The 61,758-nt window shown below is 35.3% G+C and overlaps 2 protein-coding genes across 3 annotated transcripts; one reads left to right on the top strand and one right to left on the bottom strand.

Moving 5' to 3' along the window:
- Window positions 1-2,274: 2,274 nt before the first annotated feature.
- On the top strand, window positions 2,275-30,328 carry LARP1B (La ribonucleoprotein 1B). 2 transcript variants are annotated; one of them, XM_087963147.1, is made up of 19 exons: window positions 2,275-3,045; window positions 7,900-7,961; window positions 11,989-12,048; window positions 12,994-13,165; window positions 13,349-13,495; window positions 13,603-13,746; window positions 14,715-14,883; window positions 15,400-15,544; window positions 17,210-17,384; window positions 18,571-18,740; window positions 19,372-19,740; window positions 20,371-20,485; window positions 22,301-22,512; window positions 22,816-22,922; window positions 26,560-26,717; window positions 27,462-27,606; window positions 29,339-29,448; window positions 29,531-29,658; window positions 29,996-30,328. In XM_087963147.1, the coding sequence occupies exons 1-19, from the start codon at window positions 2,694-2,696 to the stop codon at window positions 30,227-30,229; spliced, it is 3,174 nt and encodes a 1,057-aa protein (XP_087819273.1). In that variant the 5' UTR covers window positions 2,275-2,693; the 3' UTR covers window positions 30,230-30,328. The 2 variants fall into 2 exon arrangements, with proteins under 2 accessions (XP_087819273.1, XP_026522795.2); XM_026667010.2 differs by having other exon boundaries at window positions 26,557-26,717.
- Window positions 30,329-36,783: 6,455 nt separating this feature from the next.
- Window positions 36,784-51,087, bottom strand: PGRMC2 (progesterone receptor membrane component 2). Its single transcript, XM_026667011.2, has 3 exons — window positions 50,701-51,087; window positions 39,421-39,576; window positions 36,784-38,651 (listed from the first exon to the last, which is right to left on the bottom strand). The coding sequence occupies exons 1-3, from the start codon at window positions 51,062-51,064 to the stop codon at window positions 38,554-38,556; spliced, it is 618 nt and encodes a 205-aa protein (XP_026522796.1). The 5' UTR covers window positions 51,065-51,087; the 3' UTR covers window positions 36,784-38,553.
- Window positions 51,088-61,758: the final 10,671 nt, after the last annotated feature.

Below are 61,758 nucleotides of genomic sequence, written 5' to 3'. Positions count from 1 at the left end.
GTGGTGAATGAATGGGCAATGTAGGTAGCAAAGGGTGCCCTGGAGTGTTGTGCGGATCAGGGCAGTAGCCGGGCTGAAGAAGTTTGTGTGGCCGTCCCAGGGGTGTATAAAATGTTACCGTGTGGGTCAAGTAGGACATGTGGAGTTGCATGGGTCAAGAATGCACGGGGAGGGTTATGAACATGTGAGAAGAATCAGGTTTAGGATGGCATTGGGTGGTGTTGGCATGGGAAGGGTACCTAGGGGTTTTTGGGAGTGTACAAGAGGTGCCTTGGAAGTCAAGATGTGGGTGGGTAGGATAGGTCAGGAAGGGTGGATGGGCAGGCCCAAGAGGTGCTGTGTTGGTCAGGGAAGGCATATGGGGCAGCAGAGGTTAAGGGAATGCACAGGGAGGTAACGGGCTGGAAGGGATGTCAGGGGTTCCTTCTTCCCTCTCTTCCCCTTTCCGGCAGACAAGTAAGTGGGTACAGCTGGGTGGATAAGGTAGCAATGGATTGTGAGATTAGCTGGGAAACTGTCACAGGTTGAAAATGAAGATCACATGACCCCAGAAGCAGCCAGTAGTACTGAAGCAGCAACAAAACTTCATTCTCTCAAAAGTAATTAGTCCCAAATTCCAGACACATTTTATAAATTAACCCATTCAAAATATTGGTTTAAAAATTGTTGCCTATGATGCAGCATTCAGCCCAGTTAAAGGTCATGACAAGGGTCATTTTTTTAGTAGTATATGGACTTAAGAATGTCAATATACACACAGACACAATGTACATTTTCTTTGAATTGTATTTTATATTTTCCAATGAAGACCTTACAAAATGTTTGGCATACTATAAAAATGTCTTCATATATTTATCATCTAACAATTTTGTATAATTACAGTATCTGAATTAGATTATCAAAGTAAGTTATGAATTTATTGGTTTCAGCAAATACTGAGATGGCATCATTTTATATTAAAATGTTTGATTGCTATAGTATAGTCCCTGTTCTGGACTATACTATATCCTTCGTATAAATACAGGATGGATGTATTTTCAAACAATTATAAGTAACATCTCTGACTTATTTTGTAGGCTTCATAAAATAGATTCCTGTATTTATTAAAATGTTTTTAAGTTTCTAATCATATAGGAATACATCTAAATTGTGTTGAAGTAAATTTGCAAAACTGGTTAAAATCCTATAGAGGAAGAGGTGACAAGGAAGCTGAAACTATTTTTATTTCCCGCTTCAGTTCATCGTAATTGGATCAGCATTCAAGAAATGGAAAAAGGATTAGATTAGAAAAGAATGATACAAATAGCTAGAACTTAGAACTCATATCAAGGAAACAAAAGCTCAATCTAAGCTTAATATTAGTAAGCTATCCGAATAACAAAAGGTCTGCTTTAACACTACCGAAAAAATAATTAGAAAGGTGGAACTGCTCAACTCATCTTCTCAAAAACAAATCCTGTTCCTCAAAAAAAGCAAGCAGCATAACAAAAGGGCAGGACTGAACTTGAAAGTGATAAAAACATGTCCAGGAAACACTTTCCTTTTTTTTTTTTTTTTTTTTACTTCGAGTTTAAGTTACCAAGACCTGATGAATTGCGCCCTAAGGTACTGAAAGATTATCTTCCGACAGGACCACCATAATCCTGCAGAGATGGGAAGTGTTTGAAAAGAGGGAAAAAGAAAATCTAGCATTCAACATTCAGGCAAGCATTCCAGCGCAGATCCTTAAAAAGTAGTATATGCCTTGAAAACAGTGTAATTTTCAGAAATCCAACATTTCATTTTCTCGTCTCTTTATTTCAATTAAGGATCATTTGACAAAGCACCCCGTGCTTTTTTGCTTCGAAAGCAGTCAAGCATGGCAAAATCGCATGAACCTCACTGATTCACAAATCGTAGTGAAAAAGTGGTCACCTCGCTGGAGAGAGGTATTCACAAGTCCTAGATTCATTTTTTCCAAGGCTGTTTGTCAGGACAAGTTCGTTTCCTCCTGACCTCCCATTCAGAGGTTCTTGGCCGAAAAATTAGGTTTCATCCCTTTCGATTAAAATTCTCCACCACCTGCGCCCCGTCGCGCCCCGTCCCCGCGCCCAAATAAGAAAAATAAGAATCCGCTCCACTCTTGAGCTGCTGGCCGTTGTGATGTCACAACGGATCGAAGAGTTTGAAGACTCCACCTCCTCCTAGCGATCGCCTTGCTTACCAGTTCTTCGCCTTCTCCTCTTCCTTTTATTCCCTCCTTGTGCACTTATCCCCGCCCCTTTCCCACCCACCCCGCCCCTCCCCGGCGCGAGAAAGCACGCACGCGACAGCTGTGACGGTGTTCACCAGGCCCTCGAAAACTGACTCTCTTAACCCCCCTCCAACTCCTCTTCGGGAACCCCAGTTGTTGTTGTTTTTTCCCCGCGCGCCACGCACCGTCTCTCTCCCTTCCTCCCCGCCGTAGGGCGGTGGCGGTTGAACCACCCCTTGAGGTGTATGAACAACGCCGCCGCCGGAGGCCGCTGTTCGGGCGGGGGGGCGCTTCCCCTCCAGCCTCAGCCCCCGTGGGGCGGCCCAGGCTTGCAGCACGGAGCTGCTTCTCTCAGTTTCGCTCCGATTTTTCGACGCCCCGCTTCTCTCCCTACTGCTGCCCAGCAGGGAACGGAGGGAGAGGCGTGTGCCGGGCGTTGCGGCGGCGGCTCCTTCTCGGCATGTCAGCGGCTGTCCCGCCGCCACCATCTCGGGGTGAGGAGAAGAGGAACGGTGGTGGGGCCTGGTTCCTGGAAGAGAACCATCGGGAACCGTTCCTGCTTCCTTCCGGCCAAGTAACTGAAGCTTCCCGGGAAAGTGGCTCCGCCGAGGGTTTGCAGTTGCAACGACAGCAAGAGGACGACGAGGACAACGACAAGTGGCCACGGGGGAGGCCGCAGCAGTGTCAGGTGGTCGAGGCACCGCCGCCTAAAGAGAATCCTTGGACGCGTTGGAAGCCTCCCCCCAACTGCGGTAGTAGTTTATCTCCTTCCAACGCTTCTTCGGGCGGCGAGTTCACTTCGCAGGATCCGGGTGAGAAAGGCCGCTGTGCAGGTGGAGGGGGTGGGGTGACGTTAGGTGGGAGAAGTTGTCAAATTGAGTAACAGCGCTACTTTTTTTTTTTTTTGGCTTGGGGTACGTGTGGGAATCACGGCGTTTCGCGCTCGGGTTTCTTTAAAGCCCTTCCTTCTTTCGTATTGACCCCAAGTAACACGAGCTATGGAGAAAAGGCGTGGGGTATTTGCCAAGCCGACCTTAAGAAATGTTCGAAGCCGTTCGAAGTTTAGGCACGCGGTTAGATTAGGAAAGTTGAGCGTGACGGGATGTGGCGGGTTTTGGGAGTTAGGCAAGACCGAAGAAGATATGAAGGTCTAACTCGAAGATCTCCAAACTAAGCCACTTTAAGACTTATGGACTTCAACTCCCAGAATTCCCCAGCCAGTCATGCTGCCTGGGGAATTCTGGGAGTTGAAGTTCACATGTCTTAAAGTGGCCAGGTTTAAAGACCCCTGGTCTAACTGGAAACAAAACCGCTAGAATTTATAGTTGACATTTGGAGGTCTTTGGAGAGAAATCATGGAGATGGGAGTGAAGTAGTTGTCTGGTTTGATTGTTTTTTGAACCAAATGCCACATACTTTTAATGTGGAAAAACCTGTGATTTTTTATTTTATTTTATTTTATTAGTTACACTAATTCCATCCCATGACTAGTTGGTGGTGTAGTCATGGGCGGAAAGGGAATGCTTTCCATTGAGAATTTGAACTTTGATTCAAACTTTAATCATATTTACTGAAATAGTCATAGCAACACAGTGATTCAGCTTGCCAAACATTTTTTAGAAGAATATTGATGTTCTGCTGAATGAAGATTAAAAATATTTTAAACTACAAATAACTAGATTTTAGATGATGGCGGAATCCAGTAGTTATAATAAAGTATGCTTAAGGTTTTGGAGTAATAGGGAAGTCTAGGGTCTGGTCACCCTGAGTCATGGAAACTTGCTGAGTGATTTTGAAGTAGCCATTGCCTCAGCCCAATAGGTACTAATACAGGTAGTCCTCAACTTACAGTAGTGCACTTAGTGACTGTTCAAAGTTACAACAGCACTGACTTAGGACAATTTTTTACACTTACGAACTTTGTAGCATCCCCATGATTATGTGATCAAAATTCAGATGCTTGGCAACTGGTTCTTATTTATGACTGTTGCTGTGTTCCAAGGTCATGTGATTTCCTTTTGCAACCTTCTGACAAGCAAAGTAAATGGATTCATTTAATAACCAGGTTACTAACTTACCAATTGCAGTGATTTGCTTAACAACTGAGGCAAGAAATGTTGTAAAATGGGGCAAAACTCATTGAACAAATGTCTCACTTAACAACAGACATTTTAGGCTCAATTGTAGTATAAGTCATGGACTTATCTGTATTTCATTTTGGACTGATATATGTTTCTTGATTTATTTGATATTACAGTAGGATGTTTCTAATTTCTGCTTGTATTATGAAGCTACATATTTTTATGAAAACCTAGAATTCTGAAAGGTTTAAATAAAATCTAAATAGCTTCAGTTTATATAAAGTATGGCTATGTAAAGCAGCTTCTGATCATTTTCCCTATGGCACCCTTTTATGTCCCTTACTGCTGACATATTTTCCTTTGGTTTTTCCTTTATATTGAATATCCCAACTTCCTTTTGTCTCCCCATAGAGCATATTCTCAAATCTGTACATCATCTTCATCACCTTCTTCTTGAGCCTATTCTGACCTGACGATATCATTCTGGAAATGAGATACTCAGTACCCCAAATGTGGTCTTGCTGATGCAGAGTAAAGGGAAATAAGATTTCATATGTCTTTGATACAATATTATTGCAGTCAAAATTGCATTAGACTTCCAAGTATTTGTTTTGCCATACTAGTTCATGCTCATCTTCCTGTTAATGACTGCACCCAATTTTTTTTGTGATATGGTCCTTTACTTCCAAGCCATGAATCCTTTATTTTTGGGTATTCTATGTTTTCTCTCCCCAACATTTTTCCCCATTGAAAAACATTGTATTCTTCTCAACCTAGTCTTCCAATCTGTCAAGATTAAATTATAATCTCATTCTATCATCCTGGTATTGGCCAAATGTCTCAATGTAATATTATCCACAAATTTGATGAACAGCTCACCAATCCCATTATCCAGGTCATTAATAAAATAAGATTAAGAATCTAATAAGAACTCATGTGGGATCCCACTGGTGACTACTGTCCAAGTTAATGCTGACTTTATGTGCAATTAGTCAGCCAGTTGCGAATCTATCTTTCTGAAGTGTTGCTCAAATTACTTAATAGGTTAGGTGACAAGGTCATATCCTTGTCCAAAACTTCATGAAATCAAGGTAATGTATATCCATAGAATTCTTCTTATTCATGGACCACAGCCTGTCATAAGAGTTTTGTCCCACATTATTTTTGACAGTGCCATGTTTTTGGTAGCAATATTGTCTTGGAGATGCTTATAAGTGGCTTGCTCTATTACCTGTTCTGACATATTTCCAGGAATTGATGTTAGGCTTGTTATAATTATTGGGATCCTCCTTTTTCCCCTTTCTCTTTCAGAGGTGGACTATATTTATCATTCTTCAGTTTTCTAGTATTTTTCTACTTTTCTAGGAATCCTCAGAGAAAATCATCAAAGATCCTAACAAGTCTTCAACCACCTCTTCTTTTAGTGTGCCCTCATGTATTTAATGTGACCTATGCCTTGAAGGCATTCAAATTAGTATAAAATATTTTACTACATCCTTACAGGTCTGCATCTTCCCCTGTTGTGTTTGTTATGTCTGGTGCTACTCAAATGATCATTTGCTTTGGATAGAGCAGATTGCTTCGTTCCCAAGTGCCCCATAAAAGACATATGTGATCCACTATTTTGTTACCTTCATTGTCATTTCTAAGACTTGCTTATGCCTGATATCATTACTATGGTTGTCTTTATATTTTATTTTAGCCGCTTTTTTCACTGTGTTATTTGTCTTTTATTACTTAGAGCTTGCATATCTTTTGCATTTTCAGCTGTCAGAGTAGTTTCATCAGCATAATTCATGTCACTAAAGTTTCTTTCTTCAATTTTAAAATCACACTTCTTCCAATCCAGCTTCCCTTAATAGCATTGGGTACATAGCTTGAATAAATAAACGGAGTATACAGCCTTGTTGCACTCCTTCGACAACGTAGAGCCCCTCTGTTTCATCATCTTCTGTCCATGTTCCCTTCTGCAATAATGTCTTATGTTCTGCCTTTTCTAAAGTTTGAACATTTGGTATCTTTTTTCCATGCAGGTCTCTAATCAGCGTTGGATGATCCTTAACATTACTTGCTACCAGTATTTACTAGCATATAGTGTTAAGGATATGGTAAGTTAGTTTGCACACTTTATTAAGTTTCCTTTTATTGGTGTGGGGGGGATTGGAATGTTGATTGATAACTTCCAATCTATTGACCACTTCGTCATTCTACAGATTTGCTGATATTGTATAGCTTATTTAGAACTTTAATAATTCTTCTTTTATTGTTTGCCATAATTCATTGGATATTCTGTCAGTTCCTGTAGCTTCCTGTTTGGTAATGACCGGAACGCTGATCTAACTTTATCTTCTAGTATTAGAGGTTCTTGTAATTAAGGAACATCTTTTAAGGTTTCTGAATGTTGGCATCCTTACTATGCATTATTTCAGCATGTACTTTCCAATTTTGTTAGATCTCCTTTGAATTATTTACTAACTGTCAATCAGTGTCCGATTGAAAGTTGGAATGTCTCTTCTAACAGCTTTCTCAAACTCTTTGTAAAGGTTCTTTTTGAGGTTTTTATCTTTACTGGTTTGGTTTCTTTTCTCACCATTAACTTACTCAGGATAATTTAGTGAAAGTAATTTAGATAGGAAAACTTTTATTTTGCTTCATAAAATTTTTAATCAATAACAAAAACAATTGTGAATGTTTCCTAATTACTATCATTTGGGGAAAAAACATAACTATGCTTGCAATTGTATTTTCAATATTTATTAACATATGAAACAGAGATTTTAAGAAAAAATAAAAATGAGAGTTGTTTTTTATTTTCTCACTCTCTTTTCTTTCAAATGCTTCCAAGACATCTGAAACTGTTTGTGAGAGCCCTGATACTGGGAGTTGTAGTGGCATTGAATGGCAGTGGGAGCAACAAGCTCTTCTATGGGTTTTTAGCCCCCCCCCTCCCCAATTTCTTTATATCACAACACACAGAAACTTTCATCTTTAGAACACAGCTTTAAGGAACACTCCTTATTTAGCAACTACCTCAGTTAATGACCATTTACAAATATGTCAGTACAAAGACACTCTCTCTCCCCCCCTTCTCTTTTGAATGAAATGTGATTGCTATAAACAATAAATGAGACAAAGAAACAAATGATAATTACATTCTAACTATGCATTTCTCTGGAGATTATCCATTATTTTTATCTATTGTTCCCAATAGCTTTATTTTAGTGCTTTTATTAATTAAGATTGCTGGATAGCTGTACTTTGTGATATACTGTATTTGTTTGTTCCCTTTTGAAATACTTTCATAATTCAATGCCATAAAGACTGTGAGATGATAATTACTTTTTTGCAATGCAGACCAAATCTTGGTTGTGCATGTATTTTTAAAACTATTGTTAAGTACGTATAAATACTGTATTTCATATTTTCTAAGAAACATTAATCTTGAAATACATTGGTAAACTATTTCAGAAATAAATTATGTACAGCTAAGTTGATGCTATACATACTTGCTAAATATATAGTACTATTCAACTGAATCAGTTTAAATCAAACTTCATTGATTTAACTACTTTTCCTTTATTTTAGAACTGCAGTGTTCTACTAAAGTCATAAAAGCAGGAAAGTTGAAGATAAAGAAACCCAGTAAGGTATGTATCGATACAATTTAAATTCAATATTCTGTTATTAAAAATTCAGTTATTGTGTTTATATTTATATTTTAGCTTTGATTATAAAATGTATATAACTATCCTAAACACTTTGTCCATTGTTTTTAATTACAAAATAATGTAAAAAGGCTTAAGTGTATAACACAAGATTTATGCTTAGGAAAAAGGCTATTATTAGTGAGTATTTTTATCATATAGCTAAGCATTAGAATTGTTTTAATCATTTATTGATTGGTATATTTAGAAAAGTATTAAATCCAGGAGTTAGTTTGATTAGAAGTGTGCTTAAAATAGAGACTTATTGGAATGATCTTTGCGTAGTTAGGTATATTCAGAAAATATAATACAGGCTGTTATATTGAAGTCATTTATTACATTAAGTGCTTCTTTAAAAGTTTTAGAATGCTTTTCATATTTTCTTTTTTAAAAAAAAAACAAGTTTTATTTTCAAGACAAACAATACATAGATACACATAAAACAAAACATAAAAGCATAAAAATCTCTTATCTGAAAGTTGATTAGTCCCGGGTTAAAACTCTTGGTACAGACACAAATTCAAATTCATATTCATTTTACATACCATTTCATATCTTATTAACATTTTCAGTTTTCTATATGTCTTCTCCTCTCCTTTAAATTTTCTCAATTTTATTTTATTTTATTTATCTCCTCTCAATTCATATCATAATATTTATTATTCTTTGTCTGTTCTATTCCAGCCAGCCCTTTATTTTCCTTTTTTTAAAAAAAGAAAAAAACTTCTCCTGCACACTATATGGAGTATGATGCCTTTATCTCTTTCCCGTACATTTATAATACTTAATATAAAACACATAACATATATTGGGATTCTGTCTGGTACATTCTAAAATTATACTATATTATCAAAATAATACCAAATCTATTCATTAGTATTAATATTCGAGAGGTGGTTCATATCTTAAACATTTAAATCATTACTTTTCAATTCACGAAATCACAACTTTTATGGGAGGCACCTATTTTCCATAGTTATATGTTATATCCCTCATCATATATTATAACTCGCCCATTATTTCATTAAAAGTACCCCTGCCTTCTTCTACTTCAATTCTCATTTCACAAAAAAATTTCGCCTAGTATACTATATTCTAATCATTAATATTAACAATCAATTTATATCTTAAACATTTTATCCATTTCAATTAAATATCATGCCTTTAGGGACACTTATGCTTTCAAGCCGCAGATCCGCCTGGGCAGACAGGAATCACAATCTTGAATTATGTTTCGGCCCTGGAGGTACTCCTGTCAGCCTCGGCTAAGAAAAAATTTCAGCCTAATGAGCATGTTAAATATTTTATCATTTAGAGTTACATATTGTTTCTAATTTTCTAGTTTACTTCTAAGGAGGCGGCACGAAAGTATAAAAAATGCAGTCTTATGTACCTTTGAAGCTAGAATCCCTTTAACCATAAAGCTTATTCATTATCTCTAAAAAAATTGCTTCTTAACATCTTGCTCCCACCATTTAGGACTTCTCATCCCTTCCTGTCTTTCTTGTTCCTTCTTCAGAACCTTATCCTGCTTTAACCGGCTTGCTCTCTCGCACCTCCCTTTTAGGATGCTTTCGCCCTTTCTAAAATAATTACTTACCATGAAAAAGGCGGCCCAGGAGCGCCTGAATGTCTTCTGGCTCGTTTGGGAGCCCTATTTTTCCAGATCTAAAAGGCCTGTTTTCAGTAAGGGAGAGGACTTAAGTGGCGGGGTCTCCTACTCGTTGTCCTCCCATCCGAGGATCAAGGGGGAATTTGTTCACCCGAAAAGACGGCCTAGCCGGTTCTTCGTGGTCCCCAAAACTAAGGCCTGCCTTATGAGAACACGTAAAGGCTCTATATTGAAGCCATTTATTCATCCAAATCTTTAAAAGTTTTAGAATGCTTTTCATATTTTCTTGAAATTGGCTCAAACTACATTTGTGTAATTGTTGCCTTAGTAGTGACTCTTCCTCCTACCCTTTAAGAAAATTCTCTGTGCTTCTATAGTCTCTCTTTTGCACTTGTGAGGTACATGAGCATTAGTAGAGTACAAGCATACAACAAATCTCAATAAATCTGCCTAACGAAATTTATACTTTGATTTTTCAGTGAACTTTAAAGATTCTGCAGAACATGATAGGCTTTGTATTTATAATCTCAGCAATTTTAGAAATATTTTTTGCAGCAAACAGTATGCACACACATAGCATTTTTGACTTTATCTGCTTTTTAATGAAGGTATGGCTCTCCATCTCAACATTCATATTTAGGATATTCTTGTGAACCAAATGCAGTTGATTTAAAGACATGAATTCTGATTTGAATTTCAAAATGTTCTCATTTTTTTAAATTTCCTAAAAGATATGCTTTCTTTCCACATTCCATGTCAATTCCTTGTGACAAAGTATTCTTTATAACTGCACTTTCCTGATGACAGTAAATTTGGTGCTGTTAAAGGGTTTGACCTTTTCTGACTGAAGGCTTCCAGAGTTCTGTACCTATTAGTTGCTGTACCATTGCTGAAAGAGGAGGACATCCTAATAATTCCTTAAAGCTCTTTCCTCTCTGCTTTGAGAATTGTACTCATAATTTCTTTTATTTACTACTTTGAAATGTAATAATAACTTTCCTTTTTATTACTATGATTCAGTCAATTACATCTGTCCAAGACATATATATATATAAATCACTTCTGGGCTATTTTAAATAAGAAAGAAAAGAATTGTTCTTATTCCTGATGGTTTACTTCAGGTGAACTACCTTCACTCGAAGCTGTGTGTATTCAACACTTTAATCTCTAAAAAAAGAGATTTAACTCATCTTTGTAGCAACAAATGAAAAACAAGAATAAACTCAGTAGTGTTTTAGGCAGACTAGCAGGTGATAGTTTTTTCTTCTCTGGGGTGCTTAAATGCTGTTCAGTCACAATGCTTCATTATCATTTAATTCCTTCCAGTCTAAATTAATAACAAGGGTGTGTCTGGCCACTAATGCTGTAGTATTTAATATAGAAATATAGATTTTTTGGGGAAAAGACAACCAGATAAAGTAGAAAACAAATGCCTCATCCGCTATATTCAGAACAATCAGAAAACTCAAAATGACACCATTCAGAAATGCTACACTTGGTTTCAGTGTATTTGATTCTGATCTAATAGGTTTTTTTTCTTCTCTTGTCTAGAAAAAAGAATGCTGTAATTACTTAATATAATTTTTTTATTACTCACAACTGCATATGTTTTTAAGGGATTTGACTGCCACATCTACCATGGCATTGTTTTCCAAATTACTATGGCAGTACTGATAAATTCAGAAAAATTAATTCAATCCTGCCTACCCCCAAAATCTATGTAGAAAGTATGTGGATTCATGCCTTTTTCAAAAACTGTTTTAGGTTTTAGTATTGCTTCAGTTCTGTTCTTAAATTCCATATTATCTCTTTTCCTTCTTAGATATACGTGTTTGTAAAGATATTTAACCTTACCAGTAAGGCTACATTATGATATTGCAGCATTTCTGTAGTCACATTGTCAAAATCAGGAGGCAGGGGGCTTAGCAACCAGTGGGTGTTTATGACTATTACAGAGCCTTGCAGTCTTGTGATTTCGTTTGCATGTTTCACAGATGGCTCCCATGAAGTAAGGTCAATGAGAAATCAACATAAAACCCCAAATTTTGGTCATGTGATGTTTCAGTTAAGGACCATGGGTGATTTGCTTAACCATTGAAGCAGAACATCATGGACCATAATGCCTCATTTAGCGACTCACCATTTAGCGATGGAGTTGCCAGTCACAATTTAAGTGAGGAGTACCTCTATTTGCTCTGTGCATCTTGTCATCCTGCTGTAATAGTGAACAGTTATTAATAATCTTATCTATAATCTAGTTGCTATAGTATGATTTCATTGACGATTATGAATACTTTCCTGCTTGCTTTTGAATAAATATTGTATGAACATTAAGTTGTTGTTTTTTAATTGCTGCAGGCAGATTATTTCAATGATGCAACAAACTGGCCAACACCAAGTGAAATTGCAAGTTCTGAGGTAAGTTCATGGGGGGGGAATGCACCACAGGTTTAGTTTTCTATGTCATTATAGAAGGAATTGTTTGTCTACACTTCTAGAAGAGAGTACAAATATACACTTTTTGCTACTCTTAGCATTCTACTGGTGGTCCTTCCTATCTAGAATATTCATAGTTTTATTTCTTTAGTTAATCACAGAACCTTTTTAGTTCTTCCACTCTGTGGAAAACTATACTATTTATTTTTTAAAATCTTAGATGTAACAGTAATACTTCCACATTGGTGGCTTTTCTTTTTTTCTGTACTGTTGTCATTAGCCATATGATGTATTTATTTTGAAAGCATATTTTAAGTAAAAAGTCATATTTATTTATTTTTGATTGGGAGCTCCTCAGAGGTGGTTATAAGATGGGAAGCTATATAATTTTTTAAAATAAATGAATAAAAATAAAAGAACTGGTATGCTTGAAGATAGCTGAAGACACTTTAACCATGCTTAACAAGGACAATTAGAAATTACAGAAAATTAATCATTTTGCAGCTAGTCTCTATTGTTGACCTTAATCACTAGCATTTTCTTAATGAGAGCTCGAGCACCTGTTTTAGAAGTGATCATGAATGGGTCAGAAATTATTAGTTTAGAAAATGCAAAACCCTACAGTGTCTCTATGGATCTTGTTCCCCTCATGTTATGTAAAGAAAAGAATGGATCTTGTTTCCACCATTATATGCAAAGAAAATTAAAATACAGCTCATAGAAAGTTTGTACTTGAAGCAGATTTGAAGAAATAATAATTGGGACGTGCAAATTGCCTTTGGTAAATAAGGGATATAAAGTCATTTGATTAATAAGGGGCAGAAGCAAAGATGGAAGAAAACTGGATTTTTTTTAAAAAAATATTAATTTTGAAAGCCCTCAGTTCTTAAAAATTAGATTCTTACATCCTTTAATATTTTGTTACAGTGTAAAAATGTAAGTAATCAGAATAAAAAAGCTCCAATAAAAAAAGAGAAAGAAGAAAAAAATGAAAAGAAAAATGCCAATAAAATAAAGGAAAATGTGGAGATAAATCCAGATATTCATGGAGAAAATGTTAGTGAAGATGAGGGTCCGATTAACAATCAAAAGAAAAAAGGTCAGTCTGGACTAAATTTTATCTATAGTTTCTAAGTATAGTAAATGTGAATATTTGAGAATATTGCTACATGTTTTCCTCGCTGTGTATATATTAGAATTTAATTGCAACTAATATTTTAGAAATGATTGTATTAGACCTATATTCTCAACAACATTATACTTTTATATTTTATATTTGAAGGTAATAAGCATAAATGGGTACCACTTCATTTAGATGATATAAAGCCAGATAACCAAGAAAGGCCAGGATCTCAGAACAGTTCAAGGTCCCAGCCAGAAACCAGCAAGCTTGTGCCTCACAACAACAGACGTAATGAGGCAAGAACTAGTATGTCACTTAAAATTCTGGTGGTTTATCTTGCATATGTCGTTGATGTCTGACTATGGAAACTTCAGTTGTGTAACTTCAGAACTTTATTCTTCTGTTTCCAAAAGGCTGGCGAAGGGATCGGGAAAAGCGAGAAGATCATGATGAAGTTTCAAGTGTGAGAAGTGAAGGTGGCAGCGTTAGAGGATTTTACAGAGGACGAGGGAGAGGCAGGGGAAGAGGAAGAGGACGTGGAAGAGGAAATCCTCGAAGTATGAAAATAGAAAATTATTAAGAAAGAATGGTATTGAACATACTAAATTGCAAAATTAGCCATAGTTACATGGGTTGCTTATAACATAATGCCAACTCATGGCTTGTAATATGAATTAGTTTTATAAACTATAATAATAAATAACAATTTGAAATGGGCTTAGGGTTTTAATTTGTGCCTGGTTTGTGTAACAAGCAATTATAATCTGTTGCATAATAGGACATTATAGGAAATTCGAAATTTGCAAGTGTGATTTAATAGAATTAACTCTAATATTTCATCTTAAGAATCGATTTTTCCTTCAGAATGTCTAATTTGCAACATTGTACTTTTGCCCAGAGTCTGATACAGAATCTGAAAAAGACTTCGTAACATTTCATTTGAGGAGAGAGATATAAAAGCCAAGAACACATCAACAGTAAATCAATTAAAAACAATTGGAGACTAGATTAATAATAGTATGGAAAACTTCTCTAGGAATGAAGAGTTATGTATAAAATGATATCTCTCCCCCAGAGATTTATACTGCTCCTATCCTGCTGATGTTTTGTAAAGAGATTCAGACTTAAATATTATAATAAAAATAGGAATGATTATTGATATACAAAAGTATTCAATGTCCCAATTTTTCTATGGTCAGAAATCTTGATCCTCCCCCCACCATTAAATAGCCATGAACTTTGTTCCAGTACAAGCCAAGCCATATATATTTAAGGAAACTAGTAAAAAAAATCTAAGCCACTAATCCTTACCCTCAAGAATAAGAGGAATAGTTGGATATATATGTATGTATTGATTATGTTGACAATGACATGATGCAATTGTTAACTCTTGGCAACAGAAAAAGAAAGAATATTTAAATTAGTACAAATGTTCTGTGATTCCTTTCTCATGTTGAATCAATCAATGAAAGCTTTCAAGGGTACATTTACTTAATCTACTTTTTTTCTTCTGCTAATTTTGAAGTGAACCATGACTATTCTTGTGGCTACCGAGAGCACTATAGTGAAAGGACTGATCAGCCATTTCAGCCAGATCTTAGCACTAATATGATGTATTATTATGATGATGGAACAGGAGTGCAGATGTATTCTGTGGATGAAACATTGCTGAAAGAATACATTAAGCGCCAAATGTAAGTAGATTGCTTAATGTATGTGCTACAGAGGGGCAAAGAAGCCAAACTTTAAATAAACTGTCTTTGAAAACCTTAGCTTTTTAATGTATCAGTGGCATTGATTGAAAATCAGTGTTTGTTCTTTTACTCACATTAAGCATTTTCACTGTGAATTTTTACAAAAGATGAATCTTGACACTCTTCATACTACAAAAAAAGTATATTTTACCTTATGTATTACAGTGTGACAAATTCACATGTCTAAGACACTTTGTGTTGTTATTATATAGAACAATTTTCTAAAGAGGTTTTGGTGGTTAGTTACTATATTGTATTTGAACTGCAAAAAAATCAGAATATTTTTATGCATGGATAGTTTAATTCAATAATATACAAATAAAAGTAGAATAAAAATCTAAATGCTGAATTATATCAAAAACTAATGCTGAAGAAAGTCCTATTAATTAGCTTTCAGAGGTTAAGGGCTCTCCAAACTTATATTTGCGCTAACCTAAACATTTTTAATTGTTTTAGCGAGTATTATTTTAGCGTAGAAAATCTGGAAAGAGACTTCTTCTTGAGAAGGAAGATGGACCAGCAAGGATTCTTGCCTATATCTTTGATTGCAAGCTTCCATCGTGTTCAGGCTCTCACTACAAACGTAAACTTAATATTAGAGGTAAATCAATATTTCTAAATAGTAACAAATGTATATTATATTTGCACTTAAAAAAACATTTTAACAAAACATTTTTTTATTTGGACACTATTTTCTGGAATTGCAATTTGCATTGAAAATAGATGGATTGAATTAATGACAAACCATTATTTTCTAATAACAAAGAATTTACACTTTATATTTTTATAAAGAATATACGAGTGAAATGGGTGGCATATAAATTTAAAAAATAAAATACAATCTTGAATAAATAAAGAAACTTATCCAATATACAAGGTAAAATTTAAAAAAAAAAGAAATTGAATACTGTTAAAATATATTGATTGCTTATTGTAGAAGATCATAATTTTCATTGTCTAGGTAGCTCTTGTTTACTATTCAGCATCATTCAAAACTGGTGGTGCTGAACAAGGGCTGCTTAACAACTGATACTCAAAGTTCTAACCTTTGCAGTGCTCCTACAATTACATGATTGCAATTTAGGCATTTGGCAACCAAGTCCCACTTATGATGATTGCAAAATTCCACAGTTACTTGATCACCATTGATGACCTTGCCTGCCAGCTTCCCCCAAGCAAATTCACTGGGGAAGCCAGCAGGAAAGATCACAAGTCACTCAATTAAATCCCTATTCTGATCTTACCATGCACCATGCCATCCCTCCTTCCCTGCACTGTCACATCACACCTAAATCATTCTTCTCTGTATTTCCCTGTGTTTTTATATGTCCACCCAATTGCTCTGTCCTGGGCATGTCTATACTCACAAAGATGTAAAGTTCTTCTTCTCTCGGCCTCCCCATGCTCACATGCATGCACCCAAGTTCTTTGGATTTCCCATTTAGCAACCTGCACATCTTGGGTAATGACAACCAGGACTGGCCAAATTGCTATTGCTAAAAATAGAATAGAATAGAATTCTTTATTGACCAAGTGTGATTGGAGACACAAGGAATTTGTCTTGGTGCAAATGCTCTCAGTATACATAAAAGAAAAGATAAATTCGTCAAGAGTCATAAGGTACAACACTTAATAATATTCATAGGATACAATAAGCAATCAAATCATACTAGGAAACAGTATAGATCGTAAGGATACTATTACTAAGCAATGCAGTCATGTGACATGATTTATAATCATATAACTGAGTGATGGCAATCCCAGTCCTAATTGCTGTCATAACTCATTTATACTTACATTTTGTGCTAAACTAAACATTTTAACTGTTTTTAGCAAATAGTATTTTAGTGTAGAAAACCTGGAGAAGAAAGGTGGACCAGCTGTCAAAATTTATATATATATTATAAATATCAAAGATTACCTGTAGAAACCAGGAGTGAGACAATTACATATTTCATTTTAAAAGAAATTTGCCAAAGTATACAACAAATATTGCTTGTAGCTCAGGGAAAAGCTGTTTCCAAATGGAAATTTGTTTAACAGATTTTTGCAAAATTCAGAAAATCAGGCCATCTTGAGAAGTGAAAACAAAACAAACTCTCATGCAAAGGTCATTGTTGGCTTCATAAATATTTGTCTATCAAAACAGAAATTAAGTAACTTGTATTTTGTAAACTTTATGTATGAAAGGTAAGGTTCTAGTGTTAAGCATCATTGCATTTTATTTACATGCAGGTTAATTAATATATTTATTTGTATAATACAGGCCTTAAAGGACAGTACTGAAATAGAAATAGTAGATCAGAAGATGAGGAAAAAGATAGAACCAGAAAAATGGCCAATTCCAGGTCCCTCTCCACGTAGTCTTCCACACACAGACTTTTCTCAGCTTATTAACTGTCCAGAATTCATACCAGGCCAGATTTTTGGTTCACGTACAGGTAAGATGTTTTTATTTCAAATTGTATTTTAAGCCTCTCTATTCATAAAGACCCAGATATCCGATTTTTAATCAAGTGGCAATTTATAAACTACTATTGGCCATTACTGCTTCAGTTTTCAGTTTACTTCCATTAATTTCCCCCCACTTCAATTCTTGAAGAAATAGAAAATGGAAAATATAACTACACTTGTAAGCTATTGGACATTTAATGGCCACACGCTATTTTTGAAATAATGTATTGTATAGCCTGAGAATAATGCAATAGGTGGCTTGTCTTATGTGCTAGAAAAATAGGCAATTAAGAGAAAGAATGTTTTCAAACAAGCTAATACTGCAGTTCTTAATAGCAACATATTGTATTTCAAAATGTTTGGTTTAAGCCAGGAATATACAATTGTCACTCTCTCAACAGGTACACTAGTATGTTGTTTTCAACATGTTGAGGGAAAGACACAAAATATGGGTATTGCTAGTACCAAAAGTGGGCTTAATTTTTACAAAATGCAAGGTTTTAAGAATTGAAATTAATTATGCCTATAATTCTGTCCATAATACCCCCCCACCTCCACCCCCACTATGGAAAAGGTAATATATTTCACTCTGTCCACATAGTCCAGGATGGGATATCAATGGTTTACAAGGCCAGATCCTTATAGGGTAAGGAGGAATACCAGCACAGACAGGATTTTTTAAATGTGAATTTCTTAAAAATCAAAAATACAGTTTATATTCTTGGTTGTTTGATGGAAATTCAAAGTTCAAGATTATTGTGTTTCTTTTGCAGCTAGCTGGAAAAAATATTATATACTAAGTACTGGTTTATTTGGTTAGTAGTTTTATATTTCCATAACATACTATTTGAAACATGCTCCGGGCCACAATATAATCTGCATGACTTTATTTAGTGTGACAGTTTGAATTGTATCTGTTGTGAGACATAAAGCAGGAGAAAACTTCAATATTCATTTTGTTTTATCCTTGGTGCCATTATTTGTTGTATATAAAAAAATTAAAACTGAATCTCTACAATCATCTCTTATCTCTTTGAGGTTTAAGATATTTTTATAACACTTATAGTCACCAGAAAGAGAAAAAAATATATAAATTTTATTAAGAAATAGGTTGGTTGATAACAAAAAATGGGCTAATCTTTCCAAGCACAGAAAAATATTTTTCCATTTTAGAATCTGCACCAAGTTCTCCAAGAATAGGAAGTCTAAATATTAAGAAAAGTATTGAAACAAGCAATCTTGAAGTAATATCTAAAGCATTATCTACAAGCCTCCCGGATTTGGATTCTGAACCTTGGATAGAAGTTAAAAAAAGACATCGTCCTTCCTTAGTGAAGCCAAAGGTAATGCTTAAAATGTTAATTTTAATGTTTGTATTTTTAAAAAATCCCTGTGAATGTAGAGCAAGTCCAGGAAAAATAGGTCATATTCAGACATGTTTCCCAGATAAGATATCCTTGAAATTTTACATCTAACTTATTATGGTTGTTTCATTAAAAGATTGAGATACCATACTTAAGAAAAAGACATTATATAAGGGAATTAGAAAAAGTAGCAAACAAAGATGTTATATGCATATATACCCAGCTATATTCAGCCTGATATTCATTTCTGGTATTCTTTTTTGAATAGACTGTAGAAAGAACTGGTTTAATTGCTTCTCTGGACAACGGTTGGGATTAGGTCTGTCAACTGTTTGCTTCTTAGAAAGGAAAGAAATGCATATTAAGATGATGGCACCTGCACATCATATGTTAATGCAGTTTTGGAAAAAGAGGGAAATAATATGTAGAATCTATTGGCCCCATTACTGATATATTTAAGTCCATTCATTAATTTGTACATTCTGTTCTTTTCTATTTTATTAAGCATGAATGCTAAAAATGCTATTTCTGCTGATAATTTATCTATTATTTCTCCATGTAAATGTTTTTATTTTTGCAAGAACATTAAACAATTTTTTGCCATTTTCAGGAATCTGGGTCTGGACGTGAGGAATTGACAAATCAACAACCCCCACCACCATCTTCTGAAGAACAGGAAGAACTTGATTTTTTGTTTGACGAAGAGATGGAACAAATAGAAGGCAGGAAGAATACATTCACAGAATGGTCAGAAAGTGATTCAGATTATGAAATTGATGATCAAGATTTAAATAAGATTTTGATTGTGACACAGACTCCACCATATATGAGAAAACATCCCGGAGGAGATAGAACTGGCAACCATGTGTCACGTGCAAAAATTACATCAGAACTTGCCAAAGTTATCAATGATGGATTATACTACTATGAACAGGATTTGTGGACGGAGCAAAGTGAAAATGATTGTATTGCTATGAAGGTAATTATGAATTTGAGCAATAAGTGTAATTTAATGAATGTGGCTGCTATGGCCTTAACCCTTCAGCATAGATGAAAATATATTTGAAGAATCTATAACAAATTCTAGTCATAAGTGAAGACTGGGAAGGAAGCTGTTTCAAAATCAAAATAATAAAAATTCAGTCATATGATAATTGTCTCTTGAAACTGAGTGGAAAACTAAAACACAGCTTTGAATATTTCATAGTAAAGCTATTTTTTCAAGTAATCACATAAATAATCTATTAACTAGATCATTGACAGTAATAGATCTTGTTTAACTAAATATTTATTTCAGAGGATAAGATGGGACATGAAAGCTGTGAAATATTGCTCTCTTTTTTTTTGATAATTGAGGGGATCAGGCATTTGTTCTCTTAATCCTACAATTTGAGTAATTTGCTTGATGAGAATGATTTTATGTTGAAGGCATACAATATGAATTTGAGAAAACTGAAAACTTCAAACATTATCAGCACCATAGTATTTCAGTTCTCTGTTGCCAGGTGGAATAACTATTTCATATTTTAAATTCATTAAATGTATTGCTTATTTTGCATTTTTCCTGTCGGCTATTATTCTTGTTATAGTAAAATTTTACACATTTCAGCAAGAAGTTGAAAATTTTAAGAAGTTACATCTCATCAGCAAAGAAGAATTTGACAGTCGTACTCCTGAATATGTAATGGATTCAAATCAGGATGATCCTCCTGGTCCTTCAAAGGGTATGTATGTCTGATATTACAAAAAAAAAAAAGTTACACTATCAAGATGACACTCAGTATGATGAAATATGGATAAAATTTTAATCTTTTCTCTAATATTAACATGGTGTTACAGCTATTGCTAATTGATTTTAATCCCTTTCAATTTCAAGAGCTTTCTGTATATGTGTATTTAGAACAGGGGTGGGATGCTACCGGTTTGGCCCAGTTCTATAGAACCGGTAGCTCTGAAGAGCAGCAGACACCGAAGGTTCGGTGTCTGCTGCTCTGTTTGGCCCAGCTGCCTGCTCAGGCTCTTGGCTGTCCTTTATTTCCTGCTTTTTCAACCTCAGCTGCTTTGTGCAGCACAGCTGAGATTGAAAAAGCAGGAAAGAAGAGGATTTTCAAACACTGCGTACCCATGCACAGCACTTGTCAGCTGTCCAAGCGGCACAGCTGAGGTTTTTAGGAAATGGTCTATACGCGTGCGCAAAATGCACTCTCACCAGGGGTGGGACTCTACCGGCAAATTGCGCCACTGGCTGGCTCCGCCTGCTCCACCCACTCACTCCTTACCTGGCATGCCCGCCATCAAACTTGCCTGCTAAATTGCTATTTTTCTTTTTCACCCAACCATCAGCTGTTCTGCTGTGCCAGGAGATTTAGATTAGCTAGAAAGCAGAAAATCGTTGAATTTCTTGCTTTCTAGCTAATCTAAAAGCAGAGGTGGGACTGAAGCTTCTATTATTACAGTGCAGACTCAAGTAGCAGATGGCAGAAACACAGATCTCTAAGTGAATCTGTGATTCTATGAACAACTCAATCTGCCTGTCTGCTCTGCCTGATTTTGGGTAAAAGTTGCTCTTTTTTTATAAAAAAAATCAATATTTACATACATGGTGTGTTGTGAGTTAATTTTATGAGTTAGCTTGCTAGCAAATTTTATGTGACAGACTCAGGTAGCCAGTGGCAGAAAGATCTCTGAATGAATCTGTGATTCTGTGAGCAACTCAATCTGCCTGCCTGCATTGCCTGATCTTGGGTAAAAGTTGCTCTTTTTTTATAAAAAAATTAATATTTACATAAATATTTATAATATTTACATATAAGCCATGCCCAGCCAGTCACATGACCACCAAGCCATGCCCAGTCAGCAAGCTACGTCCAGCCAGTCACATGACCAAGCCACATCCACAAATTAGGCCACACCCACAGAACCGGTTAAAAAATTTGAATCCCACCCCTGATTTAGAACATGTGTGTGGAATGATTCTTTGTTGAATATTTCATAATTTCTTACAAAACAATTTGCTTTGTTTTGGTTTTCATTACTTTGTACTGTTAAAAAGAATTAGAATTTTTCAGAAACCTGTTGCTACTAGACAAAACAAAGTTTCATTTTGAGACAGTGTAGGAGGTAAACTTGTTAATCTATGGTAGCAAAAAAGCAGAAGTCTAATATCTTCCAATTGTAACTTTTATAAAAAGGTATAAACTTTCACAAGCTGCATTTTTCTTCAGCAGATACATAGAATATTTCATGGTAGTACATAATTAGAGAACATAAATGTGAAGCAATAAGTGCATGGTTTTTGTAATTTCCATTATCTATTTTGTTCTTTTTAAATTTAATTTAATTTAAACTTTAATATCTGGTGATGTATATTACACGCAAGGAAAAATGTTGAATACATAAAGGATAACAGAAATATGCAAAATAAGAGAATAATAAATAAAAATAGGCCCAGTGAAATAGAACAGTGCTATTGAGACCAAGTAATATAAAAAGATAGTACTTACCTATACATGTATTAATCATATGGTCTTTCTAATTAGATGTTACTGAAGAGCTGGCTTGTCAATTGTTTGGTGTCCAGGAAATACCTCCAACAACAATGGCTCGCTCACTGCCAACAGCTGTTCCTGAATCTCCTGGAGTTCACCCTACCAGAACACCTAAAACACCTCGTACACCAAGACTGCAAGATCCTAACAAAACACCAAGATTCTATCCTGTGGTTAAAGAAGCAAGAATTATTGATGTTGGGGTAATCAAAACCAACATATATTTCTGGATCATTGTAAATTATTGCTATTACCGCCAGAGAGCAGTTTTTGAAACATGTTGTATTCCTTGCTAGGTCAAAGCTGCTAAATCTATTTTGAAATGTATTGTCAGCTTCCTGTTAAGGCTAGTAGTTGAGTAGTATGCCATAATCAACTTTATGACCTCATAATACATATGATGTGTAAAGTGAAATTTTATGAAACTGGATTTTAATTAGACTGTGATTCTTCAGAAAAGTGGCTCCAGTCACACTAGGGAAATATAATGCTATATTTTATTTCAGACACGAAGGAAAAGAAAAACACGGCATAGTACCAACCCTCCATTAGAAAGTCATGTTGGCTGGGTAATGGATTCCAAGGATCACAGACCAAGAACATCTTCCATAAGGTAGAAATAATTTATTATGTATTGATAATCATAATTTGTGTGTGTTCTTATAATCACTGATGAAGTTAATTTAATTACTTGGTTTTTCAAAATATGAAAAAGTGGAAGATATTATTTTCCTGAAAGCCACATATACTCAAAAATATACTCAAGATTTGACCAAGGTTATTGCTTAGAACTAAGTTTGGGTGTTATTTTCCCAGTTGAATCTGTGGCAGTTGTAAAACTAGTAGAAATAAGAGGTGATATTTGTTAATTTCCTTTCCATCCTTCATTTGAAATGTCCTTAGAAGAGTGAAAGTTTACACAATTAGGTGTACAAACAGATAAGGTTTCTTTGGTTCTTTTTTATTATTTATCACTTTTATTTCTAAAATGCTTTTCATAGCAGCAGAAGGTTTATTATTTCCTGCATTGATCACATATTATATGTCCCATGAGCACTCCACAAAATGCTAAAAAAAGCTGTGTTCACCTAAAATATTTAAAGAAATGAAGAAAAATAATGTTAAATCCCCCAATCACCTTGCATATTTAAGTAAGTGCCAACACCTCACCCTACCTACTGCTCCTGTACATTTAACATAACTTTAACAATTGTTAAGGTAAAAGAATGTTAAGTAAAAGTAACAAAACTGTACATCAATTGCTGTATCAGAAAATTGGCCAAAGTAAAAAAATAAGTTTCCACAAACTCCAATATTTATGTTTGAGATTTGTAACATAAATTGGTAATTTACGGTGGCTTGCAATTATAAATTATTGAAGGCAATTGTGAACAAGAACTAAGAACTATCTGCCATAGGTATTTTGTTATGGAAGAGCTCTGGATCTTGTTATTTTGTAATGAAATGTTTATAGAGATTGACTTTCATTACAAGTTCAATGGCATCTGAAATTTTGAAGGAAGCAATTGAATTATAATCAGTGTGACCGAACATTTTTCATATTGTTTGGAGCTAATATCACAATGACCACATATTAATTGCATTCAAGAATCTTATTTGGTGTATACTTCAGGGTTTTCTGGGAATTGTATAAGTCGAATGGGAAAGTCATTGTATTAGATTCAAACTTGATAACTATAATAATCAAGACTAACAAGTATTATTAATTTCAAAATATTTATAATTTTTTAAAAGTCTTTAAAAGGCTACTATGAATTGCAAAAATCAGTGGAAAATTTCCCAGCTCATATACCATATTGGGGGGGTAAAAAGACCTATTTCCCTGACAAAAAAAACCCCCCACCAAAGTGGACTTCTATAAGCCCCCTCACCACCCCCCCCCAAAAAAAAAAATAGAAAACCCCCCCTCCCCCCCAAAACCCCCAAACCAACCCCCCACCCCCCACCCAACCCCACCCCCCCAAACCCCAACCCCCCCCCCCCCCCCCCCCCCCCCCCCCCCCCCCCCCCCCCCCCCCCCCCAACCCCCCCCCCCCCCCCCCCCCCCCCCCCCCGCCCCCCCCCCCCACCCCCCCCCCCCCCCCCCCCCCCCCCCCCCCCCCCCCACCCCCCCCCCCCCCCCCCCCCCCCCCCCCCCCCCCCCCCCCCCCCCACCCCCCCCCCCCCCCCCCCCCCCCCCCCCCCCACCCCCCCCCCCCCCCCCCCCCCCCCCCCCCCCCCCCCCCCCCCCCCCCCCCCCCCCCCCCCCCCCCCCCCCCCACCCCCCCCCCCCCCCCCCCCCCCCCCCCCCAACCCCTCACAAAAACCAAACCCCTCCCAACAAAACACCTCAAAAGGCCCCCCCTAATTGATGATGATGATGCACATTTTATATATATATGCTAATTTGCATTGGAAAGTTTTCCAATGAAAACCTAAAAACTTCCACCTGAATTTTCCCCCCACTGTTCTGGAAAATAGCATTTTTGCTAAATCGTCTCATATTTTTTCATTATTATGTAATGAAAAATTAATACTCAGGAATTATTTTGATTATCAATGTTATCTAAAATTATATTAAAGTAAGAAACAAATGAGCTATCTGAAGAAAAAGGATACATAATAGTTTATATAGAACATATGACTAACTTTACTAAATACAGTCAGTGACTTATTTCAAGGTTTTATAGCCTTTATTTCAAAGTAGTTCGCATGTGTTCTTATAGTTGACAAAGCAAATATATTAAATGCTTGCCCACAGTCAAATACAGAGCTATATGTACCTTGTTTATTACTTAGAATTGTTTTTCATTATATTTATTGTATGATTAAAGATTGTATAATTAAAGCCGTAATGTTTTGAAATGTTTAGAATCAATAGATTTGAATGTTCAGAAAAAAGTTAGCATACTTCTTAAGGAAGCATGCTGTGATAGAATGCAGGCAACTGATAGCAACTGATAGCAACTGATAGATAGGGGTTTCAAATTGGCAGCTCGTAGTCCAGATATGTCATGTGCAGGCCACACCCACCCCAGCTCTTTGAAGGGAAAAATGTCATGAAATCTCACATGACAGCAATATGATGGCAAGTTTGATACCCCATGTCCTAAAGCAACGGTCCCAACCTTTCTGGGTCTATGGACCGGTGGCAGCAGAGGCAGTGGGGGTCGATGATTTCATGCATTCAGTCTAGATCCTGCTTATGCACAAATGAAGCTTTGTGTGCTCGCCGGTTCCCAACTATATGCGTATTTGGATTGGGAACCCTTGTCCTAAAGTTTTCCTATATTAAAAGTATTACAGGTAGTCTTCACTTAATGACCAGTTGCTTAATGACAGTCAGAAGATATGATAGATCTCCCCACTGCCACTTACAAGCTGTTTTCAAAGTTCTGAAACACAGAAATGCGGTCAAGTGGTCTCATTTTGGGAGCTTGGCAACCAGCTCATATGTAGATCCGTTTGCAGCATCCCATGGACACATGAATATGATTTTTGGCATCTTGCTGGTTTCAAGCATTTACTTCAGGCTCCAGCAAAAAAACACCCATGGAGGAAAGTGGATTCATTTAAAGGCTACATCCGCTTAATAACCATAGTGTTTGCTTAATGGCTTTCACAAAAATAGTCATTAAAAATTGGTCATGTGACCTACTTAATGATTGTCATGATTTCTGAGCTCAATTATGGTCACGTTGAGGATGACCTATGATTGGAAAGCAAGCATGTTGGGAAAGAAGAAAATATCTCTCATGTAACCATCTTAGTGATAGTAGCTTTCTATGTTCTAGCATTTTTGTCACAGATAAATGGTCACATAGTCAATTTGGTACAGAGGGTAAGGTTCATCAGGCTAGAAACTCAGAGACCATGAGTTCTACTCCTGCCTTAGGCACAAAGCCACTTGAGTGACTTGAGGCAAGTCACTTTCTCTTAGTCCTATGAGGAGACAATGGCAAACCACTTGTGAAAGACTTTGCCAAGAAAACCTCAAGGCCTTGTCCAGGCAGTCTCCAAGAACCGTACATGATTGAATGGAAGAAAAAAAAAACATTCATATAAACTTATAACATACAGTAGTTATATGCTCATTCTGAAAGTTCAATTTAATGTTATAATTTGTGAAATGACTAGTCTTAGAAACTGTTAGAAACTGAGACAATCTGCTGAATTATGTTTCTTACACCATTACAAAAGGCATTTTTGGAAAAAAATCTGAAACGTGTTTGTTTTATTTCACATAGCAGTTCAAATGCATCACCACTAGAAGGTGCTCCGCTATCAGGAAGTTATGGATGTACCCCTCATTCACTTCCTAAATTTCAACATCCTTCTCATGAACTTCTGAAGGAAAATGGTTTTACTCAGCAAGTGTACCATAAATATCGCCGTAGATGCCTAAATGGTAAAAATCTAATATTTGTTATTTTTAATTGGAAAAAAGAACATATATTTGTTTATTTGTTTAACATACAGTGGCTTCTGTTCGCAATTAAATCGGGTTCCGACCCAAAAATCCACCCAATTTTTTAATTGGGTCATGATTCAAAAATCGGGTGGCGAACAAACCTGGCCACGGCCGATTCCCTTTCCACGCCGATTTCCCCAGCCACGCATGCAGAGTCAGTTGTGCTTCCGGTCACGACCAAATCAGGTTGCGACCATAGTCCTGGAACAGATTATGGTCATGACCCGAGGTTCCACTGTATTTAGAAAGCACCTATCTCCCTCATAGAGTGTTGTATGAGCAAACAGTGTAAAGCAAATAGTTTTGTATTATTTCCAAAACTTGAAACAAGTTCATTTCAACCAAATGTTGTAAAATGCACTAGGTGAATAAACATTCATATCTGCTTCTTCACTATATTCTAATGCTCTTTTTTCTATTTATCTCACAATACTACTAGATTTTTTTTAAGCACATGGTAATGAAATGAAAAAAAGTTGGAATAAATCACAAGCCTTGTTGGAATAATATTAATTTTAACACTCATAGATAAATGTGATATATGATTTTAACATTCAGATAATTTTTTTCAAATGATTAGCTAGTTTGCTACATAATGTATTTTAGTATAAATTGTCAATTTGAGGAAATATACTAAACGGGCTATCTCATACTTTACTTCTTTTTTTCTCTTGTCTCTAGAAAGGAAACGGTTGGGAATTGGCCAGTCTCAAGAAATGAATACACTCTTTCGTTTTTGGTCCTTTTTTCTCAGAGACCACTTTAATAAGAAAATGTATGAAGAATTCAGGCAACTAGCTCTAGATGATGCAAAAGAACATTATAGGTAATACTAAAAGTTTTATAGTTTTCTAAAATTATACACAATATTAGTAGTACTGATATGAGTAGTATTTAGTATTATAAAATAGAATAGCTCTTCCAGCAGCGTTTAGTAACATGATTTATTTTCCACATAACACAAGCTGTTTGTTGAGTATCAGGAAGGAATAATAAAAGTAATCTGATAGACAATTGGATCCCACCCTGCTCCATTTTGCTCATGACTAGCATTTTTTTTAAAAGAAATATTGAATCTCAAATTATAAAATATCTTAAAGAATTTGCCTTGCTTTAAGCAAAAAATAATAAAATGAAAATTTTCCTGGTTCTAACTCTTCTCATCAGGTTTAATTATGTTAATCAATCTTAAGAGGTGGTCTAAATGGCAAGGATCTGTTTTCTCTTTTTTAAGATAGATTACCAAGATAATTGGAGACAGTAAATATATAGAAAATGAAATAGTAATCTCTTGTTTATGATGGAAAGTTGGAAATGTATTGCTTTCCAATATGAATGTTCTATTTAGCTCCTATAGTTGAAAATATTTATAAGTACATTGTTCATATGCTTGTCCAATCTTCTTTAAATTAGGGGAGTTACAAATATTAATTGTACTCAATGTGAACATTATTCCTATTGTCTTGCCTTGTTTAACACTGTTAAATTACTCTCCGTTGTTAGCATTTTAATACTGTAAGACAGATGTTTTTTCTCTATATATTAAGGCCATTTATAATTTTACTTTTCCTACTTAGGTTTTTTAAAACAAAGATACTTAAATTTTTTATTTTTTTATTTTTGAATTCACTATTCTATAACTATTGTAACTAATTATATTTGTCTTAAATGTTATACATTTGTCTGAAATATTGTAGGGTTTCCTGCCTGAATAGGGGTTTGGACTAAATGACTTCCAAGATCCCTTCCAATTCTATTATTCTGTTATAACTTTTAGAAATAGGTCGATAGAATGGTACATGGTATTCCTAATATATTCACATTATATTTTTATAAAAAAGCATTCTAGGGCTGATATGTTTTGTATAAAGTTCTGAGTGTGTTAACAGTAATTTTTTTTTGCTACTATTGTAACTGAATTGTTTGCAACAAATTATTCAAATTTTTAATTCCTGAGTTCCCTAAGAATGAATTAAAAGGATGGTGTAATGAAACATACTTTTCGGAAGAAAAAAATATTTTTTCTTCAATAAGCCTTTTTTCTTTTAAATAACAAAAACTGTAGTTGATCTACGGCTTAAACAGGATATGCAGTGCATTTAGACCACCTTCACTTTTGTCAATTTTGTTATTCTGTAGTTGAAATTCATTTTTTTTCTCATTAATCTATATTCAGTACTCCATAATGACAAAGTGGAAACAGAATTTTAGAAATGTCTGTAAATTTATTAAAAAGAAAAATCTGAAATACAACATTGGCATAAGTATTCAGACCCTTCACTCGATATTTGTGGAAGCACCTTTGACATACTACTACACTTGATCTTAGCCAAAAGGCCAACAGGCAAAGGAAAGCTTAAGACCATATTGGTTGGAAACATGCAGAAGAGGCCTTCATCCTGCAGTGGGTAGACAATGAATGGCTAGAGTGATGATGATGAAACAACATAAACAAAAAGAACTGTATACTTTTTTATTTGTCTACATTATAAGAAAGCAAGAAAAGAAGTCATATGGAGTCAATTAGACTACTTACCTATTTATTCCTTGTTTTTTAGGTACGGCCTGGAATGCTTGTTCCGTTTTTATAGTTATGGGCTGGAAATGAAGTTCAGGCAAGAGATCTTCAAAGATTTCCAAGAAGAAACAAAAAGAGATTATGAATCTGGTAATGCGCTGTTATATTTTTCCCATGATATTGTTTATCTTCTTGCTTCATATTTTTTATATGCTAATCTGTTCTTTTTTAGGCCAACTTTATGGGCTAGAAAAATTTTGGGCTTATCTGAAATATTCACAGTCTAAAACTCCACCTATTGATCCCAAGCTTCAGGAATACCTATGCAATTTTAAAAGATTGGAAGATTTCAGAGTTGATGTGAGTGTTGACATTCTCTCAAAAAAATTAACTTAAATAAACTGTAAGCACAATTTGTTTAAAAGAACAAAAAGGAAAAGGACCAATACCATCATCATTAGATATATTCTATAATCCATCCAGAACAAATATGCATGGCTGAAATACTATTTGGAGACTTACTATGTACAAAGATTAAATTCTTAACATTTGGCATTCAATGCCACTCATTGTGGCATTCAGCTGTTTTTGGTAAATATATAACATTTAAAATGTTGAGAACTTAAAAATAATACCATAATGAATTTTCATAGAGTATTCTGGTAAATTGTAATAAGATGCCCATTCTCTGTTTTAGCCTCCGATTAATGAAGAATCTGGGAGAAAAAGGCATTTACCTGGTGAGGAGTGTGATCATCGCAGATATCAATCCAACACTGCTTCTAAGATCCTTGCTGGTAATTCCTCAGCTGTTTCTCAGACGTGGGTCCCAATAAATTTTCCCACTACAAATACTGTACAGGAGTTGAATAACAGCATACACCAGAATAGTACTGCCACAAATTCAAGATGTGATATAACTGAGCAGTAGACTTTCAGTAAGCTTGAACCTTAAGATCAACTCCTAATGCCAGTATTTTAGCTCAAGGATCTTCAGGGAGAGCTATTTTAAAGCTTGATTAAAAACAAATGTATAGGAAAAAAAGAATTGCATCTGCTTTCTAACAAGATTAAATTCCAAGTAAATTCCCTTTGTTCAATCACATTGGGTTTAAGCATCATGAGAGATCCTTGGGAAATACCAGTTAGTCTGTGTTGCTATCCCAAGTTACTGTTTACAGTAGCAGCATTCCAATAGTATATACATAAATTCTTTGGAATGCCTTACAATCCAGCTCATATTTTTTTGAGGAAGTTATATTCTTTTTGTAGTGTAGGAATGTTTTACCATCAGGTTATCTATAATTTGTTCAACTTATAAAAGCCAAAAAGAAAGTTTTGAGAGACATACAGAATACATGCATTTAAATTGATAAATGCATTTTTTTCAATAATTACACATGCTCTTCCAACACCTAGTTCTGAAATCTGTTTTGCTTTTTGTTTCTTTTGTTTCAGGGTTTTGAGCTGAGTATGGAGTTTTTAATTTAGGCAACAGGTTGTTTAGTTTTAAATATTTTTAATGCTGATTCTTATTTCTACTTAAGCAAAGTAGTTTGCAAAGAGGATGAATTATGACTGTCTTGTCATAAACTTGGTAAATTTTATATATATATATATATAAGTTTAAGAAAAAGAATAAAAAGACAAATAGGTCTATGATCATCCTCTAGTTTGAAGAAATACTTGTATTTTTCTGTTTAATTTCTCTATTGTATAAGTGGCTTGCATTTCTAGGAGAGATTATTTAAACAATTTAATTGTAATTTAATATTTGACACAGTTTTAATTTAAAAGGGATTTAGAAGAAAATGTACTTAGATTAAAATAATTAATGTCAAAATCACTTTAAATATGGTTAAAATCCCTTGTTTTACCTAAGACCAACTGTACTGTCATTGGCCAAAGTGTCACTTTTTTAAAATATAAATGATTCATTGATACACATTATTTATGTCAGGAGGTGAAAATTAACCGGAAGCATCCATGAAATAACTAGATGTAGTTATTGTGATTTAAATAGTTAAAATAAGGGAATTGAAATCATTCTTCCATAAAATGGAAGAAAGTGGTAGAAATAGGTGTGTTTTTATTAGAAACAGCAAAACAGATACTTAGCAGTCTTCAGATTACTTTCACAAATAAAGCCTACTACTGTTGATGCCTTATTGCTGGGAAATACCCTAAGTGATCCAACATGTAGATTGGATTTCTGTGCTGGAAACTTTATGAAGTCCATTATATATTCCTGAAATATTGCTTGAGAATCTGAATTTAACAATTATGAATATATGTGCATATTTAATATGAAAATAAGTGGATTTCCCAGCTATTTCTAATGGAAACTAGCCTTTAAGAACTGCTCTATTTTTTGAAGACACTATTCAAAAGTTCATGATTCCAGTTTTATATAGCATCTTTTCAGTTTGCTGAAGTTCTACAACTCAAATCTCTGTTCAATCTATGCCACCTCCTCCATGAAAATGATGCAGTTGTAAATTTGGATTTAAGCTGTATATAAAAGAATTATATTTACATTCATTTCTTTAAATCAAATGTGTGAATATTAGCTTTTAGTATGGATTCTTTGTGGTATATTTGCAGATTTTATAAAAATACAAAAAAAAAAAAACCTTGCTATGGTGTAGTATGTTTTCTTGAGCAATTTTGTTCAACTCAGTATGCTAAATTTTTACTATTCTGAATTGAAATGCCTGGGACTGTTTATAACAATAAATTAAAATAACATTGATTATCATGATCACGATTGTGAAAAATTATGAAAGAGAACCTATGAATTTCCAGGTGTTTTTGAGCTACAATTCTTAGAGATTCAAGGTAAGGACTACTGATAGTTCAGCAGCAGCTTGTAGGCTAAATTCTTTTATCAGTGCACTAGATGGATTGCCCATTGTCCAAGTCAGTTATATATCTTGTTGGCAGGATTGTTCATACATGTTCCTCCAAAATGTTCAGTTGTAAAAATGAAACTCTGAAGTTGAACTTTGTAAATTAAATTTGTTCTTAATTATATTTTTAGAATCACATGAAAAGCCATAACAAATATTAGTTTCATTTTGAGTAACAAAACTGTTTTGTTATCCAAATGATAACGGGTGAAATGGAATAGAAGAGACTTTTCTAAATATATTCTTACATTGAATATTATACATTTTGAAAATGCACAGCTCTTACTTTATTCAGATGTTACCAAGGTTCTAGAATTACTTTTCCTTTCTCTGCTGTATCCTTCACTATGGCTTGGATGCAGACAGTTGCTCTCTGCGTAAGAGATGTGTGTAGATACTCTTTTTCAACATCCAGTCTACATCTCATTATTATTTTTTTAAAAAATGCCTGTCTTTTTAATCAAAATTCTAGTGATGCTTTATAAAAAATTAATACTGTATAACAAGAGGGAAATTGTATTAAAAGTAACATGAAAGCATACAAACAAATACAAAACAAGTCAAATTGAATTTACAGGGTGCAATAAAATAAAAGGTTAGAGCATGGTATTCCAAAATTTGCCATTGAGAACACTTTTTTACTATATTTCTCTAAGATGAAAACTATGTGGATGACAATCATTAGAAAGCTTGATTATGAATACTAATGTTATGAACACTATTCACCTGTCAAGACAAGTCACTATTTATCTTGTGTGGGAAAAACAGAAATTTATTGGCTCTAATTAGGGCCAATAAACAGGAGATATTTAAAAAGACTCCTAATCCCTTACCTTTCAAGTTCACATAGCCAAAACACTACTTTCTCTTTTTTTGCTATATATTGCCTACAGATCTAATTGAAATTAAAATTCTAATATTGAAAAAATATTATACATGGAATGCTGCCAATATGACAATTTTTACACATAATTATTTTTTACATAAAGTATGACATAGCAACCGTTTTTACTTTAACTTCCTCTGCCGTTATTTATTACAGTATTTTCTTCATATTCAGCAAGAAAGTGTATAACAATTACAAGATGATGATCCTGATCTCCTTCCTTTCCTTTGTCAGTTTGCAGTTTGTTAGCTAACATTAGAGTGGATTATAGTTGTACAGCTGTCTAGCTCCTTACCAATTATGTGCTTGAGGATAAAAAGTACAAATTAAAAAACCTGAAAAAATGGGATTTACCCTGCTTTTTAAACTGGTATTTATGTGGATGGCCTCCGACTAATCCATGACCCCCCCCAAAAAAAAAAAAAAAACTACAAGAAAGATCAGACTGTAGTTTATAGATATAGACAGGTTAGGGATTCTAAAGTATAAATGGATATGTTAACATTACTTGAAACCAAAAGATCCTCCGTTTCCTGGTTGTAAAAGGAATATAAAAGGTAAAAAGGTACATTGAGGACTTAGCTGATTTTGCAGTTTAGCTCATCCCCCAAATCACAAAGAATCTGAATACTCAAATTTTCCAGCAAAATGTTCATCTGACTGATATTTAATTAATATCCCTGAGCATTAGATATACTCACCTCTGATGATCTAAGTGCTAGAGCCCACTGCAACTACATAGCCAAAAAGGCATTAAGAGTTGTTAACCTAATCCTACGTAGCTTTTTCTCTGGTAATATCGCACTAGTAACCAGAGCATACAAAACATTTGCTAGACCAATACTCGAATACAGTTCATCAGTCTGGAACCCACATTACGTATCTGATATTAGCACAATTGAGAAAGTCCAGAAATATTTCACAAGAAGAGTTCTCCACTCCTCTACTCGTTGTAGAATACCTTATGCCACCAGACTTGAAATTCTAGAACTAGAAAACCTTGAATTACGCCGTCTTCGGTCTGATTTAAGCATGGTATATAAAATCATACATTGCAATGTCCTTCCTGTCAATGAATACTTCAGCTTCAACCATAACAACACAAGAGCACACAATAGATACAAACTCAAAGTTAACCGCACCAAACTTGATTGCAGGAAATACGACTTCAGCAATAGAGTGGTCAATGTCTGGAATACTCTACCCGACTCTGTAGTTTCTTCCCCAAACCCCAAAAACTTTAACCTTAGACTGTCTACTATTGACCTCACCCCTTTCCTAAGAGGTCTGTAGGGGCGTGCATAAGCGCACCAACGTGCCTACCGTCCCTGTCCTATTGTTTCTCTTATTCTTTTATTTTTCTTATATGTACCCATTTCATGTATTCACAACTATGTATACACTTATACTTATTATCTTGTAAACAATTGGCAAATCAAATAAATAAATAAATAAATAAATAAATAAATAAATAAATAAATAAATAAATATATGGTTAAATACAGGTTGTTCTAAATACACAAACTAAACAATTATTCCATAAAAAAAGATTAGCAATAAAGGATCATAGAAGTATTTGGATTTTTTGTTGCTGAAAATAATCATTTGGCAATTGTACCTAAGCAAATAGCCTAGGTTTCCTCACACCTTTTGATAGGCAAAGGTTTTGTAAAATGAACAATAGCTGAAAAATTGCACATAGGCAAACTCTAAAAATGCTTCTTGTGAACTTCTGTTGGAAGTGACTGTGGTATCTCCTGAAAAATCAGTTTGTGGTGCCATATTTGTCCTAGGAAATTGGAATAGCCAGCTTGTTAAATCATTTGGATCTACACTTTTGAAAAGAACTTTTATACAAAAGAACTGCCTAAATGAAAGCAATATTATGGGAAGCATTGGGCCATATACAATCATATTAGGTAGGTCTTTTTTAATGATTATGAGAAAACTAATTCAAATATTTTTGCTCATAAGAATCAACACATCTGATAATCCTTGAGCCACTCAGTTTCCAGGATTGAAACAGCATGCAAACTATAAGTAAATCATACTCAACATTATTTGTAAAAACAAATACAATGTGTTTAGACCATTTTTCTTTAAAAGGCAGCACATAAACTCAGCAGTTTTTTTAAGAAATTGGGGTCTGAGGATCATATAAATTTACTAAAAGTAACCATGACTGGGATGCATGGACCTTCTGGATCAGACCTGGACATGTTATGGTCCACTGGCCACATCTGGCCTGTGGGAGGTGCCAATCTGGCCCATGGGGCAGAGCATCTGTGTTGTGGCACAGGGGGTAGGGCAGTGGTGGAGGGCAGGACTGCACTGTAGCATCAGCAGTGGGAGAGGGTGGCAGCAGCCCTCCACAAGAGTCTGTTTCTCATGTGGCCCCTTGGAAAAATTGCCCACCCATTCTGGACACATTTTTCCATCTCTAGTGAATGTTGCATTATACTGCTATGTAATGTGGAAGTCTTTAGCATCTGCTCAAATGACAGCTGTAGCTAGGGAAGTCTTTGCTCAATTTACCTTGTCTGTTAGTTGCACCCATTCCTGAACCTTTCTCATGTTCATTCATGCCTTAGTTAGAGGTTATAATGTGCTCTATGTAGGGCTGTCCACTAAGACCAATTGGAAAATTAAGCTATCAAGAAAAGGTGACATTTCATCTGGTGATCATGCCAGATGAAGATCATATAGCACTCCACCCATATAGCACTAAAATTGGGAGGGGCTTCAGAATTGGTATCAACTTTATACAGGCAGCATGAAACAAAACAAATAAAATTGTTTGCTAAATTCAACAGCAAAATGTCTGCATTATTCTACTTTGCAAACCACACTGATTAGGATTACAGGTGTAATTCAAAATGCTGATTATTACCCACAAACCCTTGGTTCTTATAGCACATAGTAATTTTGAGAAACCATGTTTTGCTGTATTTGCCCATCCTGTAAGATTTGACTTGGCATGTTCTGCATCCCATCTTTTGAACAATGTAGCCATGACCCAAGTCTTTTCTGTCACAGCTTTGCTTTGGAAATTTGAATGATCCTTACCCTGTTTTCCTATATAAATAAGTGCTGGAAACCTAGCTTTTTCGTCAGTCTTTGAGTTAAGATGGGCTGGGGGCATTTTTATTTCTAGGATGATCATCTTGCTTTTTCATTAGCTTGATGTTGCATTTTTTTTGGTTTTAAATTTGTACACCACCAAGAATTGAGAAATTGGACAGTTTAGAAATATGAAATAGTTCAACTTGCAGGTTTCTAGTTATGACTCCCTTTGCTCTTAAAACTAAGTAATATGAAAAGCTTCTCCTGTAAAGGAAATTCAGCATGTTTACATATTTTAGACATCTACTTTTAACTCGTGGGGATGTGATATATGTGAAGAAATATGCATAATGGCTGGAGCCTTGAGGGCCTTCAGAGATGTTAAGCAAAGCGAAGGCTAACAAAATTACTGACAATACATTTTAAAAGCACAACGTTCTTCTTGATGATTTGTATGCACAAATGCACACATTAAATTGGGTGAAACAGCATGAAGAATGACAGAACCATCCCAAATAAAAATCATTAACAAAAAAAAAAAAATACTGACAATGTCTACCTCAAATGAGGCCAAGATTTCCTTACAATAGTTTCCCTATAATGAAATGAGAAGTACAACACTAACAATATATCTACAGAACACTTTTATTTTTTTTATAAAAGAACACAAATTGTTCATTTCTCAAAACAGACCGCATAATTTCAATTATAGAATAAAATTTTGGAGTGGAAGAATTATAACTGGTTCATCAATGGAGGCTTAGACATTAAAAATAAATGCAACAAAAGGTTCACATCAAAAAAGGGGGGAACAGTATTTTTCTATTGACACTATCAATAATCACTATTTACAATCCAACCTGAGCAAAGGCCAGAACTATTTGGTCATTTGGGACCAGATACTTTTCACATTTTTTTGTAGAAAACACTCTTAATAGATATACTGAAGATCACATTTCCCTCTTGCCAGACTAATTGATGTTTTATTGCATGCTTTTTCTTTTTAATGTTGGATGCCACAACTGGATTAGTGTTCTGACTAGTTTGCAAAACATGGAAGATAATTTAAGTTCCATTTCTGAAAGTACTTGCTACCTCAAAAAAATAAAAAGTGATGCAGTTAATAGGCTAGGAAAGGAGAATGACATATTCACCAAAGCATTTTCAGATATATGTTCTATGCAGATATATGCCAGTTTTTATTCACTGAAACTGTTGCATTTTATGTATTACAATTAATGATGAAATTATTAAAAAATATCTGGCCAATGGTTTATTTAATACAGTGCAAAAATATTAAGTTGTTTTCTTTCTTTTTGTCCTGAAACACAAAGTCCTAGCCACCAATACTAGCTTTTCAGCATCTACATAAAGTCTGACAGCACATTTGATATTTTACATGCTTTATTAAAATTGTATTCATATTTACAGTATCTGTAGGAACCATCCTCCCACTTTTTGCACTCAAGCACCCACATCCATGCATACCCTCATTTCACAATGATATGAGGTTAGGCTCCTCACCTTTAAGGAGTTCCCTGGAGATGGAAAAAGTACTAACTGAGCTTATTTAAAAAGCAAAGGGAGAATGCATTTGGCCATTATACTCTTTAAAGTTTGTATGTGTATGTATATAGACGCACACACACATTATTTATATATATATCTATATATATCTATAATACTGTGTATTACTTTATATTCTATATACAAAATGACATCAACTGTTCCAGTTAACTGACTGTTCTAGCCAATCTTCAATGCTGCTTTTAGTGACTCATGTTATATTTTGGGTTTTCCTCTAAAACAATTCAAGTCTAAGTGAAATAAGGCACAAATATTTTTTGATTTCAGGGAAAAAGAAGCATAGAAGGCAGATTTCAGATCGTCTGCAAATAAATTCTATTCTTTAGGAGAATTTTATTTGAAACTATATGATCTGCAGAGCTCTGAAGTAGTTTTGTCTGAGCAGTCCCATTTATGTTTCAGCCGCTACGTTAACTATATAGATTCCTTAACAGAACTAGGTTTTCCATGTAGAGCTCAAAAAGTAAAGTTACACATGAAACACGTAAGCCTGTAAATAATAAACTGTTCAAAGGCTTCAATATGTTACAAGAAATTGCTTTCTTTGCATTTTATATCCCTGGCCCCCATTAATGAAGCCTTTCCAGACACAGATAATTGTCGTTCTCCCCAAAAAAAAAAAAAAAGAAAGAAAAAATAAATGTTTGGCAGCACAAAGAATGCCTACTAATCAAATCTTCATCAGGAAAGGATCATATATAAAACAAATTTTCTGTAGTAGATGAAGTATACCCAAGTTGTAGGGCATTCTTTGATGGGGAATAAAAGGTTACAGTTCCAAAGGCCCCTGACTTTGGTGATTTACAAAGTTCATTCTTGTTTAGTGTGATCCTTGGTATCTTCTTCATCTGTATATTCTGATGGTTCCTCTCCTGGCTTTAGGAGTCTACCTACATAGTCATATTTTTCTGGAAAAGATATAAAGAATATTATAATACATATATTTAAATCCAGTTGATATCACATTTATTATATTTGTTGTTACAAAGCTATCATAAATATATAAATTAATTTCATGGCTGTCTTGTCTATTTTCTTGAAGTAATGCATCTCTTTTTGTATTGCAAAAATTACTTTAAAAATGAAAAGGTACTATATGTTCCAAAGATAACGTAACTTTTTTTCACTGTAAAAAAATATTACATGTTCTCCTTTAGTAACTCCACATCAGAAGCAGTACAGATGAGCTAGCGGGTTCATATTAACTCAGAAGCTTTCAGAAGCTTCCATCTTCTCTATTTTCTTTAAGGAATAAATTGAGATTCCACAGACCTCTAAGTTAATTGATTCAAATACAAGGATAAGAGTAACGGAATTAAAATATAGGACATATCCCACTTCTTTAGTATCATTCTCAAAAGATCACTTTTGAGCCCCACTGTAGAAACCTCCATCATGAGAATGGGGAAAGCTTTGACCAGTAAAAAAATGACAACAAAAAGAAACCCTCTCTTAAATGTAGCTCCAGAAGTTATAGAAATCTAGCAAAGTTGTCTTCCTATTATTTCTTTATATATAAATATATATGCATACACACACAATTTTAACTACTCTGTTGTAAAAGAGAAGCCACAACTATTGTAGCAAGATGTGTATATGCTATTTGAAAAAAGATGAGCTGTATTTCTATGACTTGTATTCCATTTGATGGAAAAATCTTTCAATTAAAATAATTACCTTTAAACTGCATTTCCCATTCTCTAACACTTTCCATTTGCACAGCATTTAAGTCCGATAAATCATCATATTCATCTCTGAGTGCATCTTTATCTAGACAGAAAGTTGCTAGTCCCCTCGAAGCATCTCTGCCAGCAAATATTCCATAAGGACCTTCTGAAAACAGAAAAAAATATTTAGAAAACTACATGTATAATGGTATACTGTTCATTCTTGTCTATACATAGTGACTAAAGCTTTCTTTAAAATAATTAAATTTGAACAATCAATCCATTACATCTAAAATATAAAGTACTTGAATATTCATATTTTCAATTACCTACTTTCTTTTAAGACCAGAAAATATTTTGAGAAAGATTGACAAATGCTAAACAAAAATCATTTATTGCAATGAAGTACTGTCAGCTATACATTTCTATTTCAGACTTCTAAATATAAATTTATTCTGTTTTACCTGGATCTAATACCACAAGGGGTATTATGCCCAATGAACATAGTCTTTCCTCTACAAAACTGTCAATATGCAGTATCCATACAAATAAAGTAGTTATTACACTGATTATATAAAGCAATATCCTACAGATTTTGCACCTAAACCAAACTATGTTGAAAAGTATATGAAGGAATTGAACATTTTCATTTAGGAACAAAATTCAGAAGAGAGTCATGTTCCTTGAAAAATTGGGGTATTTCACTGTTTTTAAAGAAACTAATGGAATTTAATAGTCTAACCAATATTTACCAAATTATCTTTGGAATCTTTGGAAATAGCTTATCTGTAATTTGCAGGTTATAATATGAAATCTCTAACTGCTATTAAAAATAATATAAAGAATTTTACATTAGAAACAGACTTTGTTTTTATTGCACAAACTGTTTACAGATAGTCTACAACTTATAATCGTTTGTTTAGTGACCATTCAAAGTTACAACAGCACAGACAAAAGTGACTTATTTTTCACATTTATAACTGTTTCGGCATATCTCTAGTCACATGGTCAAAATTTAGATACTTGGCAACTGGCTCATATTTATAACAGTTGCGTGTCACGGGGTCATGTGATCATCTTTTGCAGCCTTCTGACAAGCAAAGTCAGTGGAGAAGTCAGATTCACTTAATAACTATTACTAACTTCACTGCAGTGATTCACTTAACATCTTAAGTTGTAAAATGGGGTACAACTTACTTAATGGTCTCATTTAGCAATAGAAATTTTTAGCTCAATGGGGTTGTAAGTCAAGGACTACCTGTATTATGTGCTTATGTTAAGCAGGCTCCCTAGAATTATTAATGTAGCGCTGGAACACACTTGGATACTAGGCTGACTAAATAATATGTGTATATATAAATGTGTATTTATTTGCAGCTTCAAGACAGTGTTCACTCTCTTGACTAGTCTCTGCAGTTTTTTCTTGGCAAGTTTTTTGGAAGTGGTTTGCCATTGCCTTCTTCCTAGGCTGGTAGAGAGTGATTGGGGCAGGTGCCCCTATTGGCTTCACAACTAAAATGGTCCCACAACTTCTAAACGAGTTCCTTAATCACCTAACCAAATTGGGTCATTGTGTGTTTGGATGTATACACAAATGCACACAAATTATTTGTGCTAAGATGTGAAATGTAAAAATGTATAACTTTTCCAAAATCACTTGTTTCTAATATTGTACAAATTTTATTTTACAGTGAAGAGGCTTAATGGTATTTAATGCTAATCGTGTGCTAAACAATTATAGAACAAATGTTAGGATTTCTCTAATAATAGGGAGCTAACATTTAACTCTTCGTCTTAAAAAAAAAAGCATAACTTTGGACAAATATAAAATTAAGATACAGACCCCAGGTGTAAGATGTTCAACGTTGCACATATAGATCATAAAACTTTTCAATAGATGTTCTCAGTTGGTAAGGCAAATAAGAAATCTCTTGCAATTCCCAATGATTTTTACACAAGCATAAAGATTGAGATAATTTATCGAGCAATTGCTTCGGAAATTATAAGTTCACTCATGTACAGAAAGTAGAACCATATCCAACCTGTAAATATATATTTGCAACATATAACCAAGTTTTGAAAAATGAATCTCTGAAACATTTGCCCATATTAAAATGCTAGGACTTCAGAGAAATGCGTATCTTGAGATATAACTGGTTATTTTTTTCCTCTGGTATAGTTTTTGTATTATGACCAAGTACTATAGTGATATTTTTTAAGAATACAACATAGCAATGTTAGTTTTAGTTTTGCATATTCTCCCTTGTTAGGCTGTGATTGGTCAGGCATGGGGTTGCTCTTGTCCTAATTGATTGGACTGAGTCTGTCAAAAAGGCTGATGAGCCTAGCTCCGCCCACTGTGGGTGGCTCCTCCCAGGTAACATAACAATGCCCTATTTCTTTAATTGTAGGTAAATAGTAATCTTAAATTGCCCCAATTTAGTTGAGCTAAGAAGTTTCTTTTCTACTTTTTTCCCTGCAAAACCTCTTCCCATAACTACAAAGCCCCTCATTAAGAAAATAATCGCAGGTGGAGGAGAAATTCCCCAAACTGCCAGATTATCCATACTTTCTTTGCTTTTGAAATATACAGAAAACCAAAACTACCCATTAGCATCAGAAGGGAATGAAGCATTCTGAAATTCATACAAATCTGTCACTCTGATTTAAAAAAAAATCTTGCATCATAGATTAGGAAAAAAAACATCTTAGAAGTTCAGTATTCATAAAACAAATCTCCCCAGGATGAAATCTACATTTTGCACTTTCCTCAACATTTGAGACCTCATGTTAAATGAACTCACAAAAAAATAAAAGGAACATGAGAAACTTCCCAAGTTGTTGTAAAAAAATTAATGTTAAGGTATGTTAAATGGTATTCAGAAAAAATATAAATTTCTTAAAATGTCTTTCAGCTCAGTCGATGTGAGAGATTCTTTCCTACTATCAATGTAAAAAAAAAAACTACCTTTGATTGAACCATATGTCTATTTGCAATGAATTTAACGGTCTCCAATTATGTTATTTTCAGTGATTTATTATTCTGATGTAAAGCTGGAGAAGATCAAAATCTGATTATAACTCATAAGGATTTATAGTTTAACAAGTTTTAGAATGCATTTACAAAAAGTAAGAATATAAACCATTTTTCAATAAAAGTATCAGAATATATTGGCACAATAAATTTAGCCTATTTATGAAAGCTAAATCCCATAGGTTTTAGTATTTTCAATTGAAATCTGCACACATCATTGCAGAAACAAACATAACTCCTGGCCTTGAAATTGTCCTGGCAAAGTTCACAAGATTTTGAAGGAAATGCTATCTGTGTTGTATTCTAGAACATTAAGTAAAACAAGTTTAGATTAAAGATAGACGGGCACTACGGTAGTAATAAATTCTTCAGAAAACTAACTTTGAATATTTTAATCCCCTTCAATTCCACTTACAAAAAAAATAGGCAACCTATAACAAAAACCGTCGATTTTCTTCAAAAAATAGGCTTCTGAGGGAATTTATGGCCAGCAAACCAATACAATAATGGAATTTTCAGAGTTGCCATCTCATGACACTTCAAGGAACAAGAATCAAGGCATTAACACTCACAGAGGCTTGGTATAGTTATTTTGACCCTTACTGCAGTTGAAAACAATGAAAAATCAGTATAATAGAGAAATTTTCTGAAGACCATAACATGAGTGCTGTTATATGTGCAGCTCATCGGCCTTAAGAGATTTTAAAGGTGCATCTTCAATCTTTTCTCAGAAATTTTATTCTTTAGACCTGTCTCCCATATCAAACTGAACCAGAGGTGGTATTCAGCAGGTTCTAACTAGTTCTGAAGAACCGGTAGCGGAAATTTTGAATAGTTTGGAGAAGCGGCAAATGCCACCTCTGACTGGCCCCGCTCCCATCTCTGCCTACCGAATCCCAGCTGATCCGCTGGGTCTTCTTTTGTTGCCCTGCACAGGAGAACGGAGCTGGAAAGCAGGTTAGTGGGTGGGGAGGAAATGGGATTTTGCAGTAACCTTCCCCTGCCACACCCACCAAGCCACACCCTGCCCACCAAGCCACGCCCACAGAACCGGTAATAAAAAAATTTGAATCCCACCACTGGACTGAATTTTAATTATTTAATTAATTTAAAAATACATCATAATCACTACTTCCTAATTTTTCTACTGTTCACAGAGGATTTGGAAAAACATGCATGCTTGCTACTAATACACAATTGATTTTTAAGAAAGTTAGAATTAGTGTGTAATTTTTTGGCAAATCCTAATGTGACAACAGAAAAAAACTCCCTTTTAAAACTTTTTTCTGCACCTATTACAAAAACTAGGAAAACGAATGTGTCTATTAAAATACAAATACAATACAGTAGTTTTTTATATGGCCCAACCAGTACTTAAAAGACAAATATTAAGTTAATATATACTACTACTCACAAATAGCTTTATTGTATCTGCTAGATTCCTTGTATTAATTTTTAGAATTTTAATTTAACAAAATTAAATGGAACCTGATATGCTGTAAAACACTTGTCTAAAATATCTCTCAATAGGTATTCTTTAGGTCAGAGGTCGCCAACCTTTTGGACCTCAGGGACCACCAAACTCGTAATTTTAGATCCCAGGGACCACTAACTGGTTCTGTGGGTGTGGCCTAATTTGTGGGTGTGGCTTGGTGGTCATGTGAGTGGCTGGGCATGGCTTGTATGTAAATATTATAAATATTTAAATATTGATTTTTTTTTATAAAAAAAGCAACCTTTACCCAAAATCAGGCAAAGCAGGCAGGCAGATTGAGTTGCTCACAGAATCAGATTCATTCAGAAATCTATCTATCTGCCATTGGCTAGCTCAGTCAGTCACATAAAATTTGCTAGCAAGCAAACTCACAACATTAACTCACAACACACCATATATGTAAATATTGAATTTTTTATACAAAAAAGCAACCTTTATCCAAAATCAGGCAAAGCAGGCAGATTGAGTTGGTCACAGAATCATTCAGTGATCTATCTATCTGCCATCGGCTAGTTCAGTCTCTCAAATTTGCTTGCCGTGAGTCTGCACTCAATTTGCTTGCAAGCAAACCTTCAGTCCTAAGGGAGGTTCGGCTGTGCTTAGCTAGAAAGCAAGAAATCCAACCATTTCCTGTTTCCTAGCTAATCTAAATCTCCCATCACAGCAGAACAGATGATGGTCAGAAAAAGGAAAAATAGCAACTTAGCAGACAAGTTTGCCGGGTAAGGAGTGAGTGGGTGGGGAGGGTTCCCGCAGGCCATGTGGGCTGAGCAGCCTTGTGTTTCTGTGCAGCCTGGATTAATTGCTTTGTGGGGGGTGCTCTGGGGGTGAGATTTCTCTGCGGCCCACCAAAATTTTCTCGCGGCCCACTGGTTGGCAACCGCTGCTTTAGGTGTTGCTATCTGGTGCTTTGGGAGGGTGGGGAAAACACATTCGAAGAGAAAAAGACAAAACAAAGTAAAATTATGAAATCCTGCAAAATAAAAGCAGCTGTTTACCATCATGCCTTCTTAGAAAAATTTTGTGATTGTCAACTAAATCCATGGCATGCACTCTCAAAATTAAAAATGTGCCTATTTATCCCAGTGTTGCGTGCTCTACACTATACTAGATTGGGGTGGATACTTTTAGTGATTCATCAGATCATTTGATGAACATCTCAAATACAACTCAGCTATAATCCCAAACAATCTACAGAAAAACTTCATAGGTAAACAGGAAATGCTCTCTTGATGAATCTCTCGTATGTACATACAGTTTACAAATATAATGCTAGATATGCTTACTTTCACTTTTTTGCACATATTTCTCAGTCAGGTCTTTTATTTTTCTTGTCATATAATACCTAATTATATAGTAGTTTCTATTATTGAAAAAAAAATATGAATAAAACTAATATGAAATGTTAACCATCAAATCAGTCCTCCTTTTCCCCTTCATTCATCTATATTTGTATCTCAGCAGATTGTTTACAAGCAAATTCTGGTGTATTAAAAGATTTAAGAAAACCACCTGGCAACCTGATATCTGCTCAAATTTTAATTTTTTCCCATTTAATAACTTTTCTTGTCCCATCTATTAAAAATTGAGGGGAGGGAAGAGGTAAAAAAAAAAAAAAAAAAAAAAAAAAAAGGAAAAGGGAGGTAGAAAAGTGGAAAAAAAAAAAATAATTAAAAAAAAAAAAAATAGTGGGTGTAAAAAAAAAAAAAAAAAAAAAAAAATAATAAAAAAAAAAAAAAAAAAATAAAAAAAAAAAAAGATATATTATCGACTAAATTTCTCCTGTTTGTCTTCTTCAATTAGCCCAAACAGTACATTTATAGAAAAACATTTTTGAACCAAGGTGCCTCAAATCCATTAATTTATAAGAATGTATATAAAAACCAAGACACACTACACCGTGTAGCTGGTATTTCAAGGACCTACATATCAGTTGTTTTCAAAAAGTTGTGGTCACGATTGTGATTTCTGATGCACCCTGCCAGCTTCCAACAAAATCAATGGGGAAGCCGGCAGGAAATCATCAGTCACTCCTGCTCCCACTGCTTTTTTTGCCAGTCCTTAATCATTTGGTTTTTCTGTTTAGGAAGTATCTCTGAAAGAATGGGTTATGTAGTTTTGTTAGATCAGGAAGAGTTCCAATCCAGCCATACCTAAATATTTTTCAATCCCTAAGAATTCAGTAGGAGCCCAAGGTATGAATGTGAATACAGTGGTACCTCAGTACTTGTCATTAATTGGTTCTGGGGGGTGCTACAAGTACCAAACAAACCACATAACTTCCATGACCCTTTGTTCCACTGGGAAGGACTTCCTGTCTGCCTCTTTTACTATGTCAGTGACCTTCCCAGCATGGCCAATTTCCTGTCTTCCCTCTGCGGCCATACCCCTTTTCCTTTTCATCAACATTTCCAGTGTGACCAACTTCATGTCTTTTCTCTGTGGCTGTCCCCCTTTCCCTATCACAGCAGGTTGAGTACCAAACAAACGAGTACTAGAATATTTCTGCATCAAAATGCAAAATTCAACATGTTTTAAAAGAGTCAAGTACCAAGGTATCACTATATAGCTGAAATCAATAGAACTGGAAACTGTACCCATCTAGACATTCCATGTCCAATATGGGATGAATGACATTGTGCTTGCCAATGTTATTTTGCACTTGGTTTTAGTAGTTTAGAATATACATTTCTAGCATTTATTTCAGTCTCAGATTAAAAAGCATATTGTTAAATGCATGCCATATCCAAAGAAGGATCATAGATGTACTTATATTTTGACATGGTAGTTTTGTTTGAAGCCCACAGAATACCTTACAGGTAGTTTCCCATCAATGATATCTGACAACCTCGAATAGGTATAGGTAATCCTCGTTTAACCAAAATTGAGACCAGCAATGTAGTCATTAAATGAACTGTGTTTAGGATTTCATTTCCTTTGCTTTACAATGTCAGAAGGACATGATCCCAAACAGCAGGGTTAGCCCAAGCAACAGGGAAAACGTCTGGAACTTTGTCACAAGGAAGCCAGGTAAAAGGGCAAATCTTATAGCCCTTTCCCCCATTCCCTGGCCCTTTAAAATGCTCACTCTAGCAGTGAGATTATTAACAAGAGAATGTTTGTATGTACATTCATTGGAGAGGAAGGAATTGCAAGAGTAAGCAAACACACAATGGGAACAGACATTGATATAAATGCACTAAAACCAGCAGTTTGCCTAGCACTAACTTAGGAAGCAAAAGGAAGCTTTCAATCTGAAACTGATTATGGTCTAGTCAGTTACATGCAGCAATTGTCAGTCCAGGGTTCTAACCTACTAATTAAGATCACAGAGATGAATTTATTAACTTGAGTTGGCATTTTAGGGATACAGTACACTGCCCAAAAAGTAGCTGAAGAGGAGAAACCTTGTTTAAGTAATCTCTGCTCTGTGAGGAGAAAAAAAAAATCAGACTCAAGGCAATGCATACTGATAGTAATAGTGTACATGTTACAGAGAGGGACACTGCAAAGATCATAAATGCATTTGTTAAAAAGTTACTTTTTCACCAATGTCACAGTTGCAAACTTTGGTTGTTGTCTGGGGCAGTCAATAAAGACACTCTGTTTATGGTACATTATAAAGTGCCTTCTGCAGTACATTCTGAAGCACAACATATGTTATTTTTAACAGAATTCACAGCCCAGAATTCATGTCTTTTATTAATGAGCTATTGATAATTACCACATATTGTTTCTGAACAAATCTGATTTATGCAGCTATTAATCTGTTCATTAAATCCATGCCGACTTGGCTTTTTCAGGTGGCTGGAAAAATGAAGTTGGATTTGGGAGATAAATAACTTTGAATCAAGAAGGGTGTAGCCAATCTTGAAAGAGGCAGTAGACAACTCCCTCTTGAAGGCATTGTTTTCAACCTAATCCATCTACTAATTATTGGTACCTATTGGAAGCCAAATGTGCCTTCTATTTCACAGCATCCACCTCCAAATTTGGCAGGCTTTAAGAAAGTCCTATGTCCTGGTTCTTCCCTCGGGTGTTAGGCCAGGGACTTACATAACTTTATTGGAATTATAGGAGGCATTTGGCTCCCAACACAATATATTTTACATTTTGTTTCACCTTTATTTTCCTGTACTGAAGTTTTCAAACCTATAGCCATCTGTAGTTGCCTAACAAGTTAACATATACATTTAATAAACCACACTGGATAACTTTATGCAATTTCCTCCTCAGAGAAAATTTTAAAGGTGGTGGTGAGAATTCAGCTTCAGAAGATCCTACAGGAAATATAGTATATAGACCCTTTCTGTTCAAAGTTCAATGCAAGCATGGGACAGGAACATTGGCTGTCCTGGTTGATAACCTCTACTAGGACTTGGATGGGAGAGTACACTCCTGAACTTATTGGATCTCTCTGCAACATGGTATCCTGCTAGACATTCTATGAGGAATGAGCACTATTTATAGTGTTTCTCCTACCTGGATTGTTCCAAATGCCTGGAAGAAGAGTGGCTCCTCCACTGAGGGAAGTCACAAGGATGTCACAGGACTTAGCGTTCTTTCCCATGCTTTCCACTAACTACACAAAACTGCAGGGAGCATGACACACTATCAATATATTGATGATTACTACACATTGCAACCCCAACTGAGCCTGATATGTTGCAGAAATTCTAACTCGGTGTTTGGAAACTAAGAATTTAGATGTCCAAAACAAGATCAGATGTCTTCATACAGGATAGAATTATCTCTATGTAATCAATCTATTTTACTCAATCACTATTTTGGCTCTAAGATTGCTGCATTCTCTCTAAAAGAGCAGGACTACATCTTGGGAGTCCTGGAATTGTGGGTACTGCTTAAACAACAGTTGGAAGCTGTGGCCAAGGCCGCTTTTTTCCAGTTGATGTGCTAGATGTGTGGAACTTTTTCTAATATGGATCCCTTGAAATAGTGATTCACATCCTCATCACTTCTAGGCTAGTATATTGCCTTTTTCATGGCACTGCTCTTGAAGATGATTCAGAAGCAGCAATTATGTTGAGGTCACTACACTGATTGCCAGTAGACTTTCAAATCTAATTCAAAGTGCTGGTTTTAACCTTTAAAGCCTTATAAAGCTTGTCACCTATGTATTTGCAGAACCATCTCTCCCAGCCAGAATCTTTGCAGCTCTGTTTATATTCCCAAAGAACTAGAAATATTTTATTTTGAAAAAGCTTTTAAGATAGACAATATGTTTGCGGCTATTTTGAATTCCCTAAATACATGGTAAAGAACATTCATGGAAGATTTAAAGACTCTACACATCACATATGAAGACACTGAAGACCAAGACCAAAAATGCAGGAGATTCCTCGCTGCCCAATATGTTATATAGCAAGGGTCTAATGATAATAAAAAATGTAATGTTTATACTTTTGAATAATTGTTTTAAGTGTAAGGATTGCTATAGAAATTTCATAATTAAATTATTTAGATTGTTTTCAGTTGTAAAAGTATTGTTATATACTCAATATTTACAATACTGATAAACTAACTTTTGTGGTTTGTTGTATAAACATTCACCTTGATACATTAATTTGCTACAAACTATTATGTCTTCCTAAATTAACTCAAATATCTAGATTAGCACGATGTAATGGTCCGTGTTAGCTACCTGAATCCTTCAGTACAACTTACACATAAGCTGTCTGAAATATATTTAAAAGAATGCTGATAGGTTAAACTGATATCTCAACTACTTTGCTGGCCTTTGGACTTTATCTACAATTTAAGAAAATAGAAGCAGCCAATTTTTAAACAGCATTCAGAATTTTTTTTTCACAAAGTTTTTTAATGTAGCAGCCACATTTTTCCATCATTTAACAATACAGAAATTTCAATGGTGCCCTTATGCATGCTATATAAATATATAATTTTTAAAATAACATAAGTTCTGTATGATCATAAGTATTTAAAAATAATAGAATTAGTGGAGCCTGCTTATTTCCCTTACAACTTCAACACTTACCTTAATTAGAAATGGCTTTACTTATGCCATGTTTTACTATACACTGCATGCTTTACAGATGTCTTCTATTTTTATTACAATTCTGTATTGTTCATTCACAGTAAAATAGATTTCAACTATTAAGTTCATTGAAGAAGTCTCACCCAAGAGACTAATTTTCATACTTGTTACAAATTGTAATAAAAAATATTACAATTCCATACTATCTTAAAAATACATTGTTCATTTTAATTGAAAGCAAGTGATTTTTCCAAGCTAACTATGGAACATTATTAAAAAAAACTGGTTAGATCAAAACTGCCTACTCATATTCAACATAATCTAATAAACTGGACTATGGCCATATTCAATTCCAACTGTTGAAATATCTTCAATTAAGATGACAAGGCAGCCTTAAATTAATGACACTACCCAGAACTTTGACCAGATTCTGTCTGAAAGAACGTGTTTCACACTCACACCGAAGGCTAAAAGAATGTCGGTACCTCTTTTATCCAATAAAAGATGCTTCTTTTATCTAATAAGTATCTGCTATTGGTCTCACACAAGACGTCAGCCTGAAATTAGTAATGAATTAAGTAACCCAAACAATGTAATAACTCCTGGTTCAGTTAACCACAGACTAATGTGTCAACTAGTTGGAAAAAACCGTCCAACCTTCTCTCCCAAAGGCCTTTCTAACACAGCAATACTCAAGACACCTTACGCCCCCAAACTGCGTTGAGTCAGGGTTTTCTCCCCTCACCGGGCCCGTAGAACTTGCTGCCTTTGGTTACATCGAAGACTTTGCCGTTGACGGCCAGAAGGATGCGCGGCAACCGCGCGCCGTCGTACTCGCGCAGCTGCTCCAAAGTGAAGTCCCGCCGCTTCATGCGGGGCAAGGAGTGGGCCTGACTTTGTTGCGCCGCGCCCCCCGCTCCGATCCTTTTGCCCCAGCGCTTGTAAACCTGATAGGCCAAAAGCGTCACGATCACCAGCGTCAAGATAAATAGCATGTCGAACCAGCTTCCCCACAGCCAACTTCCGGACGAGGCAGTAGCCGCCGTCTCCGGCGGAGCGCCGCCGTCGCCTTGTTTCGTCCTTAGCTTCCCAATCCCATCGTCCGCCATCACTGCCCAGCCAGCGCCTGCCTGAAAGGAACCGCTCCGCCCCAGTCGGGGAGGAGGGGAAAAGGCAGAGGCGGAGCACCTTATGTGTTTTTTCATTCCTCGCTCCGATTGGTTGCGGTTAAGGACACGTCACCCATAACTAGCTCGCGCCCAGCAGAAACGAATAAAAAACAGGTGCACGCGGCTACCCAACGGTTGAATTCCACCTTACGAAAAGCTTCGTTGAAGAGGGCGGGAGAAACCATGAAGCAGAAAAACGCGCCTGCGTCCGTCCTCCCCTTGCCAGCCCCGCCCACCCCTCATATTCACAAAAACATTCGGTCTTCTGTCGCTGTCGGTTTGGAGTTTGGCGGGTGGTTGGAGCTGCTAGAATGTAGGCGTGCTTGATGGATTCTGACGTTGTTGCGGGCTGAGCTCGTATACCGCGAATGCTTTTGGTTTATCATCATTACTATAAATACGCTTCAGGGTCCCGCCCTGCAGCATAAAGCAGACGGTCACGCCGTAGTTGCTTATTTGGAGAAGGATTTTCGGGGCGGAGTTTCAATGTCCTTTCTCCAGTGGAGAAGATGTACGATTTCCTAAGTCTCAGCCTTACCCAACTAGATTGGGTTGTTTTGGACCTCAACGCCTATAATTTTCGATGGAATTGACTAGGGGTTGTGATTGGTGATCTCATTTATTAATAAATGAGCTACAATTGCTGTATGAGGACATAACAATTAGCAGGTCTTGTCTGCATCAGCCACAGAACACACAAAGCACTAATAATACTTAATGTCCTGAATTCACTCAGCCACAATATCCAGAGACGTTTTATAAACACTTGCTAATAGATACATCTGCTCCTGCATAAAAGCACCTCTTGAAGAGAATTCAAAGATTTTTCCCAGTAATGTTAGAGGATTACTTCACACTTGATCTCATGCTAAATGATTAACTATCTATACATAAAAGCTGTGTATGCTTTAATTAGTTTGATCAAAATAATTTTATAGTGCTTTTTTTATGAAAGCATCTTTCATTTAAAAAAATCATTTTTTATGAAAGCATCTTTCATCAATTAAAATTGCTTTAAAACAAAACTATATTTAAAAATTTAGTGTAATTTACAGGAAAAGAGTTATAGACATTAGATAGACTCATACAATTTTCAATGAAGAAATAGATGGCTAATTTTCATATTGTATAAGTTGCTGCCAGATTTCAAGGAAACTACAACTTGAGATAAAGAATTCATGTCATATACACTGTATGTAGAGACACCAAGGATGAGACCAGGTTCTACAAATCAACAGCATCTTGTGTGCTGCCTGGCTTTTAGAAGATATAATGTGGAATTAGCAGATGTTATCTGCTGACCTGACAATTTCAAATGGTTTCACATTGTTTTGGACATGGATTAGTTTATACCGCTTGGCTTCAGATATTTCAAGCTCAGATGGCAGGTAAATTATTTCCTTAAATGAATAGTTATGGATTATTATTATTATTTATTATTATTATTATTATTATTATTTATTATTATTATTATTATTATTATTATTATTATTATTATTATTATTATTATTATTATTATTATTATTATTATTATTATTTATTGTTGTATTTTGTTTATTATTGTAATTTTTTAACAGGTCCTTGACTTAAGACCAGTCACTTAGCATCATAATAAGTTATGACCGGCTCCTCAAAAGCTACTTATGACCAGTTATGGCTGCTACAGTACTCCTGTGGTTGTTTGCCTTTATGACAGACTGCTGGTATGCTGCAGCACCTCCCTGTCTGTCTTCTCCCATTCCCCTCATGGGACTTCATAAGGCTTGGGCCTTCTTCCCATTCCACCAGGCCCCACATCTCTTTATCTTTCAAAGATCTCTGGTGCTTGTATTAGGGAAGGGGAGGTATGATGTTCCATTCCTGGTCCATGTGATGTGATCCTGGAAGTGGCCACCAGAAAATGGCAGCTGCTTCTAGGATTGTGTCATGCAGCCCAGGAACACAGACAGAGCAATGCTCTGCTTCCCTAATATAAGCTCCAGAAGGCTCCACAGTGATCTGTGATTGTCTGGAACTCATGTTAAGAAAGCAGAACAAGCCACTCCATTCCGGAGCCATCTGACATGATCTTAGAAGAGGCTGCCATTTTCAGCGTGTCCACAATTCAATGCAGCTATCCAGAAAATAGTGGGTTCTTCCTTGATTGCATCATGCAGCTCAGAAACAAAAAGGCATGTGTCAAGCCCCTGTCAGAAACTGATTTCGAGGGGGAGGCCGAGCAGCTGACAGGGAGTAGGAGTATGGCTCCATTGGCTGTGGAAGAAACTGGGGAAGGGCAAAGTCCAGCTGGGCAGAGCAGGGGTGAGGTAGAGTAAGGCAGGGGGAATTCAGAGGAAGATCCAGGCCCACCCCCCTCTTCATCCTAGACTAGAGCACGCAGGGAGAAACAGATAAGGGGGCAACGTGAGTTGTGTGGCTTAAGGTCCTGATTTCCTTCATTAGCTGCAGCTGGGAACACAGTGTTTAAAAAAGGAGATTCCACACAGGAACCTGCTGAAAGCAAATCATAAGTTATCTTTTATTGTTCAGGCTTGTCTGTGTTCCTGGCGTCTTCCCAACTGTGTGTGTTTTGTTGGCCTTTGAAGTCTGCAATTCCTTAATCTGCCCGGTCCAGTTAATTGCTGCGGTGTGGTTTGTGTGCATTTTTATTTACAGTTTATATGTACTTTGTTTTTGGACTGAATTTCCTCCACTTAAAGACTGTTTTTGGGAGGGTTTTTTCTCCAGCCAAAGGTAACTGGACATTGGTGGCAAATTTGGAGGTATTTTCTTACTTATGTGATTGTATAGCCTTTGTGCCATGTCCCAGGTCATCACAGCATCCCTAACCTGAGCTCCAAAGATCTTTGAAAGATAAATGGTTGTGCAGATGAGGAAGAGAGTGTTGGGCCCTGTGATCCACTTAACAATCCATGAGTTTGTTTAATGACCACATTGGAAAGAGCAGGGATAGAGGTACATAAGTGAGGCAATTACAGTGCTTCACTTCACAGATATCATGACTTTCAATTGTATTTGATGGTTTCCACTACAGTCATGAGTCGAGGACTAGTTTCAATGAAAGATGTTCATAAAACTCTAAATATAATCAATAAGAATACAGTGATACTTTATAATTTAAAAGTAGTATGATTTCTAATCAATAGTCTGAAATACCAGAAGATAAAAATAAATAGCAAGTCATGTATACACAAAAACATTTGATGTGAAAAAAAATATGTTAGATTCAGCATTACAAATACCTAAATTGAATTGGGATTGCGCTGATTTTTCTACTGGTAACTATGAGAGTTTTCTAGATTCACAGTCATCAATCAGGTGATATAAGCCTGTCCTCATTGTGTACCATAATTATGTTTTGGAGTAAGGGTTTTGTGGATTATTTTTTGGGTTTTATTGCATGTTGTTGTGAGCCACCTAGGATAATTATATATAATTATGTGTAAGATAGGAAGCCATAAAATTAATAACTCTTATTAGCATAAGAATAGGATGATGCTAGGAGTGCAATGGCCAAGTGGTTAAGACACTGGGCTTGTCTGCTGGAAGGTTAGCAATTCAAGATGCAAGTACTGCCTGAGTATTTCATTAAGTGATATAGCAAACCATAAAAGCCATAATTTATTGATTGCACATGTGACTAGCTATGTCTCAACCACTTTGTAGTGGTTTACTGTTTTGAGCAGTAGTCTGATCTGAATCAGACACTGCTTGGTTGGGAAAGATGAAGATGAAATAGGAGCCTGAGACATGATTTTTCAGTTTATAGACAAAGTCCTATAAGGTAAGTTAACCATAAATGAATATTTGTCATGCTGCTAATGACATGTGTTATAAAAATTAGGTAAATAAAGGGTACTGCTAGGCTCTTCAAACTAGGTGGAAATCTCACCCAGTCCCCACAACTGTAATGCCTTAACTGTGCTTGAACCTAGCAGAAATCTCTCAGACATCGCAGTTAGATAAGAATATTTATTACAACTTAGACTGAAGCCACTTTACATAAGATAGAGCAGCTCCCTTTTTATGCCTGCTTACTTTTTCTTTCTTCACATTCCAGGTTTCAGTGAATTCTTGGTTCTTTGTCCTTGAAGGCCCTACCCCATTTGATGGTTCTTGACATAAATGATTTTTATGCTGAGAACTACTTGCTCTTGGCTTAGTCTCATGAGTGCAAACTGAGATTGGGTAGTCTGTCAGTAATACAAATCAGGGTTTGGATATCATGGTTAACACAATAACAATGTTGCAACTATTATTTGTTGTTTAGAATTACAACTGTAGTGTAGAATCAATAACTATTGCAGTATTGATGCGGCATCGTTATAGGCAATAATTTATGAAATGTTTGGCATTATTTTAGTGTCTTTCAGTAACTGTTATGAATGTATTATTTAAAAAATGAAGGAAATATATTAAAAAATTGATTTGTTCCCAGTAAAACAATACATACAAAACCTTGACCACTATTAAATCAGGTAAAGAAACTTGGTATATATTCAACAATTTCCAATGGAGAATTGGCTGAAGACATGCAAGCATAAAACTTGGTAAGGCTGCCTTGCATTTCATTTAGGAACTAGTTTTTCAATTATTGTAAAACATGTTAATTATCTGGGTGTGGAAATCTGGAATTTCTTCCATAATTGCCAATGCATGGCATTAATGCATTTTGTAAATTAGGATGTAGCTCAAACAAAGGTTGCTTCCTGTATGAACTAACACCTTCACTTTGAAAGTCTATTTAGACATTCTCAAACATTTGTTTAACACCCAGATGATTGACATACAAAAAAGTTTCAGGGATTTCATTAAATTGTCTCTTTACATTGCAAGAAGTCTTAGAGATTTACTTTTTTTAGGGTCAGCCTCCTTACTCTAATAGTAATAGCTCTTTCCAAGTTAATGGTTCAAACAACCAAACAACATACATCAGGACACACTTGTCTTATCTTATTTAATATTGCTGAGTGTTTTATTGCTGCACTAATAGATGTACCTGATTCTCATCAAACATTCCCTGCTATTCCCAATTACTGGGAGAAACAATGAGTCACCAAGCAGATATTGTTCATGATCCTGAAATTCTTACCTCAAACAGATATTATTGTGAATATCTAATATCTAAATATCTAATGCACATCATACAAATCTAATGCACATGGTGCACAAGTTATGTTCAAATCTATTCAAATAGTGCACAAGTTATATTCAAACTAATTGGCTGTTCTTAATATTAATCACATGTTTGCAATCATTTGCTGTAAAACCCAAACACATTCTTAGACCAGCTTATACACTATTGGTAACAGAACAATGAGAAATGGAAAGACTCTGCTATCTGGAGAACTGGATCAGAATACTGCATGCAAATATAGTATCTCGAACATAGGCTCTTCTGCAGGGGTGGGATTCAAAATTTTTAACAACCGGTTCTGTGGGCGTGGCTTAGGTGGTAGGTGTGGCTTGGTGGTCATGTGACTGGGTAGGTGTGGCTTGGTGGTCATATTATTGGCTGGGCGTGGCCAATATCACTCACATCGAGGCATGCATCTCCTTACCTGGTTTCTCATGACTGTGGGGATGCTGCAACAGTCATAAGCGTGAAAAATGGTTATAAGTCACTTTTTTCAGTGCCATTGTAACTTTGAATGGTCACTCCACACAAGAAAAGTACCAGCAAAAGAGGGAAAGAAAACTCCAGAGACGTTCCTGAGACAGGAAGTCTAGTCCTGCCACAAATGTAATAAGGGTTAACAGAGAGGCAGTTTCTGTAAGCAACACCAGAATGTTTCCTTCCTGCCTTCCTTACAGGATTAGGCCAGTAATTTCTTCAAAACAACCGGTTCTCCAAACTGCTTAGAATGTTAACAACCGGTTCTAGCGAATAGGTGCAAACTGGTAGAATCCCACCCCTGCTCTTCTGCATGCAAGCATTAGAATAGTAATACAACATAATTCCAAAGAGCAACCATAACTCATCAAACATATCAATAACAGTGTGGCATAATATTTATGTTTACAATATGATATTGTATGCATATCATAACTGTTGGAAAAAGAAAAAGCAGCACTGCTTGTTAAGAGCCAATAGCTTTACAGTAGATGTGGGCTTCTGTTGTCCCTGTATTTGTTCTTTTTTTTGTCCACTTTTCAGTCTATAAATATACCCAGTTCTGAGTGCTCATGTCATTCGGATGTTTTAAAAATAAATTCTTCTCATCATCAATACCTGGGTGAAGCAGAAATATATTCTGCTTTCCATCCTGCATTTGAAGAGAATTATCTCCCTCAATCTAATTTATTTCTTACTCTTCATGTCTTGACTAATTCAGTTTTTAAAGCCCACCTGTTAGTTTTCTATTAGAATTGATTTTGATGGATAAAGCTATATATTCTACTGATAATAACTTTTCATATAATTTGGTGATTTATATGTTACAAACTAGTTTAAATCCAGTTTCACAGTAGCATTAAAAACATCTAAATGTTAACTAATATGAAGCTGTTTTTTCATTATTGATATATCAGTAAATTAACAGCAGGATGACATTATATGATGCTATAGATCATTAATATGGAAAGGAATAATTAACCTGCAACATAATATTATAGTAACAAAGAAGGCAAGATATCCTGGAAATCTTCTAATCTAACCTCCTTCAGAAATCCAGTATTAAAGTAGCTCTGTCAAATCTCCAATCAATCATACAATCCATTAAAGCATTTCATATAGTACCTAGCTCTCTGGAGAAGTCTGTAACACTGTGAAAGGTGGGAGTGGGGAAGAGAAAAAAGGATGACTAGCATCAGAGTCCATGTTCGTGATATTTCTGAAGGGTACACCATTAGAAAATCTGAAGGACTAATTTGAGGATAAATCATCTTGGAAAAATCTATGTGGTTGCTAAGAACTGACATTAACTTGATGGCTCATTATCAATATAAATCAATTGTAGCTTAAAGTAAAACAATCAGAAATGTCTTTTTTAAATACAAAAAAAGTTTACTGAAGAGTAAAAAATAAAATATACATAAATGATGCAGTAGAGCTGTAGTATGGAAGTTGGTTTTCCTTTTGGGAAGAATTGACTCTTGGTGTAATGGATCATCATTAAGAAGTTAAAAGATAATAAGTTCCTCATTGGCAGTTCAGTAAATCCTTTCTTTTGAACTTTCCTTAACTATCCATGTTGGGGAAATAAAAAACGAAGAAGCACATAAGATATTTTTTTCAGTAAGATTCAGTAAAATTCTTTGCTGTTGAGGATTTTCCATTCATTCCTATAGTGACAACTAAAATATATGGGGAAAAAGTGCAAAAGAAAATTACTAGTATCACTTGTTATATAAATGTGTACACCAAAATGCTTTATCAGATGATAATATAATTTTTTCCTGCCATTCTCATTTTTGAAGCCTTCTAAATAGATATATGACCTTTTCCAGATTCTCAAGAAATCATTTGGAAATGCTATACAGGTGGTCCTTGACTTATGACTGTGCTTAGTGATCATTCACAGTTACAACAGCACTGAAAAAGTGACTTATGGCCATTTTTTGCACTTACAACGTTTGTAGTATCCCCATGGTCATATGATCAAAATTAAGACCCTTGGTTGATTCAACAGATGGTTGCAATGTCCTATGTTATGTGATCACTTTTTGTGAGCTGACAAGCAAAGTCAATGTGGAAGTCAGATTCATTTAACAATTGTGTCATTAACTGCAGTAATTCACTTTAAAATTGTGGCAAGAAAGGTTGTAAAACAGAAAATTCACTTAACTGTCTCACATAGCAATAGAAATTTTGGGCTCAGTTGTGGTCATAAATCAAAGACTACCTATAGAAGTTTTTTTTCCACAGTACTAACAAAAGCCTGTTGGTATATATTTGAAAACAAACGTTCACAATGTATATGCAAGACACCATTTTGATTTCCACAGTCTGATTGTTCATTCTCTAGAATCAATGCAGTATATTACTATCTAACAAATTTTTATCTGTCTCCAAACAAGCTTTGGAATAGCACTTACCACTGCTGAGCCACAAAAATTTTTGGTGGGCCGCAGAGAAATCTCACCCCCAGAGCACCTCCCCCAAAGCAATTAATCCAGGTTGTGCAGAAACACAAGGCTGAGCAACCTACATGGCCCACGGGAACCCTCCCCGCTCACTCAGTCCTTACCCTTGCCTGCTAAATTGCTATTTATCTTTAAACATCTTAGCTAGTTTTGCTGGTGCAAAGTGCCATCTATAAAACATCTTATACAAGTTTTCTTTATATATTGTTGATATTGTTAATTTATAATTCCTATCCCATAGCTTCTGCCATTTATCTAATTCTATGGCATATCCAAAAAATTTTGCCCATGCTATTGTATCTTTAACTTGTCCTTCTTCTAGTTAACACCTAATAAATAGCAATCTAGTCTTTTAATCAGCTTATCTTCCATTCCTGTTAATATTTTATCAAATTCTGACAACTCCTTATAAATCCCTTCAGTTTTAATATCTTTTTCATATCTTGATTGTCTTTGTGTATATGACTACCAATGCATTTCCAGCCCTTGTTAACCAACTGCATTTTAATTTAAGTGTTCTATGTGACTGGAGTTCATGTGACCACTTTATGATTCAGCTCATCATGCAAATTCAAACAATCTGGTAACTTGAGTATATCACGCTCAAGATTAACATAGGCAAGTGTTGTGAATCAATAAAAAGTAACTAGCCCAAATGCAAAGCAGGTTTTGGAAGCCTGCACACCTGATTGGTCCTTAAACAACGAACAAGGATTGGTCCATAACAAGTCCCTGATTGGCCAATATTAGGACACTTCTTATTGGGTATTAGTTGAACTTGTTGCACATATTATTGGTTAATAAGGTAGCAGCCAACCCTATAAAAGGGTTACTGCTGCCCATAGCCTTGCTCTGTTCTGTTCTATCTACTGTTATTAAAGAGTTGAAGTCACTGGTCAGATGTCTGGTCTCCATTATTCTCCAAACGTAACAGCAAGCATTTAATGCAAACAGAACCTCTGTCTTTAAAGATCTAAGGTCTAACAAAATCAGAGGTGTAAAATAATGTCTACAACAAAACAACTCTGTAGGTTATTACTGTAAGATGACATTTGGAATCTTCTTCTAAGGAAGATGTTTCTAAAAATGACCAAAAGGTGGCAGCACTAAGCATTGCAAAGATTTTCAAACGTATTTTCTATTCTAAAAAAATGGCTTTTAATGTTTATAGCCTCCAACTGGAGCAGAGTCCAGTGTCATGTAAAATTACTTGATTTTTAAGAATTATCTTAAATATGCATTAATACCACATTTAAAATACTAGCATGCATAAACTTTAATCTTTGCTTAAATCCTAAATCACATATTCTTAATGTACTGCATATTTTTCTTCAGATCTTACATTCTTGCCAGTAAAAGAAAGAAAGAAAGGGAGGGAGGGAGGGAGGGAGAAAGGTGTTTGTACATCTCTAAGTAATTGATAGCAAAAGCCTTGGAAGCTGGACTGTAACTGCTGAATGTTTTTTTGCTTCCATTGTTTCAGTTACTTGCGCTCCTGACATAGTTGTAGCTAGAGCTAAAAGCTTTTTAGCATTATCTAAAAGCCATAGATTTAGAGTTAGGATTCCTTGCTATATGCAGGTGAGAGACATGTTCTTGCTGGAAAGCATTCAACTATAATGGAATTGCACATCATGGTTCCTGACTTTTTATATCATGTGAAATAAAGTATTCTGGTCGAATTTACAAATCCTAATTAAATATACCATGACAGCACAATGTTGAAAACTAAGTCTAACCTAACAAATAACATGTCTCAGCATACAGAAAGTGTGAATACAACTACTATCACTAGTGTCTGATAGACATTGATGAAGTTGTATACACCCATAATACCTTTATGTCATTGCACAAAAGATGGAAATCACATTTTTCACATCATTTGAATGATGAAGCTAAGACATACATGATATCATTTACTGTACCCTTTTCTCCCCGTGCAACAACCCATAACCATTATCTGGCAACATGATTCCAAGGGCTTTCCTAAATAGAATTTTATTGGCTACCTAAAAGTGAGTGTTGACTAAACTAGGCTAGTGTTTTTTTAATGGGAGTTTTCTTAATAATGGGATTAGTTTTATATATTTATCTACCTCAGGCATCTCATCTGGGCCTTCCCTTTTGAAGTCCAACTCAAGCTAATCTGAATAATTTTATCTATCAGAAAATTCTTTAAATTGACTCTGTTGGTGTTTTTTCCCCCTTTCCTTCCCAGTAGGGAGTGAATAAGAAAGGGCATTGGTTGGCTAACTGCAAATGCAACAAGAGCAGAAAAATATTCCATTCTTTCACTTATCACCATAATGTAACCTTTAACAAGTAATTTTTATATGTTTGATTGGATTGCCCACAGTGGTCTACACATCTAATCTGTCATTTTGCCTCCAGAACTTTTCTGAAAACCAGGGAACCACAAGAGTGACTGTGGACCTGGAGTCAACATTGACCGGCAAAAAAATTCATCTGAGTCTCCCCTAACCTAATCCTACTGTATTGCCTCTCATTGAAAGAGGATTGTGATTATATAGACCAATGGAATACTAAAA

Source organism: Notechis scutatus, chromosome 4 (genome assembly GCF_049901735.1).
Source record: "Notechis scutatus isolate UNSWTSFEM ecotype Mainland chromosome 4, rNotScu1.2, whole genome shotgun sequence".
Taxonomy (NCBI): Eukaryota; Metazoa; Chordata; class Lepidosauria; order Squamata; family Elapidae; genus Notechis; species Notechis scutatus.
This window is presented reverse-complemented; position numbering and strand designations above follow the sequence as displayed.

What these genes read in the sequence shown, in the direction of transcription:
- LARP1B (XM_026667010.2), top strand. Translation starts at nt 2,694, where the DNA reads ATGTCAGCGGCTGTCCCGCCGCCACCATCTCGGGGTGAGGAGAAGAGG. An exon ending in ACGTAATGAGGCAAGAACTA is followed by an intron (nt 13,496 to 13,602) that starts GTATGTCACTTA and finishes TGTTTCCAAAAG; the next exon opens with GCTGGCGAAGGGATCGGGAA. An exon ending in GATTTTTGGTTCACGTACAG is followed by an intron (nt 17,385 to 18,570) that starts GTAAGATGTTTT and finishes TTTCCATTTTAG; the next exon opens with AATCTGCACCAAGTTCTCCA.
- PGRMC2 (XM_026667011.2), bottom strand. Translation starts at nt 51,064, where the DNA reads ATGGCGGACGATGGGATTGGGAAGCTAAGGACGAAACAAGGCGACGGC. An exon ending in CAGCAAGTTCTACGGGCCCG is followed by an intron (nt 39,577 to 50,700) that starts GTGAGGGGAGAA and finishes TTCTGTTTTCAG; the next exon opens with AAGGTCCTTATGGAATATTT. An exon ending in ATGGGAAATGCAGTTTAAAG is followed by an intron (nt 38,652 to 39,420) that starts GTAATTATTTTA and finishes TATCTTTTCCAG; the next exon opens with AAAAATATGACTATGTAGGT.